At 34.5% G+C, this 71,775-nt stretch overlaps 7 protein-coding genes, 2 long non-coding RNA genes and 1 other non-coding gene across 10 annotated transcripts; 1 reads left to right on the forward strand and 9 right to left on the reverse strand.

Moving 5' to 3' along the window:
• Positions 1 to 5,793: 5,793 nt before the first annotated feature.
• LOC133830197 (cytochrome P450 71AP13-like) lies at positions 5,794 to 8,481 on the reverse strand. Its single transcript, XM_062260121.1, has 2 exons — positions 7,526 to 8,481; positions 5,794 to 6,599 (listed from the first exon to the last, which is right to left on the reverse strand). Exons 1-2 carry the CDS (start codon positions 8,435 to 8,437, stop codon positions 5,988 to 5,990), a joined length of 1,524 nt encoding a protein of 507 aa, XP_062116105.1. The 5' UTR covers positions 8,438 to 8,481; the 3' UTR covers positions 5,794 to 5,987.
• Positions 8,482 to 24,382: 15,901 nt separating this feature from the next.
• On the reverse strand, positions 24,383 to 24,488 carry LOC133833726 (small nucleolar RNA R71). The gene has a single exon (XR_009893092.1). It is a non-coding gene; the product is annotated as a small nucleolar RNA R71 (small nucleolar RNA).
• Positions 24,489 to 27,246: 2,758 nt separating this feature from the next.
• On the forward strand, positions 27,247 to 30,251 carry LOC133830198 (uncharacterized). The gene is made up of 2 exons (XM_062260122.1): positions 27,247 to 29,336; positions 29,420 to 30,251. Exons 1-2 carry the CDS (start codon positions 27,844 to 27,846, stop codon positions 30,081 to 30,083), a joined length of 2,157 nt encoding a protein of 718 aa, XP_062116106.1. The 5' UTR covers positions 27,247 to 27,843; the 3' UTR covers positions 30,084 to 30,251.
• On the reverse strand, positions 30,229 to 30,654 carry LOC133830199 (uncharacterized). Its single transcript, XR_009891938.1, has 2 exons — positions 30,541 to 30,654; positions 30,229 to 30,459 (listed from the first exon to the last, which is right to left on the reverse strand). It is a non-coding gene; the product is annotated as an uncharacterized LOC133830199 (long non-coding RNA).
• A 309-nt stretch (positions 30,655 to 30,963) lies between these two features.
• LOC133828879 (uncharacterized) lies at positions 30,964 to 31,497 on the reverse strand. The gene is made up of 3 exons (XR_009891359.1): positions 31,436 to 31,497; positions 31,127 to 31,371; positions 30,964 to 31,046 (listed from the first exon to the last, which is right to left on the reverse strand). It is a non-coding gene; the product is annotated as an uncharacterized LOC133828879 (long non-coding RNA).
• Positions 31,498 to 41,562: 10,065 nt separating this feature from the next.
• LOC133831991 (uncharacterized) lies at positions 41,563 to 42,486 on the reverse strand. The gene is made up of 4 exons (XM_062262389.1): positions 42,442 to 42,486; positions 42,223 to 42,326; positions 41,962 to 42,130; positions 41,563 to 41,883 (listed from the first exon to the last, which is right to left on the reverse strand). The coding sequence occupies exons 1-4, from the start codon at positions 42,484 to 42,486 to the stop codon at positions 41,791 to 41,793; spliced, it is 411 nt and encodes a 136-aa protein (XP_062118373.1). The 3' UTR covers positions 41,563 to 41,790.
• An 878-nt stretch (positions 42,487 to 43,364) lies between these two features.
• LOC133828880 (uncharacterized) lies at positions 43,365 to 44,010 on the reverse strand. The gene is made up of 2 exons (XM_062258946.1): positions 43,845 to 44,010; positions 43,365 to 43,779 (listed from the first exon to the last, which is right to left on the reverse strand). The coding sequence occupies exons 1-2, from the start codon at positions 43,998 to 44,000 to the stop codon at positions 43,504 to 43,506; spliced, it is 432 nt and encodes a 143-aa protein (XP_062114930.1). The 5' UTR covers positions 44,001 to 44,010; the 3' UTR covers positions 43,365 to 43,503.
• A 165-nt stretch (positions 44,011 to 44,175) lies between these two features.
• Positions 44,176 to 58,874, reverse strand: LOC133831992 (uncharacterized). Its single transcript, XM_062262390.1, has 5 exons — positions 58,797 to 58,874; positions 45,064 to 45,454; positions 44,657 to 44,980; positions 44,456 to 44,572; positions 44,176 to 44,373 (listed from the first exon to the last, which is right to left on the reverse strand). The coding sequence occupies exons 2-5, from the start codon at positions 45,151 to 45,153 to the stop codon at positions 44,176 to 44,178; spliced, it is 729 nt and encodes a 242-aa protein (XP_062118374.1). The 5' UTR covers positions 45,154 to 45,454; positions 58,797 to 58,874.
• On the reverse strand, positions 45,655 to 46,637 carry LOC133831993 (uncharacterized). Its single transcript, XM_062262391.1, has 3 exons — positions 46,474 to 46,637; positions 46,286 to 46,385; positions 45,655 to 46,194 (listed from the first exon to the last, which is right to left on the reverse strand). Exons 1-3 carry the CDS (start codon positions 46,635 to 46,637, stop codon positions 45,655 to 45,657), a joined length of 804 nt encoding a protein of 267 aa, XP_062118375.1.
• On the reverse strand, positions 56,665 to 58,488 carry LOC133831994 (uncharacterized). Its single transcript, XM_062262392.1, has 3 exons — positions 57,621 to 58,488; positions 57,333 to 57,524; positions 56,665 to 57,242 (listed from the first exon to the last, which is right to left on the reverse strand). The coding sequence occupies exons 1-3, from the start codon at positions 58,486 to 58,488 to the stop codon at positions 56,665 to 56,667; spliced, it is 1,638 nt and encodes a 545-aa protein (XP_062118376.1).
• Positions 58,875 to 71,775: the final 12,901 nt, after the last annotated feature.

The following is a 71,775-nucleotide window of genomic DNA, read 5'->3' on the forward strand; positions in this document are numbered from 1 at the left end:
GTAAAAAGATGGGCCATGGGCCTTGCGTAACTTGTGTAACAAGTAATAATAAAATAATATGAAAATAATACACTTTACATTTGAAATAACAGATATCCCACAATTATCTATACATTTAACTAACTTTAAGCTTTACCTGCATTCTATCGAGCAGCTCTGGTCGCATGTCTTTCGACCAACTTATTTTCATGTTGCTCCGCATACTCCTGCACGTGTCTGATAGCATGTTTCCTTCTCTTGTCTGGTCGTGGGTTGACCAGTCTTCTATAAATGGTTTGTCATGTGCCTTTCACGTGCCTTATGTTTATGCCACGTCATCATGATAATTTTTAGGGAAACACTAACACTACTAAAATTTCTCCTAAGTCTACTAAAATTTCGGCAGTAGTTACTATATCTAACCAATCCCAAAAATTTAAAACCCTGCAAATAACACTTAGAAAATTCCCAGAACATTCATAACACTACATGAATTTTGATATTTAATTACAAATGTTAATAACACGTTTAAAAAAACGTAATAGGGTTTTAACGTTTTTTTAAACAAGGACCATAGATAAAGATTTTTACGAAAGTAACCCTTAACTCCATAATAGGCTTTTACGAAAGTAACCCTTAACAACTTTTCTTTTTTTCTTTCTTTTCCCTAAATCTCTCTCTCTCTCTATGTCTCTCTGTCTCTGTCTCTCTCTCCCGCCCTCTCTCTCAACGATGATCTCTTGCTCAGTTCACGACATTATCTCCTCCCATTCTATGTCCCTTCTCTAGTGACACCAGTAACGATGATGAAGCTCTTCTCCCCTACAATGTGTAAGAATTTTAATATCTCTGCTGCTTCAATCACTCTGATCGCGCCAAGGGTTTCAGTGGAGGAACAAGTTCATCTGATTGGGCACTAAGGACCGCTGGAGCGAATTCGATACCATATCGAAAGCTATCGAGGATGCCAAAGTCGTAAAAGATGAAGAGAAAAGTCAAACATTGGCCACGATAATTGATGCTATAGGTTCTAATTGATTTTGTTGAATATCTTGGAATGGCTTAATTTGTTGCCCTATCTCTCATCAATTATGTATGTTGCGCTCTTCATTTAGGTTGTGATTTTTACTTTCAACTAGACGTGTTAATCTAATTTAAGCATGATTATGATTTTATGTGATTCGAACTTGTTTATGCTAGCTCTGTTTTCTTATTGTATTGTATATGCTCTGTTTTCACTTTATTGTTTATGCTGATTGAATTGTATCATATATACTTGATTTATCTATACTTCTGCCTTTTCAATTTGATGGTTTCTAGAGCTTATTAACTAATAACTCATAGCTTCAATTGTTTCAATAAATTGTTGCTTAGACTTTGTGAGTGAGTTAGATTAGTGATGAGAAAGCGAGTGTTAATAATCTTTATTATCATTCGTTGTTGTGTAATGCCTTAAGACTTAATACTATGTTCTTTATTTCCAGGTCTTTCTTCTATGTATCCATGTAATGATCGATCTGTTATACCAAATTAATTATGAAGTTTCTTGATGATCACTGTCTATGTCTATATATATATTGATATTGCATAAATGGTTTTTGTAAAAACACAGCACTTTTATAGTTCTAATTAAGTATCTATATTGTTGATTTCCTCTGAGATTTTGTCTTATTGCTTTTAAAAGTTTCCATAGTCTTTTTTTGACCAATTATTTTTGCATATTTGTTATAAAACAATGTAGGAGTACACTGAAGATGACCTAGAATTTGACATTATGATCCTTGTTTCTTATTACTGTTTGGTTAGTGAGAATGTGAGTGTAATTATCATTCTCCTTTCTTTTCTACATAACCTATTGCATAAATATATATTAATGGTATTAGTAAATTAATCTTGATACAGTTGTTGTTCCTGCTTATGGTTGCAAGTGCCATATGTGAGGTTATTCCATATGATGCTGCTTCTATTGAGAAAGCAAGCTAATATTTAGATCAGAACTTCTCTTTTTAACATATGAAAATGTTGATTTTTTCACCGATCATTTTCGTCTTTTGATTATTGCCTTTGATATTTATTTTGGTACCCTTCTTTTAAAACATTTTTCATGTCAATCACCTTATTATATTCTTAAGCTATGAGGGGTACTAGACCAAAAATTTAAGGAGCAGACACAGAAGAAAAAACTTGGAGATATAAATCAGCCTTTAATTACTACTATAGACTCATTGTTGGCCTTTGACTAACGATATCTATTTATTATTTACCTTTAGAAGTAATTTACCTTAAACATTTTAAATCTACTGTGTTTTTATTACTATTGAAAATATTGTACTCTATAAAATCTGATTATGGTAGCAAGTGTCATATGGAGTATTACTAATTTGATTTCTTATTGTTGGACCGAGGATGAGGAGTTGTAAACAACAGAGTTTAAACCATGAAAAAGCATGTGTGTTATATTGAGAGGAGATAATTCAGGTGTGGATGCATTACATATTTATGCTAGGCAATTGCTGATTTTTTTAGACTTTTATACTTATTGGTTATGAAGATAACATATGAGTTTTATTTTCTTATTGCAGATTTTTACTCTGATATCTAGGTGATGAAGATAGCGATACAAGACTTGGATGCTTGCAATTAACAAAGAGAAAGCATTGGACAAATGTTACAATTTTTATTTTATTGGACTTGTTAGACATTATATTCTAAGCAAGAATGAGTGCTTTTATTATGGAATATTTTGTATTAATTTTTTTTATTTGGGACACATGTATTGGATATTTTGGTTAATACAAGAAAATACATTAGACTTGATCAAATTTTAATTACATTATTGGGACAAATAGTAGGGATTATAAAATTTGACAATTTCACTTCAAAAGTGTTATAAAAAACACAAAATATAACATTAACAAAGAGTTATTATTACAAAATTATAACAATAATAAATTACAATATTCCTTAATACGTACAATAATAATTTTGTAATTAAAAATAGTAAAATTACATTTTGAAAATGTAATTAATAACTATAAGATTACATTTGGTTAATGTAATTAAATAAACAAAATATTTGACATAAAGAGCCATAATATTTATATAATGTAAATATTTACAATATATAACACCAAAACAACATTATAATAGTTTATTTAATAACATGTAAAAAATGTAATCAAACGACCAGACTTTTAATAACATGGACAGACTTAACACTTGCTAAAGTGTTATAAACTGCATTTGATAATACTTTTCGAGAGTTATGGTAAATATTTTTTCTTGTAGTGCAATATACATATTATTAATCAAATTCAAACATGAACACATCATACAATCTATACACACATTCACAATATGTTATTCAACACTCATGTATAAATATCACTAAACACCTCTTACTTTCTACACACATTCACATATTAATTAAATTAATTAAAACAACATAATTAAAAAATAAATACCTTGATTCCACCAAATTCTAAATACCCTAGTCACCAAATTTCCAAGAGATACTCCTTCAATTTCTACACAATCATAATATACAGTATTAACAAATAAAAAAAATTAAAAATATATAAATGTATATATACACTCGGCACATACATAATATATATTTATATAAAAAAAATTATATATATAAATATATATGTTCTTGACACACCTTATATATACATATATTTATAAAAAAATATATAAACTTACATACACACGCCACACACAATTATACATTTATAAATATATATTTATAAAAAAAATGTAAATAAAAAACTAAAATATATATATAAACTACTCACAATATATATATAAATAAAATAAAATAAATATATATATACATATATATAACGAGAATATATATATATATACCTCGGTGGGTGGTGGTGGTCTGATGACTCCGATCTCCTCTTCCGTGTCATCATCGTAGTCCGAAGATGGTGGTGGTGATGGTGGTGGTGGAGAGAAAGGGAGAGGGAAAAGGGGGCTTGGATTGGGATTTAGGGAAATATGAGAGAGATTTGATTTTGGGGTAAGATTTACAGACACTACAACAAAAAGGGTCATTTGCGTCGGTTTATAACTGCCACAATTGATTTTTTGCGTCAGTTTGATATGTGACTCAATTGCCCATAACGCAAACTAGAGTGTCATTTGCGTCAGTGGGGCACTATCACAAACTGACATTTGTGGCAGTGCCCCACTGACGCAAATGCCATTCTGGTTTGCGTCAGTGGGACACTGCCACAAATGTTAAAAATGAGTATTTTTTGCGTCAGTTGGGCACTGTCACATAAAGTATTAACCAGGGTAATTACAAATGTTTATGTCAATTTCTCTGGCCTATTTTGATAAAAAAAATTCAGCACCAGAAACAGAAAAACAGCGTCAGTGGGGCACTAACGCAAACGGTCCCATTAAACAGCGTCAGTATATGTTATGACGCAATTGGACCCTTATTTGTGGCAGTGCCCAACTGCCACAAATACTAATTCTTGGTCAACAGCGTCAGTCAATTGCGTTGACTGACGCGTTTGACTGACACAATTGCCCTTTTTTGTAGTAGTGAGAAAATGAGAGATTTATTTGGGAAGAGATTTGATTTTGGGGTATTGGGTTTGAAAGAGTCGAAATGATTTTGGGGTATCTGGGTTTTGTTTTGCGCTTTTTTTTTCTTTGATGTTTCAGTCGAAATGGTTGAAGGGACGAGGGATTGGGGCATATACAAATATTAGGGGTGACGCGTCGTCCCTAATAATTTTCACAAAAAAAAAATACAGCCTCTAATTCTCCACCTACTTATTTTGGTCAAAATATCTCATTATCAGGACGACTAGCACAATATTAGGGCAACTGATGACATGTCATCCCTAATTTCTTGAATATCAGGGGCGACACAACGTCACCCCTCTTAGAGTCGCCTCTAAAACTATTATTTCTTGTAGTGTAGTATGTCAAGATCATGTAAACTTTTTTAATGTTTCTCAAAATTTTCAATTCAAGCTCATTTATTGGGAGTGTAGAAGGGTTCAAATTGAGCCCAATTTTATTAAAATTCCTAAAAACTAAGATTTTATTTCTTTAATATTTGATAGAGGACCTGAAAACCCTTGACTTCTTCTTTCTTGTTTTCTACCAAACAGGCAGGCACAAAACAAATTTAGTGTGATGTGAAGGAAAACGAGTACCGAGACAACAATATATGAGTAAGCACTGCCAATAGCTCTTTCAAAGTAGGATATTTAAAAAAAAATAAAAAAATTGAAAAAGAAGGAGCAAACATCTTTCTAGCCGCTAATGTAAATGCATTTATATTTTAGGGCATCTTTATTTTCTTCTATGCATGGAGAGTAGGATTTAGAGCATCTTCAAATATAATTTTTTTTAAATATTTTTATTTCCTTTTTCCGTCTTTCTTTCTCCAAGTTAATTATTTTAAAAAAATTTGTCTCTTTCAATTTTTTTTATTTTAATTAATAAAATATATTAAAAGATATAATATTTAAATAATGTAAAGAAAATATAAATAAGTTATGTTCTAAAAATTTGATGTAAATTGAATTCCTAAAGTTTTAGTAGGTGCTGGGAGTGCTCTAAGCACTATTTCATCTTTTGTAGGAAAATATTCCTCTCTAGTATTGAGAAATGGAAGGGAACATGCAAGCTGTAATGTATTTATTTGTTTTGTTGTTTCCTCTTGGATATCAGTCGTACTAGCAGATTGTTTTGTTTTACTGGCTACATTTTAATAAATTAAGATAACAATTGCACGCGATTTCTTATTACATTTATTCATTCTGTCGTTTTCTAGCAAAAAACTAAAGCAGCATAAATACTTAATTTTATTCCGAAGTTAATAACATACCATGAAGCAACTTATTTCTATTGAGGACTATGAGTGTATCTCACTTCCAAAAAATGCAGCTTCACTATAAATGAAGAATATTTAACCATTTATAATACAGTTCACTCTCCCATATAGCATCCTCTTATATTGTTAGCATAAACAATTTTCAAGAAAAGCGCGGCTTGGCAAGGACTTCCAAGCCAACTTTTCTATGCATTGTGATACCAAAAACTTCAGTCATATCCAAATCTTTGGGTGTAACACCAGTAGGAAGTTCCCAATCAAAGCTATGGAGAAGCTGAGCAAGAGCAATCTCAACAACAGCGGTCCCAAATGTAATAGCAGGGCATACTCTTCTGCCAGCTCCAAAAGGTATGAGTTCATAATCTTGGTCTCTGAAGTCAATGCTGCTATTCAGAAATCTCTCTGGTTTAAACGTGTCTGGATCTTCCCAAGTTTCCGGGTCTCTTCCAATTGCCCAAGCATTGACAAAGATCCTTGTCTTGACTGGAATGTCGTACCCTTCCATGGTGACATGCTCTAGGGATTCTCTAGGGACTAACACTGGCGCAGGTGGGTGTAGTCTAAACGTCTCTTTGATGATTGCTTTCATGTAGTTCAGTTCAGACAAATCACTCTCTAAAACCACTTTTCTTTCTCCCAAAACGCTTTGAAGTTCAGCTTGTGCTTCTTCTAGAGCTTTGGGGTTAATGATCAATTCCGTCATGGCCCAATCAAGGACTATGAAGGTTGTGTCAGTTCCTGCGGCAAACATGTCCTGCATCCACCACAATTATACATTCAGTAGTAAGCTTATTTCTGAACCAAGAAATGGGAAAAAAATTAGAAATATTAGAGACAAGATCCATCAAAACACTTCATTTTTGGTGGGCCCGCGTGTGTTTAGCTTTGTAATCTCAACTAGCTAGTGAACCTGGTATAACTTGCTTAGATATGTGTATATAAATAAATGTGTGTGCAGATTAATCGGCGGGTTACAACAAGTAACTTAATTGTAACTTGATATGTGTTTTTTTTTTTGTCAAATATGACATATCATTGTAATTGTAAATCTCTCTTTGGTGCATAAGCTATATAAATAAATGGCATAAGTAGGATACTTAAAAGGTTACCCATATATTACGTAGTTGAAGTTGATTACTAGGTTTATTGCAAAGTAGCTCACACTATCACTTGAAAAATGCCTTTATATTATCGCTTGTGAAACTTAGTAACTTGTTATATTATCGACTAAGGTAAGAGGTAACATGGGGAATCAAGTAAATCGGTGTCTTACTTATTATGAAAACTGAGAAAAACACATATACGAAATATAATTTCAATTTAAAATGACCAAAAGAAAAAAAAAAAAAAAGAATACAGAAAACATATACTTTATTGTAAAAAATGATATAAGAAAAAAAAACTATTAATTAGGGAAAATATAATATTAAAAATAGTTAAAATTGTAAATAATAAGGGACCGACTCCTTTTATATCCAGGCGCTGAGGAAACTCTTAGCACAAGGAATATATTTAAAATAAATTCATATCTAGCTATCTCCCATATATAATTTTAAAGAAAAAAACAGTTCAAAATAAAAATTTATAAATTCAGTAATTTTTTTTTAAATTACATTTTCCTCAAATATTTAATATTATTGTAGAGATTGCATAGTTAAAAGAAAAAAACTCAGGACTTACCAGAATAAGAGCCTTGACATTATCCATAGTGACAGGCATCTCACCAGATCCTTTCTGAATATCAAGTAAGACATCCACAATGTCCTTAGTATCTTCTGTCACTCTCTTGGGATCAAGATGTTCAGCTATAATCCGATCGAAAAGCTGATCAAATCGCTTAAAGGTGCGAACCAGTCTCGATTTCATTCCCGTCAATGTGAGAACAAAATCCATGGAAGGGAAGAAATCTCCAAAACTAAGCCCTCCAAGCAACTCTTGATACTCTTCAAGCATCTCTTGAAAACCTTGCCTGTCGTAGTCTCCTCCCTCCGAAAAGTCTCTACCGAACGCAGCCCTACAAAGAACATCATTCGCATACAGTCCAAGCATCTTGCTCATGTTGACGGTGGCAGGATAAGGCTCCGAAAGCCTCCGAACCAAACGAACCACTTCTTCTTCTCTAACAAACTTGAAAGAATGGACCCTTTTGGCACTAAGAACCTCTAGTATGCAAACTTTTCGAATATACCTCCAATAAGCACCGTAAGGCGAAAACACCATGTCAGTACACTTGTAAAAGAGATACTCGGCGGCGATAACCCGAGGCCGGCTTGCGAAAGAGAGATCATGGATTTTGAAAGCTTCTTTGGCTAGTTTGGCCGATGATATGATGACAGTAGGGATGTGACCGAGCTTTAAGTAGAATATTGGACCGTATTTTCGTGACAAGTTGCGGAGAGAGATGTGAGGAGCGGTGGTTCCGAATTGGTGAAGGTTTCCTATGATTGGTAGCTTTGGAGGGCTCGGAGGGAGATTGAACCCTTGTTTTTGGGTTGGCTTCTTCTTAAAGATGAAGTACTTGAGAAAAATAGCAAGAAACAAGATCGATGAGATTTGAAAGGTGGGCTCTCTTAGATATTCAAGGAGAGTCATTTGAGTGGAGATATTTGTTGTTTTCAAGTTGATCTGCTAGCTCATGATACTATAAATTTATAGAGCTGTATTTAGGCTTGGCGAAAATACCCGGTCGGGTCGGGTCGGGTCTCCTCTCCGTCATGGTGACATTGCCCCGGTTAAATCGGGGATAACCTAGGGTCGGGGATCTAGTGCTAAGCCATAGATAAGTATTGTTTTATATATATAAAATAGCGAAATGTTATTGGTGATTAACACTAGTATGTCACAGATTGCTATTGATATTGGTACAATTTAATATTAAGTCTCACATATTTGAATTTAATAAATATTATGATGTATCGCTAACCAATCATAAGGTGTCACCTGATGTGGTGTTAGGCACCTTAATGTGTTAAATAACAACACTATCTAGATTGTATAGTTTATCACACAATATTATATATATATATGAGTAAATACTTATTTGGTCTCTATGTTTTATCTAAATACGGGTATCATATATTTATAATAATCATTATTCAGTACCATCTATTTGCAATTTGTACTAGTTTGATACCCTCTGTTGTAATGTGCTCAACTCATATTTCAAATATGACCATATTGTCCCTCTTTTTCAATGATTTATTTGATTTTCTTTTTATTTTTCTTATTTTAAAAAGTTTTAAAAATATTTTATGGATTAATAAAACAAAAAAAAAACTTATAATTAAATCTTTGAAATAATTTAAATAAAAAAAATTAAATCTAACCCCTAAATTTAAACAAAAAAATTAATATCAACACCTTAAACTTAAAAGACAAGATTTAAAATAAATTCACACAAAAACTAGTTTAATTAAAACATAAAAAAATTATTAGGTTTTTAGTTTACTTTAATTAATTTTAAAATATTGATTTTAGTTTTTATTTTAATTTATATTTCGAATTAAACATATTTATGTTTATTTATTTAATTAAAATAGTTTTATTAAATATTTGTATTTTAAAATTAATTTATATTATTTTTTATTTAAAATTTTACATTTAATTGATTTATTTTATAAAACAATTTTTATTTTATTAATTTAAAAATATTTTTGAATTATTTTAAAATAACAAAAACAAATGAAAATCAAATAAATAATTCAAATGAGGTACAATATGGTCATATTTGAAATATGGGTTGACCACAGTCTATAAGAGGGTACCAAATTGGTACGAATTGCAAATAGAGGGTAAGAAATGATCATTATTATAAACATATGGTACCAAGTGTGTATTTCGATAAAACGCATGGTATCAAATAAGTATTTACCCTATATATATTTTTAATAAATGGTAGGTAATCATTTGGTACGGTGTATTTTTGTAAAATATGTTTTGGTACCATGTGTTTACAATAATGCTCATTTGATATTCTGTATTTTGAAATCGTACATATTTGATACCCTATATTTTAAAATCATATATATTTGATACCCTAAACTTCAATTTAATTAATAAAATTTTACCAATTTAATCAAACTTCTCTCAATTATATGAGTTATAAATTCAAATTTAATTACTTAATGACATATAACTGATGTCAATTTGGTCATATTGACAAAATTTTATTTAACATGATATCAAATATGTATGATTTTAATATAGGGTACCTTACACAACAACAAAACATGTTATTACCGGGCCTTCCACTGGTAATAATATTGGATTCCATCGGTAATGGTCATTACCTGCAGAACCCTGCTGATATTAAATGGTTGGTAATTATAGTTATTACTGGCACACTGACATCTCATTGGTAATATATTAATACATGCAGATTATTAGAGGCGAACTCCGCCGGTGTACAAAGTAGTCAATATCCTGTTTGGCTTATTTAATATCGGCGGGTCCCGCCCCTATTAATTCACTGGTAATTAATTAATAATTTTCTTTAAAAAATAATAAAATATAATAATTTGTTTGACTTTATTTAATAATAAATAAATATATAGTAATTATTTAAAGATAATAAAATTTAACATAAATTAAAATTAATTATTAATAACACAATTACTATTCATTAAAAAAAATTACATATAAACTAATCATAAAATAAACATAATAAAATATCAATTGTCTTAATTTAATTACATATAAACTAATCATAAAATAAACATTATAAAATATCAATTGTCTTAATTTAATTAAAAAACGTAAACTAATTAATATTGTTTGGATCGGGCCAACCAAGCGAGAAATATTCATTAACGTTCAGGTCAATATCTTCACCAATGTTAGAGCGCGACAATGGTGGTGAAGCAAACTGTGGTGCTGGTTGTGAACTGTAATAAGCTTGTGGAGACTGCTGCGAAGATGATCCAAACGAGTCCACAAATTGTCGAGTATGTGGCCGTGCCGAGGAGACTGATGCAATAAACTCTCAAACTGACCATACCTTTGTTGCTGCTGCAATGAACTCATAAACTGACCATGCCTCTGTTGCTGCGGTTGTTGTTGCTGTTGCTGCTGCTGCGATGAATCCCCAAAGTCACGATGCCTAGGATGTGACGTCTGAGATCATGCAGGGACGTCAGGGTAATAAAGAGGAGGGGACTGGGAGGAGCGTCCATACATGTACTGAAATTGTTGTGATGTACATCCATACATGTTAGGAGAATTCTGCTGAGGTGGATGAAAATGTTGTTGTTGTTGTGGCATCGACCAAGGAGGTGGACTTTGAAAAGATATACCACCTTCAGGTTGTGATGGTAAATACTGTTGCAGAAGGTTGTCAAACCATGACTCAGATTGTGAACTGGTATGCTGAGGGTTACCAGATAGACCTTATTGAGATCTCAACATCCGGAGCTCGTCACACATTGTCTTCATCATCTTCGCCATAGTAGTCATGTCTTCTTGGGGCGTATGAGTAGGTGGGGCTTATGACTGACTTTGACTTGTGGAGCTGGAAGCTGATTTTTTCCCTTTCCCTTTGCTGTAACCCACTCCTCTTTGAAAGTCAGACCACTCCCCAAGTACTTTACTCATAATCTCGTAATGATCAACCGACGAGGAATCAGTAGTAGATCCAGTTTCAGATCCCTCTGTTAGTCTTTGAGTGTAATGACCCACTACTCTAGACTATTTGGACCATTAACGAAACTATACATAAAACTTACATTTTTACGAAAATACCATAATTTATTGAGTAACTTGCAAAATAAGAGTTATTTACAAACAAACAGAATACTAAGAAGGATTATGGGATCCCATTGTCTTTAAAAAAACAAAAGATGATTTAAAATAAAAGACATTACATAATTGGTGCGGAAAATACACATAAAACCATAAAAACATAAAATGAGACTACATCCTCGAATCGAATAACACTCGGCCCCTTGACTCCATTGACCATCGATACACATCCTCCAAGCGTCACGAATCTTACCGCCTTTAAAGCTTATTTTCCAGCACATAAAACAAAAAGGAATGAGCCTAATGCCCAGCAAGGAAAAATCTAACACATAGTCATATACATAATTTCATAAGAAACATAAAGACTTAACATAATACATATAACATACACTTATTATAATGGCCATTATTACTTGGGGTCCCATAGACTAAACAAGCATATGCCCATGGAATTAGTGGGGTCCTACTAGCTAAGTAGGTCATATGCCCATAACCCATTTGGGGTCTTGTTAGTCATATGGGTCATATGCCCAAGCCTACAAACATACATACATATCATAACACATTTAATAACATAAAACATATAGATAACATAAGCACATTACATATTGATTCTAGCCTATTTTCCTTACCAAGGTTACCGGGATATAATGGACTGAGTTGGGACTTTTTGGAACACTCCTAAAACCATAAGAAAGAGTGAGTCTAAAGAAAGGAGATGAAATGAAAGAGATGGAAAGACTAAACCATTTGAGAAACATGCTTACCGAAACTTATGTGCTCAAGAACTTAGATTCCCTAACCAAAATGAAGATTAAGGTTAGAGATTGAGTAGAAGACTATGAGAAAGAAAATAACATAATACAGAAAGGAACTAGAGTTTTGGTTACCTCAAAGACTTGAAAGACCAATCTACACCTCCACCGAAATACTATAGAACTCACTTCCCAAAGTGTTTGATAAGCTTATGATGTTTAAGCTTATAGTTTTCCCAAACTAGGTGTTTACACTCTCACACTCACTTAACACTAGCAGCTTCTGAACTTAGAGCAAATGGTGAATAATGGCTGGGTACTAGGTCCTATTTATAGAGTTTGGGAAAGAAAGTATCTTGATTTTACTTGAATAAAAATAATGGCTTTTTAGGTGAAAATCATTTGAATAATCGTTCAGCAGAGGCTGAAGACTCGTTCAAAAGATGCTGGACTGTTGAAGGAGTTTGAATGGCTGAAAGGAAATGAATTCAAAAACGTTTGAAAACATATTGGAGGAGGCGATGTATCGCCCCCTGTCGGCGATATATCGCCTGGGCCAGTATGCCCGAGGCGACCGTGCATCGTTTCGTGTTTTTCGTATTTACGTGCTGCGATATATCGGCACACGCTGAATAATTAAACACGAAATTACACATTTGTAGCTAAGTTTGAATGGAGTAAACAGCCTTGACTAAGCCCTCAACGTATTCAAAGCTGCTGACTGACCCTATAACATTCAAACTTTACTCCTTATTAAATTAAATCCTCAAAAATCTTTAATCCTTAATCACCATTCATAACATGTGCTTAAAATCCTATTGGTTGATGTCTAAACCTTATAATATAATAAATATAATCCTTAATATCAGTCACATTAATCAAACCTTAGGTTATACTTAATATTCTTAAACTATAGATTAAACTTAGAAAATCTATAAGTACTACTATGAGTGTCCAAATAATTCCCGGTCTAAACCAAAAATCCATAGTAACAAAGATAACACTAAACATACTATAATACTACTAAACAATTAGCTAAGTAAAGTTCTTGGACTCTACATTGAGACTAGCTCTGAAGTCGTGCTCTCTCAAGCTCTTCCGTCATTTTTTCCTGTTCATAAAAAGTGTTAGAAACACAACAGTAACATAGCTTTATGAAATTAATAACAAAAAAGGTTAAACTTACAAAAGTTTCTCGAGCTGCGTCGTTGACAAAAACTTTTGTCGATTTTCTCAAATGGATATCTTTCCAAGTATCAATAACATGTTCATCAGGGTTTGCCTATACAAATGTAGAGATAGTGTGTTAGAGCGTATAATTTTGTTAAATAAAATTAATATTTTTACTTACAAATTTGTGACGCTTAGCTACCAACGATTTTGTGCCTTGCGTCGATGTATACTTCATTTCTTTTCTCTTTTTCTTGTTTTGGTTGGATCGCGCAATAAATTTTGGGCTCAAAAACATCTGAACAATATCTTTCCAACTCTCCTTGGTGCAATGGTCAGGTGGGGCAATGAGGACACTCTCCAAATCATCCGACTTAGAGTAATATTTTTTGAAGTGAGTATCTGATGTTCTTTCTCTCAGAATATCTTTTGCACATCTCTGTGTAGGTAGTTTTCATAACTCTCTCGGGTTCTGGATGACCATCAACATTATAAAAATGATACATTAAAAAAATAACATGTTAGTTGAGTTTATAAATGATTATAATAAAAATTTTAGATCATAAGACTTGTTCTAATTTTTTACCTTCATCTTTTGTATGACTTGATCCTTAAATTGTTGAGGTACATCTGCAAAATCCAAGTAATGTCCTAGCAACAACATGGTGACTTGGAGGCCTATCTCGCGGACAAAAGCTTGGTCCTCCAAGCCAACCACTTTGTCCGTCCTAGGATCAAGCTAAAGATCTAGTGGTTTCCCGACATTCCGCTTCCAAATTACAAGTGGTATGTTATTAGCCAGGCCACAACCCTTTTTTTTCAGCAGTTCAACTATCCACATTGTAAACTGTAATGAACCAACTACTCTAGACTTTTGGACCATTAACGAAACTATACATACTAATCCTTAATAAAACTTACATTGTGAAAATACCATAACTTTATTAGGAAACTTGTAAAAATAAGAGTTACTTACATAAAATATCAAGTAGGATATGGGATCCCATTGTTTTAAAAACAAAACATAGTTTAAAATAAAAAGGAGTTACATAGCAAGTGCGGAAAAATACATGTAAAACCATAAAAACAAGACTACATCCTCGAAAATCGAACTCTCGACTCCTTGAATCCATTCATCACCAATACACATCCCCCAAGCATCCACAAACCGTACCGCCACTATAGCTATTTTCCTGCACATATAAACAAAAAGGAATGAGCCTAATGCACAGCAAGGAAAATCTAACACATAGTTCATATACATAAATTTCATAAGAAACATAAGAAAACATAACATAACATTACACTTATATCATACACATACTATAATGGCCATTATTACTTGGGGTCCCATAGACTAAACAAGTCATATGCCCATTAGATTAGTGGGGTCCTACTAGCTAAGCAGGTCATATGCCCATAATCCATTTGGGGCTTGTTAGTCATATGGGTCATATGCCCAAGCCTACACACATACATAACATAACACATTTCATAACATAAAAACATAAGATAACATATAAAACATATAACATATGAATTCTACCCTATTTTCCTTACCAAAAATACCGGGATAAGAGGACAGAGTTGGGACTTTGGAACACTCCTAAGAACCATTTGAAAAAGAGTGAGTATAGTGAAGAAGAGAAATGAAAGGAATGGAAGGACTAAACCATTGAGAAACATACTTACCAAAAACTTATGTGCAAGTTCTTAGATTTCCTAACCAAAATAAGAATAAGGTTAGAAGGCTGGTAAAAGATTATGAGAACTTAAAGAAAATAATATCAATGAACTAAAGTGTGGAATTACCTTGAAGACTTGTAAGACCAATCTAAACCTTGAACCGAAATGCTATAAAATCTTACTTCCCAAGTGTTTGATAAGCTTATGATTTCCCACCCAAGTGTTTACACTCTCACACTCACCTAGCAACTTGCAGCCTCTGAACTTAGAGTAAAAGGTGAATAATGGCTGGGTACTAGGTCCTATTTATAGAGTTTAGGAATGAAAGGATCTTAATTTAACTTGAATAAAAATAATAGCTTTTTAAGTGAAAATAATTTGAATTATCGTTCAGCAGAGGCTGAAGACTCGTTCAAAAAGGTGCTGGACTTATCAAGAGGTTGAAGGGCTGAATGGAAAACGATTTCAAAACTTTTCAAAATATGCTGAAGGAGGCGATATATTGCCTGGGCCAGTATGTCCGAGGCAGTCGTGCATCGTTTCGTGTTTTCTATATCTACGTGCTGCGATATATCGGCATTCGCTGATTATTTAAACACGAAATTACACATTTTTAGCTTAATTCAAATTGAGTAAACAGCCTTGACTAAGCCCTCAAACATATTCAAAGCTGCTGACTGACCTTAGAGCATTCAAACTTTACCCTTATTAAATTTCATCCTCAAAATACTTAATCCTTAATCACCCATACATAACATGTGCTTAAAATCCTATTGGTTCTTATCTAAACCTTATAGTATAAAAAATATTATCCTCAATATCAGTCATATTAATCAAACCTTAGGTTAAAATTAATATTCTTAAACTATAGGTTAAACTTAGAAAATTTACAAGTACTACTATGAGTGTCCAAATAAATCCCGGTCTAAACCAAAAATCCACAGTCATAAAGATAATAATATAAATACTATAATACTACTATCTAACTATCTAAGTAAAGTTCTTGGACTCTACATAAACAATCACCAAAGTTTGTAATATTAATATAAATTAAACATTCGTTGATCTTGACTTTCAAGCTATGACCAAAATTTGAAAATTATTATTAACCTGACTCGCAGAAGGACGGTACCCTACTAGGATCTGGCGGGTCTAGACCACCACCATCTCCACCGTGAGAGGTGGTTATATCAGCTAACATTGTACTTCAGAACAAAAGTTATTAGTTAGTATTAAATTATTAGTTAATATCAAATATCACCAATGGAAATGAACAAAATGATTACAAGTCTTATCTATAATATTTTAAATTATTGTCTTTATTACAAAAATATAAAAACTATGTAGAATAATCACTTTCACTTTCATCATTAATTAAATTGACATCAATTGGAGACACATGATTAACATCATCTTTACAAAGATCAACTAGCAAGTCATCTTCTTCATCGACTTCTTCTTCGCCTAAGTCGTCATTTATGAAATTATCATCCAATTGATTAGCAGGCGAATTCTGAATAGTACCCATATATGTTGCAGGTTGATGAGATTCCATAATCAACTGATTGAGATCCACAGTCAACACAAAATTTGATGAGCTTGTGTCATGTACAACATCAACATCAACATTGGCTTCATCATCCTCAATGTCCTAAATTTGACGATGATTGACATCCTCAACAATTTTCCAGTGTCGACCTCTCACTACTACAAAAAAAGGCTTTTTAGGACTCGCGGGGCGTGAGTCCTCTATTTGACAACCTTAAAAACTAATATTTTTTAGGACTTGCAAGAATTGACACGAGCCCTAAAAGAATGGTCGGAGTAAGTGGCCACGCCACCACTCCACAGTGCCCATTGAGTCTAATTTTTAGTGGGTTTTGAAGCCACAGATGCAAGGAATACGGTGGTGGTGGTGGTTCATCTCATGGTGGTTGAGGTGGGCGGAAAATGGTCGGAAAGTTTGGGAAAACCCAAAATTATAGAAACTTCGACAAGTATTTTGAGGGCCTTAGGGCGCGCGTGAGGGGCTGAGCTCCGGGGGTTGGAGGTTTCGGGGGGCGATGCGTGGCGTTCGGCGGCGACGAGAAGGCGACTGTTTTTCCTTGGAAGAGATGAGCTAGAGAAATAAGGGGAGCTTTGAGAGAGAGAGAGAGAGAGAGAACCGAGGAGAGAGAGAGTGATTATTTGAGTGATTTTTGTGTTTTATTTATATTATTGAGTGATTTGAGGGATTGGAGGGAATTTGTGATTTTTTTTAAAATTCAACTTTTAGGACACACATAAGTTTTTAGGGCTTGCACCGCGTCTCCTAAAAAAATTCTTTAAGGACTCGCAATGAGTGTCTTAAAAAGTCCAAGAGCTGTTTGTTAAAAAAAAAATCAAACTTTTAGGACACACATAGTTTTTAAGAAATTCTTTAAGGACTCACAACGCGAGCCCTAAAAAGTCCAGGAGTTGGTTTTAGGGCTTGCATCTAGGTGAGTGCCCTAAAAAAGTGTCCTAAAATGGTGTTTTTGTAGTAGTGTCTAAGTAAATCATCGAGATAGAATACTTGCTTAGCTTGGCTAGCAATTATATACGACTCATCTTTGTACCATTCACCACAGATGTTTATACTAGTGATATTATTTCCAGTGATTGTTTTCTTCCTTCTTGGATCAGTGTTAAACCATTTACACCGAAACAATCTCACTGAATATGCACCAGTGAAAGATAACATCAGTACTTCTTGAAGTGTGCCATAATAGTTAAAACCTTCTGTTTCGGCAACAGACACTCCACTATTCTGTGTAGTGCGCTTTTGATCTTTGTCGTATGCGATAAATTGAACACAGTTCACTATACAACCTTCATAGTAGGTTGCCAAGTGATATAACCCAGATGCTAAAGCTAGCAACACCATTCTCTAAAGATCCAAGCTTGTGCAAGTCATATATCTAAATAAATTAATAAACCTATATTAGAATGAAAAAAAATCATTACAAAAATGAAAGTTTAAAAATACTCTCATTTTTACCTTCTTATGAAACCACTGGCGAAAATTTTTCTTGTGTAAAAAATTCTAATTACCATCTGGGTATTTCAGTCTGATCTCTTCTAGGTGTTCGCTATAAATTTGAATGGTGTTACTATATTAGATACAAAAATTTGGAATGAGCATAAATTTCATTTTAAAGGGAACAAACTTACTCTAAGAAATCCTGAATTTCGGGAGAATTTTCAAGTACGAACCATTCAGCCATTTCACAAGTTGCACGGTCGAGAGGCTTGAGAGTTCCCTTTGTCAAGGGACGACATTGAGATTGAAACACAAAAATATATCATGGGACATACACCTCATCTTCATTGCGATCAAGACAGTTAAATTTTGTTTCAACCTCTTTGAAATACATCGAACAAAATGTCAAAGTCTCATCTGCAACATAGCCTTCAGCTATCGACCATTTAGGACGAGCTTTATTTCCTAAGTTATGTGAAGTTTATGAAAGAAATTTTGTCAAAGAAAAGGAAGCTAGAGGATTATGAGAAAGTGGCACTTACTGAGGAGTGTAGTGTGATACTTCAAAAGAAGCTACCTCCCATGCTTAAGGATCCGGGTAGTTTCAATATTCCATGCTCTATAGGGGGTTCAGTAGAAACAACGGCTTTATGTGATTTAGGGGCTAGTGTGAATTTAATGCCTCTATCAATCTTTCAGAAGTTGAATTTGGGAGAAACTCGGCCTACTACTATGTCATTGCAGATGGCAGATAGATCAGTCAACCATCCTCATGGAGTGATTGAGGATGTATTGGTGAAAGTGGATAAATTCATTTTTCCTGCAGACTTTATTATTCTAGATATGGAGGAAGATGACAATATTCCAATAATACTTGGAAAGCCATTCTTGGCTACTGGTAGGGCTTTAATCGATGTACAAAAGGGTGAGTTAAAGCTGCAAGTGCAAAAATAGGAGGTATTATTTAATGTTTTTGCAGCAACAAAAATTCCAACTTGTTGTAGAGTTGAAGTGGTAAAACAAGGAGAGAACAAGTTGGAAGTCTCTAAGAAAAGATCCATGGTTCAATGTGGTGTTTGAACAGTTCGTCATCGTGTGAAAAAGATCTTTAGTGGGAAAGCTCGAATGTTACATGAGCGGTGGAATTTTCCAGTAATTTATAATAACAAGAAACGAGGGCCAATTCTTGACACTATGGCTCTCATGGATGTGAGGGGTGGTCTTGATCCAAGTTTAATATGAAAGAAAACAAGCATCCGGCTAAATGATGTTAACGATAGCGCATTTGGAGGCATTCCAATATTTTGTTTGCATTTGTTTTTATTAGTTTTATTTAAGTTTTGGATTATGAACATTTTAATTGAAGTATTTTGAGTATTTATTTTTATTTGATATTAAATATAAGACTAATTTGAGTTGTAGCGCTACTTTGGGTTCAAGTAGAATGAACTATGGGTTAACCCAAAAATTTTCTTTCACCATTTTTGATTCACCATCTAAACCGTATCATTTTATGTAGTCTGAGGTGTCAAGTAAGTTTCTTTTCCTTAGCTTTTATTTTAACATTGGAGACAATGTTTAGGTTAAGTTCGGGGGAAGAAATTTATTGTTTGTGTTAAGTTGTATTTTCTGTGTTAGTGTGTTTTGTCTAGGTTGTCTAGAGTGTTAGTTGAATCAAGTTGATAATGATTAGTCAATGACAATATGATTGAATGATGTGCTGTATAAATTGAATGAGAATGAAGCTATGAAAATCTGTGTGCTTGGTTGAATATTTCTTTCCAATTTTTACATTGTCCACTTAAATAATTGAGAGCTTAATCACGATTTTTAATAAATTTTGTGTAATTGAATATTATTTATGCTTGCTGAATTTTTAAAATAAAAATAAGATTGAAAATGTGGTTATCCTAGAACTTGTTTGCTTGTTTTTTGAGACGAAATCCAAGATGATGCATGCTTAGGAAGATGATTTAGGCAATTTTTTTTAACCGATTGAGCCTTTTCAAGCTAACATTGATTTATTAAATCCTTAGTTACCCAATTTTGAGCCTAATTTGATTCTTTTTGTTTGACACTTATTTTGAGCTTATTTGAAACTTTGTAGTGTTTTTTTCTTCCCTTTGATATACCATGAGCATATGAAAAGTGATTAGGGGATGGTTTGTAATGAGGTTTATATTTGGAAATTTGTGTCGATTGAAGAAGAAAAATTGAGAGAAAGAAAGAGAAATTATATTGAATATGAACTACACGCCAATTGAAAATACAATGAAATAAGTTTGGGGGAGTGTAGTATTATTATTAAAAAAAAAAAAAGAGAAGAAAATAATCAGTTTATGAATTCTCTCTCAAAAGAAGAAGTATTGGGAAATTCAGGATTTTTTTTTTATAGGTTGATACCAGATTGGTTTGTTTGGTTGTATGCTTATTGTATATTTTGAGCCTAAATGACTTTTTCATCTACCTTTATCGAAGCTCTTTCAATTATAAGTTGTGAAAGTCCTATTGATTTCTGAGCATGTGTTTCCTACATTAGTGGAGACTAGTAAGTATAGCATGCTTATGGGATAATGATATTAATTGATTGTAATAAAAAAAATTGGTGAGCAGGAATTGATTCGAATACATTTTATTAATTAATTATGATGTTGAGATCTTTTATTTTTGTTTGGACTTAAGTGAATTGGAAGAATGTTTTAACTGAAATTCTGGATTGTAACTTGATTTTCCTTAAGATTATGTAAGCGTGTTAGTAATCATAGCTTGAGGCGTGAATTATTGTTGTCGGCTTGATTCAAGTGTCTTTGTTGTTTAGGTTTTTAGTCGAGTTTGTTTATTGTTGTGTTCTTTACTCGAGGACGAGTAAAGAGAAAGTTTGGGGGAGTTTGATAACTCCATTTTAGTGTCGTTTTAGAATGTGTTTTTGTGGTAATCTTGAGTCTTTATGTTTTTTTTGTGCAAGATTACGCTTATGCTTGTCTTTTTTGTAGGTTGGTACTTTGGATCATGAGCTAAAAGTGAAAAGAAGAAAAAATGGTGGAAAATGGAGCTTTTGGTGGTTGTCCGACTCAAATCGATGCTAAGGGTGAATTATAATAAGATTTTGATGAAAGAAGGATGTCAAAAGGTTAAAATCTGGAAAAAAAAAATAGAATTAGAGTCACGGCATGGCCTTAAGGGCCGCGACTCTAGCAAAGTCAAAGGCTGAAGGTTTGCTGAAAGGAATTAGAGTTGCGACTTGGTCAATAGAGTCGCGGCGCTAGAAGAAGTCAGAGGCGAATCCAGGAGGTCCATGGAGAGGCGGGTCGTGGCGCCTGGAGGGCTAATAATATTTTGAAGAGCTTTAAAAAGACACGAGTCGCGACCTAGGAAATGCCAAGTTGCAGCCCGCCTATGAAAAAAGAGGAAATCATATTTTTTTAGTATAAATTCATACTTTATGGTTTAATTAGGTTAAGGTCAGATTTTAATTACGAGTTTAGAGATTACATTTGATTATGAGACAAGTTTTTTTACACTTTCATATTTTTTATTTCTTCTTCAAGTCTTTGAATTTTATGTTTCTGAATAAATATTTTTTTTATTTTAGTCATGTCTGATATGAACTAAACACCTCTATCTAGGGGTTAATGTAGTCACTTGGATTTCTATTAAATCTTATTATGATGTTCTATTGATTCTTCTTCTTTATTCTAATATATATAATATTTGCTTAATGCTAGTAAATACTTGATTAATATTTGCTTTGTTGACTGTCTTTTTAGCCAACGACGTGAGAACGTCAAATACGACAAACCTTCAAGAGAATGTAAACGACAACAGATGGTATAAACAAGAAAAGTAAATAACACACATTATTTTTATAGTGGTTCAGCCCCGATTGTCGGTAATAGCCTAATCCACTTAGAGTTGTGATTTATAGTTCTATACTCAAGATCAGATGGATTGAGCCAACTGAGTTTCTTCAGTACAGATTGTGAAAATACAAGAGTTCTCTCAAATATCAGCACTTTCTCTCTCTAGAATACACAGACCCAATTTTCTCTCTCTAGAAAGAAGAAGCAGAAGAAGCCCCTCTATAATCCCATAAGCCCTCTATTTATAGGCCTGGGATACTCAACTGATATCCCCTTTAGATAGGGATATTTTATTATTCATCTTATATTTATATTACAAGAAATATTTAAAATACAACTAATTCCTCAATTTGAGTGAGGAATGAGAGATTCCCGGGTGCCTAGACAAATTCTTGCTAGAGTTGCTCTGGGGACTTTGACGTAGTCTCACATGCATGTTGATTACTCCTTCAAGCTTTCCTTGGACCAAGGTGATACAAGCTTGGCTCTCCTCGGACCAAGGTGGTCCGAGGCAACACCCTTGCTTCTCACCTCGGACAAGTCCGAGCATACCTTCTCCAATCAAGGTCCGATCGGACCTTGTGGCCTTCTCCTTGGACCAAGGTGGTCCGAGGCATCCTCCTCTTGCCTTCTCCTTGGACCAAGGTGGTCCAAGGCATCCTCCTTGACATCTCTCCTTGGACAAGCCTGAGGCACTCCCCTTTAGCATCTCCCAACTATGTCCGATCGGACATTGTGTAGGCTCTCCTTGGCAAAATCTAAGTCTCCATTCTTGGCTTGCATGGGACTCCTCCTCCTTATCTACTTACCTTGGACACGTTCGAGCCAACACTTAGGAAACCTTGGGAGGCTTACCTCAAACACACCCTTGGGGTCTCCTAGGACCACATCCTCCTTGGGGTCTCCTAGGACCACTTTCTCCTTGGGGTCTCCTAGGACCACTTTCTCCTTGGGGTCTCCTAAGACCACTTTCTTGAGTTCTCCTCGGACCTCATCCTTGGGTTCTCCTAGGATCACTCTCTTGGGGTCTCCTAGGACCACATCCTCCTTGGGGTCTCCTAGGACCACTCCCCTTAGTTCTCCTAGAATGCATTCTCCTTAGCCTTCTAGGATGCATTCTCCTATTTTTTGGGTATAACATGCTTGATTTATGATTTTCATTCAAAATCCGAGAGATGAGAATTGAATAAGTTATCGTTATATAGACATACTTTACATATTGGACGAAAGTACCTGTATGGCTTATGTAGTAATTAGGTTTCTATGCTTAATGCCTGCTATATGTTTAATTTTATCACAGTGATGTAGAAAACTTGCATATAGGTTGAGATCTTATATCTTGAAAAAATAATAGGAATTGATACCTGCTATTAGAATAGGAAGAAAGAAATTTAGAACTGATTAATAAAATTAATAGAATGAAAAGTTGATGAAGTTAATACCCTAGGTCATTTTATTATTGATCTTATCCTCTCATTAATTGTTTTGTTTTTAGTTATTTAAATTGTGTTTATAGTTAGAGTTATTCATCTCAATTTTACTTGCCAAATAGAAAGTAAAGAACGACTATTGGTAATTAGTTAATAGTCTCCATGGGACGATATCCGTTCTTCCGGAATTTGTTACTTAACACGACCACGTACACTTGCATGCATATTTTAGCGATTAAGTTTTTGGCGCTATTACCGATGACTTAATATCTAATATCAAAATCAATTATTTTTTGTTCTAATTTGGTTTTTATATTTTACACTATTTTGGATTGAGGCTTTATTGTGTTTAAGGAGTTATTGGTATATGCGGGGAAGTAGACAAAAGGAACTCATACCGATAGATCTTGAAATTGAGAGAATGTGCAGACACAACCAAAAGATAAAGAAAAGGGTGGATTTTACCATGGCTAAGAATGCAAATAACGGTGTCAACAACAATGCAAATCTGGGTAATGCAACTGAAGCTGATCCGCCATTGAGAAACTATGTAGTCCCTACTGTTACGGGAATACATTCAAGTATTCTTCCTCCTACTGTAAAGGCGAATAATTTTGAGATAAAACCCTCGATTATTCAGATGGTACATAATTGTGTACAATTCGAAGGATTACCAAATGAGGATCCAAATCTCCATATTACCAACTTTTTAGAGCTGTGTACGACATTCAAAATGAATGGGGTGAGTAACGATGCTGTCAGATTAAGATTATTATCATTTTCATTAAGAGACAGAGCTAAGAGTTGGTTGAATTCATTACAAGCTAGCTCTATAGTCACTTGGGAAGACTTGGCTCAGAAGTTCCTTGGTAAATATTTTCCTCCTGCGAAGTCAGCCCGATATAGAGGAGAAATTAATAACTTTCATCAGCTACATGGGGAGTCGTTATATGATGCGTTGGAACATTTTAAGGAGTTGCAAAGGAAGTGTCCACATCATGGAATAGAGAAGTGGCTGCTAGTGCATACATTTGACAATGGTTTGGGGGGAAATACAAGGTCGAAACTAAAAGTGTTGAATAAAAATGAAGAATCATCATTCAGAATGTGTTCTTTGTCAGCATAAACAAAAGCCTTTTTAAATAAAATAGAAACCAATAAAGAGCATAAGACCATTAGCCTGTCTCAACAATAGTACCTTGATTCTTTTAAGTATTGCAAAATGTAGGCCTTAGATTGTTAACCAAGTAGTCCCAATTTTTTCTAAAACAAAACGAGAAAACATTTGATTTGCATATCCAATAATACCTTCCACAAAACATTCAACACTCCAATTGGGTATTACAAATGAACAAAATACAATTTTAATACAAGTTTTTGTTGAAAAGAGCAGAGAATATCATCATTATAAATGGTAGCTTACCTATAGGAGAAAAACTCATAGAAATTATTATAAGAAAACAAGTAATAAAAATTAATATATATATATATAAAGTATATGACCAGTAGTATTAAAGGATCATATCATACCAGTGGGGAACAACCAACACCAATACAAGCTCAAAGCTCGGTACGTAGTTCTTTAAGTTAAGCTCTACTACAAAATTAAACCAATATATATATATATATAAAGTTATTGCTCATTTTTAAGTTAAGCAAAAATGGTTTTAAGCAAAGGGTAAGGCAGCAAAAATTGATAAAAAAATCAAATAGGTACGATTTTGGCAAAAGCTAGCTAGCTTTAAAGGGGCTTTCACCCAGCAAAAAAAAAAATTATAATCATTATTATTCTGATAAGAGTTGGAACATGCAATAAATTCATCTCTTTGACACATGCAATTATTGTAATCATTCCTACTCTATTTGGATATTCATCTCAATTATTGCACAAGTAAATTGATTTTAATATCTTTTCCAAATTAAAAATGGTTTCAAGACAAATATTTTTCTTCAATTTATTTCATTAGTTGAAATGCTTAACTTACTATTACATCAAGAATATAGACTTACCAAATGTTCCACTAGAGTATGGATGGGACCTTCCAAACCACGGTGGGACCCTTCTCTCAAATGCTTACAAAGATGTCTGCATTAAAAGAATAAAATAAGTTGGGAAATCACAAAAAAACAAACAACTTTGTCACTTTTTTATGCTATTTTTTAACAAATTAAAATGAAAACAAACATAAAGGTAAGTTGGTGGATAAATTATTTATCCTTCAATGAATAAGACTTCCACTAACTAGTTTACACTATATCTTTAGAAGGGGAAAAAACTAATGCACATTATGAGAATGTTTTTTCTCTCTACTTGTGCAAAGAAATAAAAAACAAACTATATATATGGGATAGTGAACCGTAACTAATAAAAAATAACCAAACAAAAATATAGAAATAGATATCCATCAACACATTTGATGCAAAACTACTAATAATATGTATTTTTCCAAAATTAATACACTTTGAATATGTATATATAACACTTTCACAACATATATTTTTTTATTGGTCTTTATGTCCAAATTTCAAGACTTTCAATCTAAAAATAAAGAAACATATCCATATTAAGTTGAGGGGTACATAACACCACTCATAGGGTGGTCCAACGGTTGGTGGTAAAGATTATTATAGCAAAGCACATTCAAGAGAAAATGTCAGTATAGGAGGAAGAAAAGGAAAAAACATTGGTGTATTGAAGATAGTTGGGATGCTAAGAAAATGGAGAAGTTGATTGAAAGGATGATGATGTGAAAAAGTGGCAGATTCTCTTTCTTACTAAGTGCATCATCAAAATCTATTATAACCAGAGACGATCTCATCTTTGTTTGCATTCAAGGCAAAGACAAATAGAATATCATAAGGGAAATTTTACCCTTTATGCATCATAATATATTTAATTTTTTTTAAATGACAACATAAAAATTCTCCTCATATTATGCCCCCTCTTATATTTTGGACACAAATACCCTCCTCCCCTCCTCACTCAAATTTAACACTTCACTCTCTCTATCTCTTTCTCTCATCCCTCATTTACAGCCATTTTTTCACAGCTCGGAGGTGGAACGGATTGGAAGTTTCTTGGCGTTTTTAAGAGCAAAAATCATGGGTAAGTATCATTTCATTAATTTAGTTATGAATATGAAATGCCATAGTTAGAAATTAGATTTGAACTGTTCCGCAGTTGAGTTTGTATTTTTTTCTGCAACTTTTGAACTGTTCTTCGGATCTGAGATTTCCAAAATCGATAGTACATCGATGCTCCATCGATTCCCCATCGATTCCATGTCGATGCTAATGCGAACATCTAAATTAGATGATATTTTCGATGTAATATCGATGGTGTATCGATGTTGCATCGATGTCATATATGTTGATTTGGTTCAGCGTCGATATGGACTCGATATGGACTCGATGTGGCATCGATATTATATCGAAATTGAATCGCATACATAGGGCAACCATCAGCATCGATTCCACATCGATTCTACATCGATTCCATATCGATACTAAGGCAAATTTCGACGTTAGTATCGATGTAATATCGATGGTGTATCGAAATGACATCAATGCCATATATGTTTATTTGGTTCAGCGTCGATGTAGCATCGATGTGGCATCGATGTAACATCGACGCTGAACCAAATGAACATATATGGCATCGATGGCATTTCGATACACCATCGATATTACATCGATACTAACGTAGATTATATAATTTCGATGTTGGTATCGATGATGTATCGATGGTGGTATCGATGTTGAATCGATGCCATATATGTTTATTTGGTTCAGCGTCGGTAAGGCATCGATGTGGCATCGAAATGGTATCGCATCGAAATGGCAACCATCAGCATCGATGATGCATCGAAATGTCATCGATGTGGCATCGATTTTTAACTACAATACAGATTTTCATAGGCATCGATTTACCATCGATTCTTCATAGATTACACTTTATTTTTATAATTTTCTTATGTTTTTTTTTTGTAAATTTGCAGGTTCCAGAGTTAATATAATTGTTTCTTACAACGGTGTTTGGGAACAGAAAGGAGAAAAATGGAATTTCAAAGCTGGTTCGAACACTATAATACATGTACCAATTGATGTTGGTTACATATAATTATTGGAGAAGTTGTATTCAAAGTTGAAAGTGGATCGGTCATTGTTTGACTTAAAGTTGGAAGTGCCGTTTACATGCAATGATTTTAGTGTAGATCCCATTGAAATCACAGATGATGAAGGAGTTAGTGCTCTTATTCTTGAAAATTCAAAGTCCTTAAAACATCGGGTTCCTTTATGCGTTAGTTCGATTGCAAAGAACATTGCTCTTATTGATCCATCTCCTAGAGCGAGTGTTAATATGGAAAATCATAATCAATCATGCACGGCTATTCCACAAACATCTACTGGGCCAAGTGTATGCATGGGAGGTCCTAGTCATAATGAAACCTTTTTTCCCCCAACAAATCTCCCGCATGATGATGGGTATGAGTATGAGCCTTATGTCAATGACGATCCAGTTGCCCTTTTTGGTGATGATGATGAAAGAGTTGAGGGGTGCAGTAGTTCTGATGATAACTCAGAGGATCAGTTGTCGATGCTACATGTGGTTCAAGTAGATAATTTAAATGTACGACCATTGCCAAGTCGTCAAGAAAGCCAAGGACGGAGGACTGCTGGATCAGAGAGCAGTCGTCCAACTACACAAGATGATGGAAATAGATGGAGTTCTCCAGCGTATACTGCTGAAGATATCCCATGCCCCTCTTATGTTATCCCCACGTTATCTGGGGTGAGTTGTGGAGTAATAGAAGTTGGGAAAGTTTTTGAGAACAAGTTAGAGTTGAAGACGAAGGCACACTTGTATGCAATGAAGCAGAACTTCGAGTTTGTGGTGAAGAAGTCAGGTACTGAAGTTTGGTATATCACTTGCAAGGATCCTGATTGTGGGTGGAGATTGAGGGGGAAGAGAATTCCTAAATCTGATATGTTCGAGATAACTCGTTTCACCAACAAACACACTTGCTCACTTGACCTCCGACATAAAGGCCATCGCCAAGCTACACCTTGGGTTATTGGTCATTGCATAAAGAAAAAATATCAGACTGGATCGAATGCGTACATGGCAAACAACATAAGAGAGGACATTAAGAATGATTATGGCATTGAGTTATCATATGGAAAAGCTTGGAGATGTCGAGAGAAGGCTCTTTCTTATGTCAGAGGGACACTGGAAGCATCCTACCAGAAGTTACCATCGTACCTGTTCATGCTTCAACAGAAAAATCCCGGGACGTTGACAGATTTTGTCACTGAGGAAGATCGATTCAAATATTGCTTTTTCTCACTCGGAGTTAGTAGAAGAGGGTTTCGTACATGTCGTCCTGTGTTATGTGTGGACGGTACCTTTTTAAAGACAAAATACGGTGGGCAGATGTTATGTGCAGTCGCACTGGATGCAAATAACCATCTATATCCAGTTGCATTTGGTATTGTGGATAGTGAGAATCATGATTCTTGGAAGTATTTCATGTCAAAGCTAAAAGAAGCGATTGGGGAAGTCGAGGACCTGGCGTTTGTATCTGACAGGCATGCAAGTATTACACATGCCTTGGAAACTATTTTCCCCGATGCCTATCACGGTGCTTGCTACCACCACATTAGTATGAATGTGGTTGCTAAATTCAAGACTGATCATTGTCATGTGTTGATGTATAATGCGGCATATGCTTTTAGGAAATTCGAGTTCCACGCTAACTTCGAAAAAATCAAATCAAAAGACCCAGCCATTGCTCAATACCTAGAAGGAATGGGTTTTGATAAGTGGTCCCGTGCTTACTTTCCTGGAAATAGGTATGTCATTGTCAATTGTATTTTAATTTTTGAAATCTTCTAAATGTATGTTACTATTAAATTTTAGTTTTCCTGGATACTAGGTATAATATAATGACAAGCAATTACGCTGAAAGTTTCAACAATAAGACCCGGGACGCTAGGAGCTTTCCGATAACTACATTCGTCGAATTTATTCACTTCACACTACAGTCCTGGTTCTGTAATAGGAGAGAAACTAGCGAGAAGACAACTACCACTCTTGCACCGACCTATGAGAAAAATTTGGTGGATATGGCTGAGAAAGCTCAATTCTTGATTCCTTATGCAATAGGGAGGCATGAGTTCCATGTGTTAGATGGTGAGCTGAATGGTGAAGTCGACCTCCTGAATAAGACATGCACATGCGGCGTGTTTCAGATTATTGGTATCCCATGTGCTCATGCACTATCTGGATCCCTTAAGCGAGGGGTGAACTTTTATTCGTTGTGTTCAGATTACTATAAAATTGAGACATGGAGGTCCTCTTACACAGAATCTATATATCCTACTGGTAACGAGGAAGAGTGGATTGTTCCACATGACATTATGACAATAACAGTGAGAACACCTGCGCAGAAAAACCCGGTTGGTCGTCCAAAGAAGAAACAAGGTAGGCCTAAGACGAAACGCCATCCTTCCAATGGAGATAAATTGGTTGTTCCACGCAAGTGCAGCACTTGTGGAGGTCTAGGCCATAATAGGGCAACTTGTAAAGTTCGTGTTTGAAATTTATGGCATCAATGTTAAACTTTTTATTTGGGTACTAATGGTCTTTGTTACTCTTTTTATTTGTGTATTGATGGACTTTGTTACTCTTTTTATTTGTGTATTAATGGACTTTGTTACTCTTTATATTTGTGTATTAATGGACTTTGTTAATCGAAACGACATTTTTTATATACAATACTAAGGAGAAATATACTATTGTGTGTCATCGAAATCAAAATAAATGTTCTAACATCAAGGGTACACATTCTCATAAAAAATGTCGATGCATAATTTATCCCTGAAGTACTGAATGTTGTCCTCGATGGCATATGTTAAGGGAATGTCTCCAAGAATGAACTCCAAGTGTTTGATGGCGAATACACCGCAATCTCCGCTGAAACCAAGAAATCTTTATTGTGAGTGTATTGAAAATTAAAGGAGAACATTATTGAAAATATGAATTTAGTACGTCTACCTGGTTCTAGACTGTGGGACAATATCAGTGGACATGCGCCGCCAATCAAAGTTTGGAACGGTGATCTTCGGTCTAGCTATTTTTAACGTGGGGTGTCCTTTAAACATACCAGAAGCGTTGAGTAAAGATGGAAGCATCCTAGTCCAAGGCTCCATCAACTCAGACAACTTAGTATGGCAAAAGTTAGAATGATCTGAGTCAAATACAGTGATCATCCAATCAGCGAAATTTATTTCGCAAAGGACCCAGTGCCGATTTTCCATGCACCAGTGGAAGTAGACCTCGTTGCAATCACCCCAAGGCTTCTTGTACTTTTTGGCATCTCCTTTCAGGAAATCAAGAATGTCCGAGTCCCATTGGTAAGTCCTGCCATCTTTCTTGAATTCCTCGTATCTGGCAGGAATATATTGTGCAAATGATGAATCAAGTACGGTGGCTTTCACGGAGTACGTCTTCGGCAACTCAAAAAGACGTCTCCGTATAAGATAATTCGCAGCGTCGAGATGCTGCAAATAAATAGAGTGACGTTAAGGAAGAGTGGATTGTTAAAATGAGATAAATGTTCTAACAAACATAAGAGACTTACAGTTTCTGCCAACCATTCTTTTGCCACCTTCAACTTCAAGAACCAAACAGGGGTCCCATCACAACATTCCAACTTCCTCGGTCTGCTGTTATCAATCTCACCGAGTACCCATCGGTTAAAAGTTGTCAACATATCTTGATCCAACACCTTTAAAGGAAGGATCGTAACTGGGTCCTTGAACTTTGGTTTCTTGGCTGCTGGAGTATAGTCCTCGTACCTTACTGGTCTCTGTCTAGTACGCTTACCTGTAAAGGAGCAATTAGTATCTAATCTTTTTAAAACAAAAAAAAACTCATGGATTAGTCGTACCTAAGACCGTCTGCACTGGCTGAGAAGGTGTGGCTTCTCCAATAGAAGGCTCGTAACATGAGGGGAGAATGTCGTACTCTACATCATCTGTTGGAGTGGGTGCATAAGTATGTGCAGGAGTAGGTATACTACCTAGTGTTGCCAGCTTCTCTAATATGACTTCTTGATTTTTAAGGACGATACCTAGAGTGGCCTTAACATCGTCCACTGCACCTGATAGTCTGGCTATCTCACCCAACACCTCCTCATAAGCCCCAGGAGCAGGAGCAGGAGCAGAAGTAGGTTCTGTACTAGTATCTGGAGCAGACTCTGTCGGGGCATCCTCCACAAATATGCCAGCCTCAACGGCTATCTCAGCCACCGCAACAGCCTCTGCCTCAGGATCGTAAGGTCTTCCATCCTCTGGTGCAGGCTGGATCATATTCTGCAGCATCGCATACCTAGGAGCATCCCCCTCTGTCCTCTGATATACGGCATCAAAGAAGTCTCGCTCATTTGGTCGAGGCCTTAGGATAGAAATGCATGACAACTGTAATGGAAACACAACAATCAAATTAGAAATGACATAAGTTGATTAGTATAATTCAAAATTTCTTGAATTATTTAAATGTTTTATAACTTACATGTCTCCTCGCAAGTACATCCTTCAAATGCAAATGCTTCGGCTGGCCTATGCTCTCCCACTGTAGCATCCTAGGGAACTTGAATCCACAGGGCTTGGCGTGTTCCTTCTGTAAATCAAGAATCGTCTCGTACGCCCAATATTGCAAGGCTGGTGGATACCCCTTGCAAGTGTACTTTGCCTCCACCTTAAAACCCTTAGAAGACTCCGCCTCAATGATCTTCTTCGCCTTCTTACCTGGTATTGTACCACCAATCGCTTTCATATCTCTATTGAATTGTTTCACAGTTGTATCGAATGAAAGGGATCCCCATGGATACTTCTCAAAATAATCTAAATCCTCGACCATTGACAATGAATCTCGCCAAATAGCATTGTCGTTCTCAGCGCCCAATAGTATCCCCTCCACAAAGTAAACCAAACCGAGCTTGTACAAATCATCAGGTACATCGCACATACTAAAAGCTCGTTCCAAGATACTGAACCGAATGTCTTTTTCGGGTACCACACTGAAATATGTATCAACTAGGCGGGAGGAAGTAATGTGAGGTTCAATGTCAACGGAAAGTGGTGGACAGGAGCAGCTCAGGCCGGTGATAATGGCGAACTCGTGCACCCCAAACTTACATAAGTTTGGGCCCATCAAGAAGTGCACCTCATCGCCACGCGGAGACTTGACCTTCCGCAAAAGTAGTGTGTGAACCAATGCCCCAGAGAACGAAAAGGGAGGGGCTGTGAAGAATGGTCCAAAAACAGACTCATTCACCCTCCCCAACAATCCATGCTCCTCAAATCTTTTCTTCAATTTTGTTAACCTCCCGGAACCCCTATAGGTCATACGACCGACATAATGATCCTCCATAGGGATCTCAAGTGGTGGGATACGTTTGGGTGGCATCTGCAAAATATCAAAAAAAAAAAAAAATTAGTTGAATTTATAAAAAATACTCAATCTTTTGTTCAGCATCGAAATGGGCTCGATGTACCATCGAAATAGCATCGATGGAGCATGGAATCGATGCCATATATGTTCAGCATCAATATGGCATCGATGTGGCATCAATAAACCATCGTTTGCCATCGATTATGAATCAGTATCGACATGGCATCGATGTAGCATCGATGTAGAATCGATGTAGCATCGATGTAGCATCGATGGCCTTTCGATGGTACATAGATGCAGCCTTTCGAGTCCACATCGATGCTCCATCGATGCCATGTCGATGCTGATGCGAACATCCAATTGAGATGTTATTTTCGATGGTGTATCGATGTCGAATCGATGCCATATATGTTCAGCATCGATATGGACTCGATGTGGCATCGATTATACTTCGGTATCGATTATGCATCGATTATGAAAGAATCGACATGGCATCGATATACCATCGATGGAGAATCGATGGAGCATCGATTACTCACTGTATGTCATCGATGGAGCATCGATGGAGAATCGATGGAGCATCGACGTGGAATCGAAAGAACATCGACCCACAAAATTTTTGCAGAATTTGCAGAATGCACATAGAATCAAACCCATTTTAAGCTACATTTTTTGCAAAATAAAGATTAACAATCAAACCCATTTCATCGATTTATACATTACGATTCAATTTTTAAAAAAAAAAACACATGAAAACCGAATGTCTTACCTTACCGTGGCCGGAGATGGAGAAGACGGTGGCGACGGCGACTGTGGGGAGAGAGAGAGCTTCGCCTGAGATGGTGAGAATGTGACCCGAGAGAAAATAATGAGATAGAAATGAGAGAGTTTGGCTGGGAAGAGGGAAGAATTTGGTTTGGCTGGGAAGAGGAAAGAGTTCGGTTTGGCTGGGAAGAGAGAAGGTGAGGGGTCCTGATGGGTATTTTTGTCCAAAATTTTAAAATGGCATATATATGAGAGATTATTTTATGGTGGCATTTAAAAAAAAATTAAGTATGATATTACACATACTGTCTAAAATTTCCCTATCATAATTGATTGGTATAAATACATATATATATATATTATATATTTGATCTATATTAAGTTATTGTAGATGTTATATATATAACATCATAGAGTGAAGCAACCAAGAAATCCATGCTCAGTTTGTCCACAATATATAACGTGGGTGATTTAACTGTTGGATTAGCTTATACAGGATCTTTATTTATTTTCATGTATATCTAATATTAAATAAATTAATACGAGATAGCCGTGTTTCTAAAATTGAATTCAAAGATAAACAAATAATAGAATACTTACAGTATATGCAACAGAATTAAAGAGTCATTCCTTCAGTTTCTCTAACCCTTGTATCCTCTATGTCGCTGAGTATTATCAAGAAACTGAACCGATCTTCTATTTTCTTCACAATCTTCCAATGTATCCTTAGAACTACCTAGAGTAGTGTGGAAAATTCTCAACACATGAGATAGATATAGAGAGAAGAAGAGAAAATAACAAAGAGACTTAGAAAATGACTTGTGTTTAGAGAGAATCTAAAACTATCAGAAAATTTGACTTTTGACTTTAGTTTTGACTTCTCTCTAAGCACTCTTTTTATAGACTCAATTAAGCCCTTTAATTTAATTAAAAAATCAATAAAATAATAGCCATTTTGAAGCCCTAGGTCGAAATTATCATATGATATAGGCCCATGAAATTTCCCATTTGATTATAAGCTCATTGGACTTAAAATCAAGGTCTGTATTATTTTCTATTGATTTAATTAATTAAATAATTATTTAAATCATTTATCAAATTAATTATTTATAATTTGAACCTTGATTTAAACTTATTTATTAATTTAGATACCAATTTATCTTAATTAATAAATCTGCCATAATTTCTCTTTTCTTCTCAAAATTACACAACTCTGTGAAACTATCCAAAATTGACCTGGTCAACTTTGATGATTCTAATTGATGATTAAATCAATTAATTGAGACTATCTAGATAATTTTATCCAAGGTACAATGGGGACCATGGGCCTATGAAATCAAGTTCCAATAAGTTATCATAAATCTAACAAATAAATTTACTAACTTATTAATTCATCGTGACTCCATTATAGACGCGGAATTGCACTCTTGAATCCATAGAACGCTCTATAACAAATATAGATACGCTATTAATTATCCATTGTTACAACCATAATTGTCACTCAATCCTCTATAGACGGTCTACAATGAGATAGGACTAAAATACCGTTTTACCCCTCATTGTATTTTATCCTTAAAACACTTAGTTCCTTGTAAATGATATTTTAGTAAACTAATTTAATTACTGAAATGAGATCTCTATCATTTAACACCTTGAACCAAACTAAAAGGAAACCATCGTTTCACTTCTTCATCAGAAGCTATAGATGTTCATATCTATGATTAACACTCCCACTCAATTATACTACCGAGTTCCCAAGATGTAAGTATGGGCTAGTTCGTAGGGTAAGCTGGTAACGAACAAGTCAAAGAACTCAAATAATACAATCAGTTAGAATACTAACCACTCAGAATTGAGATTGAATTGACCTATGGTCAACTATATGATATGACTAGAATAGATAATAACGATATGTTTACTTATCTTATCAACTGTCAATATCGGTCCTGTCCGATGTAACAAATACATCTAATCTTATCTACTTTGTTAATGTTCTGGAAAGAACATAACACTGTAATGTGTAAGTAGATCATATCGTACATTGGCAAGTCAGTGTAAATCCTGTGCACTGACTAATCTTAGGATTAACTTATTTTGAACATATAATCATATTTATATTCCACTGTGATTACGTCACTATAAATAAGATTAGTTATATGCTCAGGATTTAATAGAAGTTTATATTAAACAAATAATCATGAAAATAAAACATGTGTGCAAAGTGATTATCTAAGTCAAAAAAGTGATTTCTATTCTTTTATTGATAATAAAATGCGATTACAAAGAATTTGAGTTTTAATTAGGGCATAAAACCCCAACATTAACAAGTACAAGAACAATACGAGAGCAAAGATAAAAAATACTAGTAGAAAACATGAAAATGAGAAAAGCAAAGAAAAAAAGCAAGATGCCTAACCCAAAACAAAGACTTACCATGATAGAGAGTGATTTCAGAGAAGTCAACAAACAGAAGACATGAAAGTAGATCAAAGAGACAATCAGAGATGGTGAGAGGACATAGAAGCAGAACTTTAAAGATGAAATAAAGACAATGATTTAAACAAAATAAACAAACCCTAGATTCCAAAATACCTAATAATGAGATACATGATTTACCCAAAGAGATTCAACTGCATATGTGTTGGCTGAAGCAAAGAGAAAGTAAAGAAAGCCTTTGAGAATAGAAGGGGGATGGGAGCTCAGTATCTGAAAATGGAAGGGGAACGAAGTATTTTCTTTTCTTTTCTTACTGCAAAATGTAGAGTTTGAGTGTAAAAGGGAAAGTGACTCTCTAAAGTAAAAAAAAAAACTTTTCAAATTTAGTGGGCTATCCTAAAAAAGTTGCCGCCTTTTTTATCTAAAATTTATTATAATACATTTCCAATACCCCAACATTTTGTTTTAGTTTAGTGCTTACTAAATTTTCTAATTATAATACTTTTACAGTAGAGTTATAGTGATGTGTTGTGGAGAGGGTTATTTGGTGTAGTGTAGGGGCATCTATTAACTGGTTCGCGACAATCATCCTGACCATCTGAAGGTTCTCCGTAGTTACGAAGCCCCCCATATCCAGCTCATCAACACTCAAAGTGGCATTGAATCTTTTTCGCTTGAAGATTGATTCGCTGAGTAGGGTCTGAGCATATGGACCTGTTTTCTAGGATCGTAAATGTCCAATAAAAAAAATTAAAGGCTGGATAGAAAGTGGAGAAGGATTACTTACCCACACGCTAGAAGTCTAGTACCAAAGTGGGGTTCTTCTCTAGGAGGAACCTAGATGTCATGAACCAATAATGCCTGACATCTGGGGGGGTTTCCATGTGTTGAATGGAGCCGGACTAACTCTGCGGCCTTTCAGTCTATAAAATCCATATCGCGTCTTGTCTTTGGAGTTGAGTTATGGTTCCAGCTTGTAGAAATATAACAATTCTGTGGGACTGGGCGTCGAGATCTCCTTCGATGCGCATAATATACTCCATCCCGCGAGCAATTTGTACGCCCGGGGTAGAAGTTGGAAAGGTGTGATCCCCACAAACTTGAGGAACCGCGCGAATTAGTTGTGGAGCAAAAGAGTAGCTCCCGCACTGATATGGCCTATGCTCCTGGCCCTGAACATGCCCATGCCAGTATGAGCCTTCTCCTCCTTCCGGGCCAATTGATTGTAGAAAAGTCTCGGAGTCGCCTCTACTCCAAGAGCTTTTTCCAACTGGTGTAACATCCGATAATTCCGGTACTCATTCTTCTCCTCATCCATTTCCGACGTGTTGCCAGTGGAAAGTTTGGACCCTTCCATGACTACAGGCCCCGCTTGGACAACATCTTCCATGTATAAAATCACGTCGCGATTCATAATCAGGGACCTGGAAGCGACAAAGAAAACGAGAACCAACCAGTTAGCACCAAAATTGAAGAAAATTGGTTGAGGTACGGGGGTTCTCCTAAAACTTCTTGGAGAGGTCCCTTCCAAACCCAGATCCGAGATCAATAGAGATCCCAAGATCTTTAGTCGGGAACTAAAGGTCAAAGGTTTTTCTAACTCACTCAAACAGTCGTGGGGCGTCTGAATTGATCTGGAATAACTAGAAATAACAGTTATCACCTAAAATCTACGGTTCAGGTCTACCACTATTCTACTTAGAACCACCATACACGGTGGTCACGACCCGAACAGTTTTATGGTCGCATGAATAACATAACAATAAAAACGAATAAAAAAGGAATAAACATATAAAAAAAATGACCAGAAAACTTACTGTGAGGTACTGGATTTGAAATTTGAAAAGTTTCAGGCGACAAAGTCGGTAGAATCTCAGCCTTAAATCTGAGAAGATGATGCAGCAATTCGTTTGTTGGTTGAACTGGGACAGAGTTGTCTGATGGCTGAGTGGGAAGAGGCCTAGTCAGAAACAGATTAACACGAAGGTGAATTAATCGTCAGAGAATCTCGTCGGCAAAATGGGACATATAAAGCTTTCTTTTCTACTCTGAATATATGGAATATGTAAAGTTTAAAATTGAGCATGTCGAGGTATTTATAGGGCAGAAATCAACTATTTGATACAACGGTCCATAGTGGGGATCCCAAGATTATCCCCATCTGACGGTCCCGGATGATGCAGAGGCTTTAAATGGCCTAATCAAATACTGAATCACGGTTTCGTCAACCCACGATCCGCACCTACCTCATCCAATGGTCCATGTTTAAAATCTCAAGGTTATCCCTGTTTTCCACCCGTGACACGTGGCATGACCCAATGGGTCTGTGGGCCCTCTTAATTGGTCCGGGCCCATCCTGAACCTTGTGAATGGGGATGTATGAACCCAAGAACCATCGAGCCCGACAACGTTCGATGGGCGAGAGCATAACAAAGGAACCGGGACTAAGATGCAAGCCCGACTCATCTTCCCGGTCCCGACCTACCTATATCCTCTGGGATGCCAACTGAGGCGGCAAACTAACTAGTCAATGGAGATAGACCTTATCAAGAATCCAGGGGAGATACTCAGTGCCACGATGTCCATCTTGGCAAATGAATCCAAGTCCTGACGAACGAACTAGGACTCCGGTAAATGAACCGGGACATTAGTAAACAAACCCGGACTAGGCTTTCGGATAAGGCAAGCCTGGCTAGCCCCAATGCTGACCTATCCCCATAAAATCTGCCAATTGTTCTCCTCAACTAACCTACAGAAGAGGGTACGCACGGAAAAGTACACTATTCCTACGGAACAGTACTACCACTACTCTGACAGATCCTGTCCCAAGGATCCACTTAGTAGCCCACGCGGACCAGTCCGCGCTAACGTACAATGGGCAGCTGTAAGGCTTGGCCAATTCTGAGATGGCCCAATGGGCCCAGATTAACTACATTTCATTATGTAACATTCTTTTTATTATGGCTCCATTAGCGAGCAAACCGTGATTACATCCTTATTGGGCTTGGATTACTCCGGTTCAAGCCCACTGCGCTTGACTCCCTATAAATAGGGTCAGTTGTGCACTGTAGCAGGGATCCCAGATTTTCTTTTGTAAGCAATTACTCTACTAAAACTTGTAGAAAACTCCATTGTCAAAAGCTCTATAAGGCCTAATATAACTGACTCGTGGACTAAGGTTCATTAACTCCCCAACCATGTAAAAACTCTCATTGTTCATCTCTAATCATTTCTTTTCAGCTTTTGCTTCTTAATATAATTCTAGTTTTTGAAAAACTCGATAAAAAAATATATTAATAATTGATTAAATAATTATTTAATTTTTTTTATCAAGTGTAATTCATAATATTAAAAAAATTAAAAAGAGATATATAACTAAAATATATTCTCCACTATAGAATAATAATAATTTGATCAAATTTATTAAGCAAACTCACGATTTGACTTTTAAAAAAACACTATTTAAATCTTAGCCAAAAATTAAAAAAAAAACTAAAATATATTCCAACTACAACATAATAATTTGATGAAATTTATTAAAAAAATCTTAATTTTTAAGTCTTAACCAAAATTGATTAAAATCGAATCATCCTTATAACTTCAACAAAAAAGTTTTAACTTTTATATTTGAAACTTTAAACAAAATAAAATATGTCCAATATATATATATTTTTTTAAAAACTATAAATCTCTTTAAATAAATATCAAAAGTAAAGAACAATAAAGAAGTGAGAATTGATGCATAGATGTAAAGTATGAATGATATAATAATAATAATTGATCAAATAATTAATTAATTTTTTATCACGTGTAATTAATAATATCAAAAAAAATTAAAAAAGAAATGTATATAACTAAAATATATTTTCTACTATAGTATAATATAATTTGATCAAATTTACTAAACTAACTCACCATTTAAATTTATTAAAAAAACCACTATATAAATCTTACAAAAAAAACTAAAATATAGTCTCACGGCAAAATAATATAATTTGATGAAATATATTAAACTAACTTACTTTTAAATTTATTTTAAAAAAACTCACTTTTAAAATCTTAACATAAATAAAAAGAAACACACAATTTTTTAAATAAAAAAAGATATTCACTCTTTTATAATAGTTATAGATATAGTCATAATTGATTAAATAATTATTTAATTGTTTTTTTATCAAGTCTAACTAATAATATTTAAACAGTTTAAAAGAGATATATAACTAAAATATATTCTCCTCTATAGTATAATATAATTTGATCAAGTTTACTAATCTAACTCATCGTTTAACTTTATTAAAAAAAAAATCACTATTTAAATATTAGCCAAAAATTTAAAAATAAAATAAAATATATTCTCACTACAAATAATAATTTGATGAAATTTATTAAACTAACTCACTTTTAAATTTATTTATTTTAAAACAAACTCAATTTTAAATCTTAACCAAAATAAAAGGAAACACACTTTTTTTTTAAAGAAAATAGAAAAAATACAAATAATTATATTAAAAAGAGATATATAAATCCAATATATTCTCTACTATAAGATTATATAATTTGATCAAATTTACTAAACTAACTTAGTATTTAAATTTATTTTAAATAGAACCACTTTTTAAATCTTAACAAAAAAAATTCACTATTTATTTAAATAAATAAGAAAAAAAAATTTACATATAAAATTATTTACTACAATACAAAGTAAAATATATTATAAAAAAATTAACTTTTTAAATCTTAATTAAAATAAAAAGAAACTCACATTTTTTTAAGAAAAAAATTATAAATATATATATACACTACAAGAAAAAATAACTTAACTAAAAAAAATTTAAATTCACTCACTCTTTTATATTAATTATAGATTATTCTTCGAAATTTAAAAAACTGAGTTATTTTGGTCCATGGGACTAGACACACACTATAGGAAAAGAGAGCTATTACAATGACATCAATTGCAATAACACACGTGTCGCTACCGTCAATTACATAAAATCACGAAACATTGCCATTATTTGCAATATTTTTTTGATAATGTATGACCCCATAACGATGACATGGTGTAAGATATTTTGGCTAGATCACTACTACAAAATTGACATGGGACAATGGACTCTCATACGTCGGTTCTAATACCGTCGTCCCATGCAATGTCATGCTATGTAAAGCATAAAATGACAGTTGAAATAAAAGTGTCATCTCCTGTCGTACATGAGATGATGGGTCCTATACAAACGTTGTCTCTTGTGGTACATGGGACGACAATTTCTGTGCAAGCGTCATCCACTGTAATAAATGAGACGACAGTTCCTACTAAAGCGTCATCTCCCTGCAGTACATGAGATGACAATTTATGTACAAGCATCGTCCCCTGCAATACATAAGACGACAAGTTCGTGGAGACCGACGTCCCATGTAGAATATGAGAATTTTTTCATTTCTCTATTTTCAACCACTATATTCATTCATAATTTCCTGTGTAATTACAACATAGTTCAGACATAATCAATAGGCAGACAAAATCAATAAAACTCAGTATGTTCCAAATCTAAAAATTACAATATCAAAATATACACTTGGAATAACTATGTAAGTACTAACTAAATACTACAATTAGTATATTTTTTAATTCTGATTTCAAAAGTTACTCTAGCTATGACTCATCTGCTCAAGAAGCTTGGCTGCCCATTCATTTCGAGTTTCATTAATTTCGCCAAGTGTATATGTATTCTTTCCACCACACTACAAAACACAAAATAAAAACTAAGTCAAAAATTAAATCCAATAGAATTGTAGTTCAATACTAATAAATACACTTACATTACTAGTTAGCCATTGCATTGGTGTCTCATTCAAGCAATAGTCCTTCATCATCCTTATGATATAAAAGCCACATTCTACTGACGATGTTTGACGAGGGCAATTGACTATTTTCCACTTGTAATTTTGTTCATTCCTTCCTGTCTTTCGCTTAATGTGTGAAGAGACACTATATATACATCAATATGAAGAGCATATTAATTTTTTATTTCCATATCAAATAACCATATTATATTCTAAAATGAGTTTCAAATGTATTACTTGTTCATAAGGTTCTTCAAATCATATGGAGGAGATTTTCTAAGTGGATCAAGATAGTAACATGTATGGTCATCTGGATCAATGATCACTAACTTCCAGTGCATCTGCATTTAAACAAAGTTATTAAAATAAACATCATAAGGTATAAGTAAAATTAATATTAAATGAAAATTTTACTTACAAGAAATGGTATGGCATTAACCAAGTTTGACCCATTACTGTGTTATTGATACGCTCTGAGATAATTTCAGCACGATTATCCATATTTGTCCTGATTCTCGATGACCATGATGGCTCAATGAAACCAAAAAAGTGTGATATCTCTCTATCGCACAACTCGGAATATATTATACTACATACATGAAAGTTAATGATATTATAGTTATACTTAAAAATAAACTAAAATATATAATGCTTATTAATTTAAAATTTACCTGATATAGAATGAAATGCAAGACGCGCCGATTTCTTCCATAAGTCCAAAGTGTACTATATCCTCATGTGAGATATATAAGGTATATTGTTCACCCATAATATTGGTCTCCATAAGAATGTCAATCATGAATCCTGGTTCTACGTACTTAACTAAACCTAGAAGTATCTTCAAAAACATGGGAAGTCCAGTGGGAACCTTGAAGATAATCGGCGACTTACTAGCCATACTTGATCTTGCCTCTTCTTGAGTAGTGGGAAGATGTTGTGGAGGATGTTTTAGGTCTTGTGTTGGCGGACAAGTTGCTGAAATCCTCTTTAGTCTCTTGGGTTCCTTCACAATTAACATAGAAAATCACAAAATACATTCAATTTATTATCAATGCAAATGCCCGTCCAAAATTGATATCTTCCTTTCATATATACATGTATAAATATATATATATAATATTCTTCATGGAGGGCTATAATTCTTTTAGTTGTAGTAGGTGAGAACAAATGTATTAAAAAATGTAAGAATTTAGGAGTGTGAACATATATGGTTGTACATGGGAGGCATAATGAGAAAGACATTTTGAAAATATCGCAAAAGAGAAGTTTCTAACACACTATTTTATTATCTGTCTGTAGCAGCACTTGCAATTTATAGGTTGTATTTCAACCAAAACCAATAATGTAAATATATAATTTAAGAGACTAATTAAGTATGCTATGTCAATTCCTTTGGCACATGGCTCCTCACCAGTACCACACCATATATTTCTTTGTCAAAATCCCCATCTATTACACAATTTACTCCCTCTCTCTCCATGAAATTAAACATTTATGGATCTTTCAAGATGAAAATTTTTACAGCACATTAAAAGTTACCTGTTCATGATCATAAGTAATGATCAGATGCAATGGCCAAGCAACATAATTGTTGATTGCATGAACCACAAGAGTCATCTCATCCCCAACTGAGACAGGTAGTTTTGCACTCCCATCTAGACATCTATCAACAAACACGCGATAGTTACCAGGTGCTAAACTTTTCCCATGTACATTGCCTTTGGTAGCCACCACCCGTCCAAGAGCCACAACATCACCACCTTGCCCAATGTATAATTTGCACTTAACATCTTTCTGCAATGATGTTATAGTTAGTATAAGTTAAATAATCATTTCTTAAAAAATATAAGAGAATTTACCTTTAGTGGCTCAGGATGAATAGAAGGTGAAGGTGTAGGTGTCTCATACAAAGTACTAGTGTCAACAGGTGCCTCAACCCCTGGAGTAGTGTCAATCAGTACCTCAACTTCTGGAGTAGTGTCAATTGGTGCCTCAACATCTGGAGTAGTGTCCATCGGTGCCTCAACTTCTATTGTATTGACTCTAGAATGGCTGCCAAAGCTAGAATGACTACCAAAGTCAGCTTGCATATGTGCCATCTTGGTTGATAATTCTTAAAGCTTGGACATGAGCGATTCTTTCAACTTTTCAATCTCTTCCCTATGTCATATGTTGGATTGTCGTTCGAACTCAATTTGTTTTTTCTGCAAGCCTCTTAGACCCCCCCCCCCCCCCAACAGGCTTATGAAAGTAGTCTCTTTGTGTGACACCTCGACTCTGGCTTCGAACTCGACCGGGGTGCTCAGCAGTACCTAACACTTGTGTTAGACTGTCATTTGTTCCGATTTCAATCAGTTTGCCCTCTTTTCTTTGCTCAAGCATGTCTTCCTGTACAAAATTTAATCAATTATATGTTTGTTACTAAAATATAAAACAATTACCAAAAGTCATTTAACATTTTACAACTTACGATGGCCTTTCCCTTGACCTTGTCACGCTCGGTGACATAGTTGCCAGAAGAATCTTTTCTGGCCTCCTTCAAGAGTATAGATCGATCTATTTTCTCTGTTGTGCCCCACTTAGCTTGCTGCATGTAATAGAATTAGGTCAATTTTAACATCAAATGAAGAAAACATAAAATCAGGCATATACGTTCTATATATGTACTTACTAAATCAACTTCCAATTCAGTATAGCTATGGCGTGAAGTCCTATGAGGGTATTGTAAATGATTACGCCTTTCTTGTTGTAATTTTCTAAAATCTTGAAACTCTTCGGATGTCCTTCTCTTGACAAATTCTTTCCAATGTGTTTCTTCTATATGATAGCTTGGTGGAGGTTTATCGAGACCACGAGGGTTTGCTTCCAAAAGAGATGGGTCATTAAGGTAAGGGACTATAAACTTCTTGTTCAAATTACATTTGAATTGTCTCCACTTATTACCCACAGAGCCAATAATATTTTTTCGCATATTCTCATCTAGGTGGAAAGCTAGCTGCAAATAGTTTAAGATACTTTGTAAGCAAAAGAAAATATAAAACTCATCAATTTATTTCAAAACATAGTAAAATGTCTTACATTGACGTCCTTCCATAAGCTGTCCAATATAGATTTAGGAACTTCGCGCCAATTTTCAATGTTAATTGGCACCATACTTTTGGCTTGCATTCCTAAATAACATTGAAGCTCTCTGTTTGGGGTCCCGATCGATTGCCCCCTGCTATTGAACCTCAAATGGCGTTTGATTCCTTTAATTTTATCTGCTATGATCTTCGTCAATCGCACTATGCCTCATGTCCGCTTATGTGTTTTCTTTTTATCTTTCGCGTTCTCTTTATTATTATCCTCCTCCTCGTGGTCAACATCCATGGAACCACCATCAGTCTGCTCATCGATGGAATCAACATCAGCTTGCTCATCATCACCCTCTAGGTACTCCTCAAGGTGCTCATCAAATGGGTCCATGATCCTGTCAACACATGAAACACAAATTATTAGAAAATGTAAAAATCAATGAAGTAAATTTTTAAGTAAAAGAAATATTAAGATCAACGAAGAAAATTTATAGTAAAAGATAATATTATATGTCATTCATAAAAATGAAATCTTACTATCCAAATTCCATCACCATATTTTCGTACATATGGCCCAACAGTTGCTTCAACTCCCTCAAACTCGTAATTCACCAAAGTCATGTTGTTGATCGTCATCATGCACTTTTTCTCTTGGTTGTGAAGCAAGCACTATTGACCATCTTGATGAAGTAGGATCCTCAACATAAAACACTTGTTTAGCTTGACTTACCATTACAAATGAGTCTTTTATATGTCCTATTTTATTCAAATCAACTTTAATGAAACCTAACTTTTCTTTCTCCACACCATTTTTCCTGTCTACCCAATCACACTTGAACATCGGCATCCTAAATTCACGATAATCAAGCTCCCATATTTCTTGAATGACACCATAAAATTTCATCTCACCATATATAGGGTTCTTGTCACGTGCACTAGAGACTTGCAAGGTTTGAGCTACAATACTTACACCACTATTTTGGGTGACCCTAACATCATCACGAGCTTTAGTGTTGAACCTACAACCATTAATTATAAACACATCGTGCTTAATTGCCAATTGAGTCGAACCTAATGAAAGCCATCTCAAAGTTTCGGTAACTTCATGCAACTCATCGGTCAACTCTTTCTGAATCTACATTAATGAATAATACCTTAATTACATTTTGCAAACAATCGTTAAAAATGGTTTATATTGGAGTTTTCATTTTAAAGTAAAACATCACCTTATCAAGAAACCAATGTCGAAAGGTACGATGATGCTCATCTTGAATCTGCTTTCTAGATTTTGTTCGATTTTCCTTATTTAGATATTGCAAATGTTCTCTGTATTGAATAATATTGTTACTACAACATAATAATCACTAAAAATATTTGTTTAAGTTAAGAAAATTAATTTAAATAATGTACTTACTCTATATAAGGTTGAACCTCAACTGTATTCTCCAAGACATTTTGATGAGCAACCTCCAAATCTTCTTTTTCCATTAAAGTAGGTTTTCCATTGTTGATACCCTTATTTTCTACAACTCCCTCTCTTGCCCTTATTGGAATTCCAATTGAGTCAACATTGACCATATTGTAATGACCCACTAATCTAGACTATTTGGACCATTAACGAATCTATACATAAAACTTACATTTTTGCGGAAATACCATAATTTTATTGAAACTTGTGGAAACAAAGGTTACTTTCATAAAATAAGTAGGATATGGGTACCCATCGTCTTTAAAACAAAAAACAACTTAAAGTAAAAAGGGTTACATAGAAAATGCGGAAAATACATTTGAAACCATAAAAACATAAAGAAGACTACATCCTCGAATCGAATAACGCTCAGCCCCTTGACTCCATTCACCATCGATACACATCCTCTAAGCATCACGAATCTTTCCGCCTCTAAAGCTTATTTTCTGCACATAAACAGAAAGGAATGAGCCTAATGCCCAGCAAGGAAAATCTAACACATAGTCATAAACATAAACATAATTTCATAATAACGTAAAGACATATCATAACACATAATTCACTTATTATAATGGCCATTATTACTTGGGGTCCCATAGACTAAACAAGCTTATGCCCATGAGATTAGTGGGGTCCTACCAGCTAAATAGGCTTATGCCCACAATCTTTTTGGGGTCTTGTTAGTCAAATAGGGCATATGCCCAAGCCTACAACAAATACATGCATAACATATTCATAACATATTCATAACATAACACATAAGATAACATAAACATAAAACATATAGATTCTAGCCTATTTTCCTTACCAAAGTTACCAGGATATAATGGACTGAGTTGGGACTTTTGGAACACTCCTAAAACCATAATGAACATGAGTGAGTTGAAAGAAGGAAAGAGATGAAAATGAAATGGGAAGACTAAACCATTTGAGAAACATGCTTACCACAACTTATGTGCTTAAGAACTTGGATTCCCTAACCAAAATAAAGATTAAGGTTAGAGATTGAGTAGAAGACTATGAGGAAGAAAATAACATAATACAGAAAGGAACTAGAGTTTTGGTTACCTCAAAGACTTGAAAGACCAATCTACACCTCAACCGAAATACTATAGAACCTCACTTCCCAAAGTGTTTGATAAGCTTATGATGTTTAAGCTTATGATTTTCCCAAACCAGGTGTTTACACTCTCACACTCACTTAGCACTAGCAGCTTCTGAACTTAGAGTAAAAGGTGAAGAAATGGCTGGGTACTAGGTCCTATTTATAGAGTTTGGGAATGAAAATATCTTGATTTTACTTGAATAAAAATAATGGCTTTTTAGGTGAAAATCATTTGAATAATCGTTCAGCAGAGGCTGAAGACTCGTTCAAAAGATGCTGGATTGTTGAAGGAGTTTGAATGGCTGAAAGGAAAAGAATTCAAAAGTATTTGAATTCATGCTGGTGGAGGCGATATATCGCCCCCTATAGGCGATATATCGCCTGGACCTTTGTTCCCGAGGCGACCGTGCATCGATTCGTGTTTTCCCGTATCTACGTGCTGCGATATATCGCCCCCTATAGCTGCGATATATCGGCATACGCTGAATATTTAAACACGAATTTACACATTTTTAGCTAAGTTTGAATGGAGTAAACAGCCTTGACTAAGCCCTCAACGTACTCAAGGCTGCTGACTGACCCTACAACATTCAAACTTTACCCTTATTTAATTTAATCCTCAAAAATACTTAATCCTTAATTACCATTCATAACATGTGCTTAAAATCCCATTGGTTGATGTCTAAACCTTATAATATAATAATATAATCCTTAATATCAGTCACATTAATCAAACCTTAGGTTATACTTAATATTCTTAAACTATAGATTAAACTTAGAAAATCTATAAGTACTACTATGAGTGTCCAAATAATTCCCGGTTTGAACCAAAAATCCACAGTAACAAAGATAATGCTATAAATACTATCATACTATTATCTATCTTAGCTAAGTAAAGTTCTTGGACTCTACAATTCTCCCCTACTAAAAAGAATTTCGTCCTCGAAATTTACTTATCACATAACTCCGGATACCGGCCTTGCATGTCTCCTCCAACTCCCACGTTGCCTCGCGTTCAGAACTATTGCTCCATAGGACTTTGACTATAGGAAGGCTCTTAGACCGTAACTACTTCATCCCTCTATCTAGGATGCTAATCGGTTGTTTCTCGTAACTTAAGTCTTTCTGGAGCGCTATCGTATCGTACTTGAGGACGTGAGATGGGTCTGACACAGATTTGCGTAACATCGAGATGTGGAAGACGTTGTGACTATCGGCTAGTGCTGGCGGTAGGGCTAGTCTATACGCAACTGTTCCCATTTTGTCCAATATCAAAAAGGACCTATGAATCGGGGACTAAGCTTGCCTTTCTTCCCGAACCGCTTGACACCTTTCATAGGAGATATCTTCAAGAAGACTTGATCTCCAACTTGGAACTCCACATCGCGTCGCTTGGTATCCGCATAGCTCTTCTGACGGCTTTGAGCAGCCAGCATACGCTGTCTAATAAGCGTTACTGCTTCTTGAGCTTGTCTAACAGCTTCGGGCCTTAGAAGCTGCCTTTCTCCTACCTCGTCCTAGTGCAACGGTGATCGGTACCTTCGTCCATATAGCAACTCATAAGGTGCTATTCCGATCGTTGACTGGTAGCTGTTGTTGTACGAGAACTCGATCAGTGGTAAGTACTTGTTCCATGACCCTCCGAAATCAAGTACACATGCGCGTAGCATATCCTCTAAGATCTGAATCGTACGCTCAGACTGCCCATCTGTCTGAGGATGGAAAGCTGTACTAAGGCTTAACTTAGTACCCATAGCTTGCTGTAAGCTTCTCCAAAATCTTGACGTAAATACTGATCCTCTATCTGACACTATCGTCTTGGGGATTCCATGCAATCGTACAATCTCTTGGATGTAGATGTTTGCATATTGGTCTGCCGTATATGAAGTCTTAACAGGCAGGAAATGAGCCGACTTGATTAGTCTATCTATGACTATCCAAGCAAAATTATGCTGCTTGTTCATCTTTGGCAGACCCGTCACGAAGTCCATGGCTATATCGTCCCACTTCCACTCCGGTATGCTAAGCGGTTGCAATAATCCTGCAGCCCGCTGATGCTCCGCTTTCACTTGCTGGCATACCAGACACTTAGATACATACTCCGCTATCTCCTTCTTCATCCCTGGCCACCAATAGACTGCCTTGATGTCATGAGTCATCTTGGTAGACCCTGGATGAACTGAGTACGGGGTATTGTGCGCTTCTTCTAGAATCGTCTTCTTAATACTTTGATCGTCTGGCACGCATACCCGATCCTTATATCTCAATAAGCCTTGGCTAGATATTGAGAAATCTGTATTCTTGCCTTCTCTGACTGCTTCCATATGTGGTGCTAGTGATTCATCATGTCTCTGACCAATCCGTATGTCCTCTAGCAGATTTGATTGGATAGACAAGTTAGCCAGCTTGCCTACAACCACTTCTATTCCGGCACTGATAAGCTCCTGCTGTAGCGGCTTTTCTATTCCGGATAAGACTGCTAAGTTCCCATAGCTTTTCCTACTAAGCGCATCAGCAACTACGTTCGCCTTCCCTGGGTGGTATAGGATTTCGCAGTCGTAATCCTTGACTAATTCTATCCTCCTGCGCTGCCTCATGTTAAGCTCCTTCTGCGTAAAGAAGTATTTTAAACTCTTGTGGTCCGTATAAATCTCGCACCGTTCTCCGTAAAGATAATGGCGCCAGATTTTCAATGCAACGACCACCGCTGCCAACTCCATATCGTGAGTTGGATAGCGTTGTTCATACTCCTTCAACTGACGTGAGGCGTAGGCTATCACCTTGTCAGTTTTGCATCAACACGCATCCCAATCCTAGCTTTGATGCATCGCATTAGACAACGAACTTATCGTTGGGTGTTGGGACACTAAGTACTGGTGTTGAGCAAAGCTTATCCTTAAGCAACTGGAAGCTTTCCTCACACTTATCATTCCAGTTAAACTTTTGTTGCTTCCGGGTCAGGTTGGTGAGTGAAGTGGCTATCTTAGAAAAGCCCTCTACAAACTTTCTATAATAACCTGCTAGCCCTAAGAAGCTTCTTACTTCTGACGCGTTCTTTGGCCTAGGCCAATCCTTCACGGCCTCTACCTTCGATGGATCTACTGCAACTCCGTCTTTTGATATGATGTGCCCGAGGAACGCCACTTGCGAAAGCCAAAATTCACATTTCTTGAACTTGGCGTAGAGTTTATGCTCCTTTAAACGCGTCAAAATCAACCTCAAGTGTTCCTCGTGCTCTCCTTCATCCTTGGAGTATACTAAGATATTGTCGATGAATACAACGACGAATTTATTTGAGTAATCCTTGAAGACCCTATTCATTAAGTCCATAAATGCGGCTGGTGCGTTAGTAAGACCAAAAGACATAACCAAGAACTCGTAATGTCCATAACGAGTCCTAAAGGCTGTCTTAGGAATATCTTCTCCCTTTACCTTGAGCTGATGATACCCGGACCGTAAATCGTTCTTAGAAAATACAGTCGCGCCTCGGAGTTGATCAAACAAATCATCAATCCGAGGTAGTGGGTATTTGTTCTTAATTGTTACTTTGTTCAGCTCATGATAGTCTATGCACATTCGCATACTTCCGTCCTTCTTCTTCACGAATAGTACCGGAGCTCCTCATGGTGAATGGCTTGGCCTAAGTCTAGGAGTTCTTGTAGCTTTAACTCCTTGAGTTTCGTAGGTGCCATCCGGTATGGTGCCTTAGAGATAGGCTCGGTGCCCGGTACTAATTCTATCGTGAAGTTTATCTCTCGAGTTGGCGGCAATCCTGGCAAGTCATCGAAAAATTCTTCTGGAACTTCTTGTATAATCCGAACATCTCCAACCTTAAGTGGCGTCTCCCTTTCCACGTTTGTGATGCTGGATAAGAACGCTTGACATCCTTTCTCTATCCTTTGTTGAGTTTTGAGAGATGACACTAACAGGGTGCGTAATCCTGAAGCTTGTCCCATGAAGCATCGTCTCTGGCCGTCAGGGGTCTCGAACATCACCTTCTTGCGTTTGCTGTCGATCGTTGCGCCATGCCGTGCTAGCCGATCCATGCCTAGTATTACGTCGAAGTCCTTGATCACTAGTTCTATCAGGTCTCCTTCTAGTTCTATGTCCTCAATCTTGATCGGTTTGCCTTGTACTATTCGTGATGATAGAACTACTTTGCCCGAGGGCAACTCGGTTACAAACCTAGTTCTAAATCTTTCACTAGGTTTGTCTAGTTTTTCTATCATTCCTAACGAGATGTACGAGTATACTGCTACCAACAAGCGATACTAGAACATATACTATCGAGGATAGGATCTGACCTGTAATGCTTGTTACTAGCATGGGTTCCTCCTTGGGTCAAGGCAAAGACTTTGGTCTGGAACCATCGTTTAATCCTTCTTCTCCTCACTAACATTCATCTAAATCCTTTCTACTTCTATTGCCGTTTCTAGAACATTGGCATAGGTAGTGGCTCCCAGGTTTGCTAACTTAACCCCTAATTCCATCTTTGGTCTAAGTCCTCTGACGAACTTGGTCAACCTCGTAAAGTCGGTTGGGACCAACTCTGGTGCAAACTTGACTAATCTGTTGAACTGACGAGCATATTCTTCTACCATTAGCGATGACTGCCGAGGTGTAATACTTCTTGTGGAACGGCTCCACAAATCTTGTCCATATCATGGTGGTGACATCGTTAGTCTGCTGAACTAAGTCCCACCATATTCTGGCATCCTTCCTGAGTAATGACGAGACGCAGGATATGCGGTCCGTATTACTGAGGTTCATGTGCGTAAGAATTGGTTTTACATTCCTTAGCCACTCTTCTGCCTCAAAGGGGTCTATAGTCCCTTCGAAGTTTGGAGCGTGCTGCTTGCAGAACTTCTCATACACTGACTCCATATTCGGTACTGGATGTGGCGCATATTTCGTCACTGGCCATCCCCCATATGGACCAACTTGTTGGGGTGCTAGGGCCATTTGTTGTAGCTGCGGCTGCGGTTGCAGCGGAGGCTGAGGCTCAGTCTGCGCCTGTTGACGTTGTTGCTGCAAGAGTTCCTCGACTTTTTGTCGCCGTCTAGCGATTTCCGCGGTGTTGTCAGCTGACGGTGTCGGCGCGTTGCGGCTAGTAGTAGCACGCACTCCTTTTCTGCGAACTGGAGGGCATCATTGGTCGTTGGAACAACGTTGAAGGCGTTTCCATTGGTGCGTGCAGATCTTCGGAGCGACATCTTCACCAAAAGTTCTAACAGTTGAGAACTTGTTAGAACTTACCCTAATAGGCTCTAAGGCAAAAACTTATTCTAAAACAAACATATCTCGGACCTATTTATTATGACTTCTTATGAAAAATTATATAGGTCTTTATTTATTATTAGAGTGGGTTTCTATACTTAGAAAAACAAGTCATCTTTATTTTCTAAGTGTGTTTCTAATCATCCTATATGACTTAATTCTCAGGCTCGAAACTTATCTTTGTTCCAAAGTTAACCATATTGAGGGAGGGCTGGGATCAGTAAAATCGTTCCCACTACTAAGGCCCCCTAACTCTCAATAAAGAAACTTGGTTCATTGATTTGTATCCACCCTCACTGAACTTAGTCATTATTCATTTTATTTATTACTTATTATGATTGCAAAAAAAATAAAATCAAACTCATACATGATGATAAAATAACATGAAATCAATTTGGAAAAAGATTTTCACTTATTACAATCATAAATAAAGAAAGAAATAAACAAAACAAATAATGAAAAACTAGCTATTCTAAAAATCGGGATCTTCTACATCCGATCCTTCATCTAGCATATCATTATCTATCTCCTTATAATCATCGTTGTCTTGAGCCTCAAAATTTCCTCGGGGAAGATTCAAGAAGATCCTATGTTGTTGCTCATTAGTGAATTGAAACTCCAAATCATAGGTGAACTTAAGTATAAGAGAATAATATCTTAGGGCTGCTTGTAAGTCATCATCATTATTTATATTCTCCCATATTTCTTCTAAAGTTAAAATTGCTGAAGGAAAATCTTTTAAAAGCCTAATTACTAGGACATATTGTTCTGCAGCTCTCATCATGATTTGCTTAGACGCTTGAAGGTGACCTATCTCTTTGTGGAACAAGATCAATCTTCGAGTGATCTTTTCTAGTGCTCCTACGGTGTTCCTTGGCTCCCTTATTCTTTTTAAAGCCTTAATGGCTCGGATATCCTCATTGCTTAAAGCTCCGTTCATTCTTAACTGAAAACATAAACACTAAAGGTGTTAGCTATACACATAAGTAACACAACTAGTAACTTAAACACTTACTTGGCGGTCCGATTCGGAGCTTTGAGCGTGTGTATCGAGGAGAACTTCATGCAAAAGAACCGTTGCTCTGATACCAACTGTAATGACCCACTAATCTAGACTATTTGGACCATTAACGAATCTATACATATAACTTACATTTTTGCGGAAATACCATAATTTTATTGAAACTTGTGGAAACAAAGGTTACTTTCATAAAATAAGTAGGATATGGGTACCCATCGTCTTTAAAACAAAAAACAACTTAAAGTAAAAAGGGTTACATAGAAAATGCGGAAAATACATTTGAAACCATAAAAACATAAAGAAGACTACATCCTCGAATCGAATAACGCTCAGCCCCTTGACTCCATTCACCATCGATACACATCCTCTAAGCGTCACGAATCTTTCCGCCTCTAAAGCTTATTTTCTGCACATAAATAGAAAGGAATGAGCCTAATGCCCAGCAAGGAAAATCTAACACATAGTCATAAACATAAACATAATTTCATAATAACGTAAAGACATATCATAACACATAATTCACTTATTATAATGGCCATTATTACTTGGGGTCCCATAGACTAAACAAGCTTATGCCCATGAGATTAGTGGGGTCCTACCAGCTAAATAGGCTTATGCCCACAATCTTTTTGGGGTCTTGTTAGTCAAATAGGGCATATGCCCAAGCCTACAACAAATACATGCATAACATATTCATAACATATTCATAACATAACACATAAGATAACATAAATATAAAACATATAGATTCTAGCCTATTTTCCTTACCAAAGTTACCAGGATATAATGGACTGAGTTGGGACTTTTGGAACACTCCTAAAACCATAATGAACATGAGTGAGTTGAAAGAAGGAAAGAGATGAAAATGAAATGGGAAGACTAAACCATTTGAGAAACATGCTTACCACAACTTATGTGCTTAAGAACTTGGATTCCCTAACCAAAATAAAGATTAAGGTTAGAGATTGAGTAGAAGACTATGAGGAAGAAAATAACATAATACAGAAAGGAACTAGAGTTTGGGTTACCTCAAAGACTTGAAAGACCAATCTACACCTCAACCGAAATACTATAGAACCTCACTTCCCAAAGTGTTTGATAAGCTTATGATGTTTAAGCTTATGATTTTCCCAAACCAGGTGTTTACACTCTCACACTCACTTAGCACTAGCAGCTTCTGAACTTAGAGTAAAAGGTGAAGAAATGGCTGGGTACTAGGTCCTATTTATAGAGTTTGGGAATGAAAATATCTTGATTTTACTTGAATAAAAATAATGGCTTTTTAGGTGAAAATCATTTGAATAATCGTTCAGCAGAGGCTGAAGACTCGTTCAAAAGATGCTGGACTGTTGAAGGAGTTTGAATGGCTGAAAGGAAAAGAATTCAAAAGTATTTGAATTCATGCTGGTGGAGGCGATATATCGCCCCCTATAGGCGATATATCGCCTGGACCTTTGTTCCCGAGGCGACCGTGCATCGATTCGTGTTTTCCCGTATCTACGTGCTGCGATATATCGCCCCCTATAGCTGCAATATATCGGCATACGCTGAATATTTAAACACGAATTTACACATTTTTAGCTAAGTTTGAATGGAGTAAACAGCCTTGACTAAGCCCTCAACGTACTCAAGGCTGCTGACTGACCCTACAACATTCAAACTTTACCCTTATTTAATTTAATCCTCAAAAATACTTAATCCTTAATTACCATTCATAACATGTGCTTAAAATCCCATTGGTTGATGTCTAAACCTTATAATATAATAATATAATCCTTAATATCAGTCACATTAATCAAACCTTAGGTTATACTTAATATTCTTAAACTATAGATTAAACTTAGAAAATCTATAAGTACTACTATGAGTGTCCAAATAATTCCCGGTTTGAACCAAAAATCCACAGTAACAAAGATAATGCTATAAATACTATCATACTATTATCTATCTTAGCTAAGTAAAGTTCTTGGACTCTACACATATACTCAGAACAGAATTCAACTGCTTCTTCAGCTATATAAGATTCAACTATACAACCCTCTGGACGACTTCGATTTCGCACATAACCCTTGTAAACTTTCATCAACCTCTCGAAAGGGTACATCCATTGAAAACAAACCAGCCCACACAAGGTGACTTCTCTAACTAGATGAACTGCCAAATGAACCATTATATCAAAGAAAGATGGAGGAAAATATTGTTCGAACAAGCACAAAGTCTTCACAATTTCCAATTGAATAACCTCCAACTTTGATACGTCAATAACTTTAGAGCAAAGGGCATTAAAGAAGAAACACATTCTGGTTATAGCATTTCTCACGGGGTTTTCTAATAAGCCTCGAATAGCTATTGGAAGCATTTGTTGCATTAACACATGACAATCATGAGACTTTAGACCCTATAGTCTACAATCTTTCAAGGAAACCAAATTTCGAATATTCGATGAAAAACCATCTGGCACCTTAATCTTTGCCAATGTTTCACAAAATTGTGTTTCTCATCTTTTTTTAATGTGTAACATGCTGGAGGTAAATATGTTCGATTCTCTTCTACTTTAGGAGCCAGCTCTTTTTTCGATTCAGACATTAGAACGAGATCACGACAAGCAGATATACTATCTTTAGTTTTTCCAAGAATATTGAGTAAAGTTCCTATCAAACTATCACATATGTTTTTCTCAATATGCATGACATCGAGATTGTGTCTAACTAACAAATGTCTCCAATACTCCAATTCAAAAAAAAATTGATTTCTTTTTCCAACATGTAGTATTCAAAGAATCATCATTGCTCACTTGATGTTTCTTGCTACGTTTTCGTTTCTTACTCATCTTACTTTTACCCTTTGATTTGACCCTACTTTCAATGTCTTCACATTCTTCGGTATTTGTGACTGGTTTTCTGAATCTATTATTTATCAAACGAATCTCTTCATAAATCTCTTCACCAGTCATTATTGGTGGAGGTCCTTGTAGTTCTTGCTTATCATTAAAGGCTTTCATTTGATTACGAAGATAATGCTCTGTAGGTAGAAACCTTCTATGCCCCATGTAACAAGTCTTTTTACAAAACTTCAATCTTGTTGCGCTTGTTTTCTCCCCACATATTGTACATCCTTTATAACCCTTAACATAACACCCCGACAAGTTTCCATAAGCTGGAAAATCATTAATTGTCCATAAAAGTAACCCTCTCAGTATAAAACTTTCTTTACTAAAAGAATCATAACAATCCACTCCATCCCACAACAACTTTAAATCATCTATCAACGGTGCCAAATAGACGTCTATATCATTTCCAGGTTGTTTACTTCCTGAAATTAACAAAGTCAGCATTGTGAATCTTCTTTTCATGCAAAGGTGAGGTGGGAGGTTGTAAATACATAATATCATTGGCCAGCAACTGTAAGACGAGCTCATATTGCTAAATGGATTGATGCCATCAGCTGAAAGACCAAGTCGAAGATTCCTAGGATCCTTTTTTATTACAGGCCATTTCTCATCGATAGTTTTCCAAGCTAATGAATCTGCTGGATGTCTTAGTTTATCATCTTTTATCCTTCCATCCTCATGCCATCTTAAACTTTTAGCATGTTCTGGATTCCGAAACAAACGTATAAATCTTGGTATCGGTGGAAAATACCATAATACTTTAGCTGGAATCCCTTTCTTACCTTATTTTCCTTCTTTACCTCTCTTCCATCTCGATGTCTTGTACGTAGGGCACTCGGTTGCATTTTCTAAATTGTTGCGGTATAAATCATCTTTGATCCTTCCATGCTCATGCCATCTTAAACTTTTAGCATGTTCTGGATTCCGAAACAAACGTATAAATCTTGGTATCGGTGGAAAATACCATAATACTTTAGCTGGAATCCCTTTCTTACCTTCTTTTCCTTCTTTACCTCTCTTCCATCTCGATGTCTTGCACGTAGGGCACTCGGTTGCATTTTCTAAATTGTTGCGGTATAAAACACAATCATTAGGGCAGGCATGTATCTTTTTATAATCCATTCCTAAAGTGCACAGAGTTTTTTTCGCCTCATAAAGGGAAGAAGGCATCTCATTGTCTTTTGGTAAAATCTCCTTCATCAAATCAAGCAACTTTGTGAAACTTATGTCACTCCAACCACTACCAGCTTTTAAATTGTATAATTTTACCAAAACAACCAACTTTGACAAAGGTGACCCTGGAAAAATTGGTTTCTCTGCATCTCCTAAGAACTTTACAAATTCTTCTAGCCTATCCACAAATCGATCAACTGCATCTCTCACCATCTCTATAGGGTCATCAAACACTTGAGTAAATTCTTTATTTTCATTGTGTACTTTGGGGGTAGACTCAACTTGTTCTCCATGCCATATCCACTTAACATAAGTTTTGTCTATTCCATTGAAATACAAATGATTTTTTATTTCCTTTATATCCAATTTTTTCAAATTAGAACACTTTTGACATGGACAATGAACTCTCTTAGGATCCACTGTATTTTTCAAGGCTATTTCAATAAAACTCTCAACTCCATCTTCATATTCCTTTGATAACCTATCTTTCGCCATCCAACTCCTACTCATTTTTTTTTTTAAATTTGGGCGAAACCTCTTCTATAAGTTTGACTAAAACCTTCTTACATGCATAAAATTCCCAGGACACATGTTCAATTACAACATATCACCATAATGATCATCAACTAATTTAATAATTAGGCATCATCTCCCCTATACATATTTTATAAAAACTTCCTACACACAGAAAATTCCCAGAACAATACATAATATAATCAAGTATTAAAAGTAAAATTCCCAACACCATACATAATGTGCACCTTAAATAAAATCAAAGTAAATTCATAGTTTAGTAAACTTACCAAAAGAGTGCTAGTTTTATTCTTCTATGCCCAAACCAATCTTCAATACAAGTTTTTGTCTCAACCCTACTATATTAAACATGAACCACAAATTATATGTTACAAATAATTCAACTATATAAGTCATTTTATGTATAACTAAAATAAATATTTTATAAACACTTCCTCCCATTGTAGAAAAAAAATCACAATTAATAAAAGAAAATATGTTACAACAGTCATACAATTTATCCATCATTAAAACCATGTCTTATCACATAAGACTGCTGTTTTGAATGTGCTAAAATAAAGAAATTACTGCAACAATATACTTGTAGTATTACATTAATAAATAGACAAGTGCTTCAATATGTTTTTCATAATAAATTATATAACCCTTTTTTTGTACTAATAAAACAGTATTATTGTACACTTTATAATAACACATTTTCTACATTCTATAAAAATAGTTTTCATAACACAACTTTATGCTTATAAGAGTTTGAATTATTATAATATATTAGTTTTGATAACACTTATAATTTTTCTTTATTGTAGTATCATTAAAGCAGTAAGCATCTACACAACATAATGCTATAACAAGCACAAACAGAGCAAAAAATACCAGTTTGATATCATCAAATAACTAACTTAGATTTTCCATTAAAATAACAATAAACTTAGGTTCACAAGAACATGTTAACTCATCTTCCAAAATAATAATACCAAATGAAAATAAGAAATACAATTTTTAGATATAAAATCTCTCCATGCATATAATCCAAACTCTCAGATAAAATGGTTGAAACATGGATTAATGGGATTAAGAATCTTTTGAACATGGAATTGACCTCATTTCTTGAATGTCTGAGAAACAAAAAGAGAAATCACATCAAGTGAGCTAGTGTAATTAACAGTTTTTCTTAGAACAATAACTAAAGGTCACAGAAATGTAACATAGAACCTGCCAGATTAATAATGTAGCAATGAGAAGAAAGAAAATGTAAATACATATGGTAATGGTAATCATATTAATCTACTCACAACCATTAAAAATTCTAGGAAAATTTAAGTAAAACAACTTTTAGAGACAAGGAAAGTCAGAACACTAAACCAATTCTCATTCTCTTACTTTTTTATATGGTACTCACTTCTAATCTAATTTTAGTCTCTTAAAGATGCCATTGCAAAAGGATATTCATGCATATACAAACCTGAGGTAGTAGCAGAGGAGACGAAACTCATTCACTAAATTAGCTATAGTAGCTGTCATGACAAAAAAACAAAGTACATTACAACCAAACCAAATAAAGTAACACATAACAAAAGGCATCAAAGATAGCAAACAGACAAAATAGAAAAAGAAAAAAGGAAAATGTCCATCATAAAAAACCAGCTAAACTTCATTTGTTTTTCAAAGGAATACCATGTGAAAGTATATTTTTTTTCTAACTCAATATGATGTGGTTTCAATTAGTTTTGCATCAAGAAATAACAGTAGGAAAAAGTAGGAAAAAAGAAAGATGATTTATATGTAAAAATTGGCCTATAAAACAAATTTAGTTCACTCATACAAAGCCTTACAATTTTATTCAATTAAGTTATTCACAATCACATGGCTTGAAAAAGAAAAAAGAAAAAAGATATATATGTATATATAAACTGAAGAAATATACCCCAAACCAAATATGAAAAATCTTGTTTCTTTTATAGTATATAAATATATGGATGTTTTTTTAACAAATATATGCATAAAGCTTAATAACACGACTAATCATGTCTTCGTATAATTCAATTCAATTGAAATTGGTGATGTCTAAAGAAAGATGGCTTTTATCTATTACATATAAAAAAAATATGGTAAAACCATCTCATGTAAAAATAAAATACAAAATAAAATACGTATTTAACACCCGCATAATCATGTATATGTTCAAGAAATTTGTTATAAATATTGATATTAATAAGTCTTGCAACCTCTAATACCCAAAAGCGCATTTATACATATATATACTTAAATGTGATGGAGAAATACATAAATGAATAAACAATCTACAAAATCCTAAGATAGAAAAAAATAAATTAGAATGGAATACCCATAAATGCAATCAATTAAATAAAGCTCAAGTCAAGACTGTAGAAAATATCATCTAAAAAAAAGACTATAGAAGATAAGAATGAAAGGTTGGTTAGGTTGGGAACCACCAAACGTTGGACAGATGAAAATAATATAGATGTCTTTTGGAGTAACAACACATATACATAATGTAATTGTGTTTCATGCATGTAATTCATGTGAACAAATATCCTAAGTTAGAACACAAATTCAAGTGAGGTAGTGAATGATTAACAGTTTTTCTTAGAACAATAACTAAAGGTCACTTGAAACAACTGAGAAATGTAACATGGAACCTGCCAGATTAATAATGTAGCAATGAGAAGAAAGAAAATGTAAATACATATGTTAATGGTAATCATATTAATCTACTCACAACCATTAAAAATTCTAGCAAAATTTAAGTAAAACAACTTTTAGAGACAAGGAAAGTCAAAACACTAAACCAACTCTCATTCTCTTACTTTTTTATATGGTACTCACTTCTAATCTAATTTTAGTCTCTTAAAGATGTCATTGCAAAAGGATATTCATGCATATACAAACCTGGGGTAGCAGCAAAGGAGACGAAACTCAGTCAATGAATTAACTATAGTAGCTGTCATGACAAAAAAAGAACACTAAACAAACTCTCATTCTCTTACTTTTTTATATGGTACTCACTTCTAATCTAATTTTAGTCTCTTAAAGATGTCATTGCAAAAGGATATTCATGCATATACAAACCTGGGGTAGCAGCAAAGGAGACGAAACTCAGTCAATGAATTAACTATAGTAGTTGTCATGACAAAAAACAAAGCACATTACAACCAAACCAAATAAAGTAACACAAAACAAAAGGCATCAAAGTAGCAAACAAAAAAAATAGAAAAAGAAAAAAGGAAAATGTCTATCATAAAAAATCAGCTAAACTTCATTTGTTTTCCAAAGGAATACCATGTAAAGGTATATTTTTTTCTAACTCAATATGATGTGGTTTCAATTAGTTTTGCATCAAGAAATAACAGTAGGAAATAAGAAAGATAAGTTATATGTAAAAATTGGTAGATTTTTGTAGATTTAATTGATTCATTTCCACAAATTTGTGATGTAGAAATTTGAAAGGACGGTAATGTAGCTCTTGTATTGTCTTTAATTTGTCTTTTTTTTCCTCTTCTTTTGCTCTTAATATAACTGTCGTGATGATTTGGCTAATGAAAAGAAAATTACCCTTTTATGATTTAAACAAAAGCCAAGTTTTTATTACTGATACATATTTGTGGTGAGGTTTTTATTATGTTCAAAATTCAAAGAAAACATAAATATTCCATGTAGAGAAAAGGTGAAAGAAAACAACTCAAATAATAAAATAATTAAAAACCTTAAGCTTGTGGCTGCCCCAATATTACAAGATTACAGATTCTTGGTAATGATTTGATTCCAATAAATGAATCATGATCCTGATCTGTTTTCATTGGCCCTAATGATACAAAGTATTAGGTGGCACTTATTATAGTAATATGTGTACATACTTGCTGATTTTTAATTGAGAGACTAACAAAATAATTGAAATGCTTGACATAATAGCAATAATTAAGTTAATTAACTTTACTTGAGTTTCACACGCAAAGGAATTTGCATTAGAAGTCAAACTTCAAAAGTCTTTGCTTCAAGTTCTTCACAATATCAATGTCTTTTGTCATGACAAAGAAAGTCAAAACACTAAACCAATTCAAGCAAATATCACATAAAACAACTTTTGTTTTGAAATTTTGGAAAGACAAAGGCAGGAAGAATCCTTTTATCTCAATGGAGGGAACAAAAGAAAGGAAATGGTCATACTATGCATTACCCCACAGAGCTGAGGGCATGGTTCTAACTTTTACTATTCTATGCCATTATGCATAAACTATTATTATGTGCTCATAAATCACATTTATGCATTCTTCATACAAAGCGTGCAACTTTCATTTACTGCCATATTGATAACCTTATGTTGTTCAATTACAAATGAATATCCTTCTTGCTAATGTATGCTTCATATAATCACATATTCACACTTGAAAAAAGAAAATGGCAAGGGCTTGAATAACCATGAAGTAAGAAAGTACATAATTTGAACTGCTATGGAAAATGAAAGGTGGTAATGATCATTGGGAAAATGATGCAAAAGGAATAAAGGTTGTCTCTATGGTCTATAATCATGAGCTAAAAGCAAATGCCTTAAAATCCAAAAAGAATAAGATTGTCTCTCTTATTGTATCAGCTTTGATCCCTTTGCTCTGAATTTTTGAAAAAAACATTTGTTCCAAAACAGTGAAGAAAAAAATCAATCTTGGTGTTGTCAAGACAACTCTCAGCTGTAATGACACCTTAAACACCCAAAAATAATTCATACACAATATCAAGATCCTGTAATGACACCTTAGCACCAATAATAAACATTTATGCACTCAAACTCAGTACAAACAATGAAACAAACAACTGGTATGCACAGGAAAGAATTAAGAACAACAACTCTTCAAACAAGTACTTTAAAACTCAACAAAAACCAGCACTTCAATCTTTTATGTACACATAAAACTCTCGGTTGCAGAGTGATTCTCTTAATTAAAAATAATTCCAACACAAAAAAATACAGTGACTATATTTAAAGTATTTTCTCCATATTAAATTGAATCTAAAAAAAAATTACCTCATAAACAATTGGAGGTCTGCCAAGTTTACCCCATGGTGGCCTGGTTCTTGCGTCGGCGGGGTCGCCTGGTTCCTGCTGAGGCTGAGTGTGAAAGAGAGCAGCTCGACGTTATGGAGAGAGACGAGAGCTGAGTTCTTGCAGAGGCTGAGTGAGAGAACGAATCGAGAGGGCTGAGTGTGAGAGAGAATAGATCGAGCGGGTGAGCGTGAGAGAAAAACGATTGAGAGGCTATTTTTAGTGAGTTTCAGAGAAGCCAACTGGTAGAATTAAAAGATTAGGGATTTTTCTTGTTTTGTTAATTTCATTTGGGGCTATTTTTTACGATTGAGGGCTATTTTGAGTGAGTCTCTCTTATTGTTTTGTTTTGTTAATTTCGTGTATTATAAAATCTCATTTGTTTTATAATACACGGTTAATTTATGTCACTCATTACTTTCAAAAAAAAAATTATATCACATATTAAACATGCAAACATTTTTTTTCTTTTTTAAGGAATAATCTTTTTTTTACAAGTGGATTAAATTTTTTTTTATATAAATTATTTTTAGTTTAAAAAAAATAAGAAACATATGCATGAGTAATATATCTTAATATTAGACATATAATGATTTTATTTGATTTAAGTTTTAAGTATTATTAATATAATATAATTAATTAAAAGTATAATATTATATATAAAAATTTAACAACTAATTAAAGTATTAATAGATATGTCTAGACAATATTTTTTATAAATATTAAAATATATATGTGATCCAATAATATTAAATATATTAATACCCTTTTAAAAAAAGGCTTATTAGGATTTTTTTTTCCGGACTATTACGACTACCAAATCGTGCCTCCTGAATTTTTTGGCCTGTTAAAAATTCCCCCTGAACTATTCATGTTATTGAAATGAGGGACTTCCGTCCAATTTTGCTAACAGAATAGTGATATGGCGACACTGGAGTGCTAATGTGGATTGCTACTTGTATAATTTAAAAAATAGATATGCTTTTATCCCCCAAACTATTACAGTTACCAAATTATGCCCATCGAATTCTAAAATTTAAAATTAAAACAATATTTTGAATATTTAAAAGAAAATATTAAAAACATTAAACTAAAAAATCAATTTTTTTAAATTAAATCATACAAAATAAAAACTTAAAGCGACATAAGCGACACCAAAGTTGAATGTCACAAGAGACCTGCATGAGCCGAGTCTGTCGACGATGTCACTACCCTCATTCTGACACATGCCCAACACCCAAGCCAATTTTTTGTCACCATCATTTTTTTTTTAATTTTAATGATTTTTTCATTTTTTTAATATTCAAAAGATTGTTTAATTGTAAATTTTAAAAAATCAGGGGGCACAATTTAGTAATGGTAATAGTTCGGGGGCAAGAATCCTATTTATTATTTATATTATAAATGAAGCATTGATGTGGCAATACCACATCGGCCACCAAACTGCCACATCACCATTCCATTAGCGAAATTGGAAGGAAGTCTCACATTTCAGTAACGTGAATAATTAAGGGGGAATTTTTAACCAGTTAAAAAATTCGGGGGGCACGATTTGGATCGGTAATAGTTCAAGGAAAAAATCTCAATAAGCCTTAAATAATAATAATAATAATAAGACAATGCACATAAGACAACAGTCTAAGTAGAATTGTCTAATTGTGTTAAAAATAAACACGTGACGACATTCTTTTAAGAACTGTTGTCTAATGTAAGTTTTGTTGTACATGGCATGACGGTTCTAGAGAGTCAGTTGTCATATGTTTATTTTTAACATAAGAAGACATGTCTACTAAAACCGTCGTCTCATGTGTGTCATCTAAGTACAATTTTGTAGTAGTGGATACTTGGCGAGTTAGGATATTTACCCTCCAAAATATCAAGATCTATAACAACCACATGCCATCGTTATGGGTGTGCAAAATTTTGGCAAGCAATCACCCATGCAAAGCAATCATGAGCCAAATACCACACGCAAAACGACATTACTGTAGAGTTTAAATAAATTATTTGTAAATAAATAAGTAATTATTTTACAAAATTAAAATGGCAACTTCATGTGCACTGTCGCTATAGGTTCTTACCATATATAAAAAAAACCTAGGAACATTTCTCTTCCCCATTTCATGAGTTCCATTTCTCCCCGCAAAACCCAGCATGCAGAGGTCAACCCTTCCCCCAGAAAAATCGACCCCATCCACCATAAGAAATACAAATTGCAGGATCTTTCTTTATTTTCATGTAATTTATTGCATATTATCAAACAAACATGTAATTTCCTAGAACATGCTCGTATGAAATTGATACAAAACGAAGTTAAGTACATAAACTTACATATACATAGTAGAACTGGAACAACACCTTCATTCAATCTCTCTAACCCTTGATTCTATTCTGTAGCAGTGTATTATCAAGAGATTAAACAGGATCAGCAACACATTCTTCCTCACCAAGACTTTGATCAACCTAGTAGTAGACGAAGTTAAGTACATAAACTTACATATACATAGTAGAACTGGAACAACACCTTCATTCAATCTCTCTAACCCTTGATTCTATTCTGTAGCAGTGTATTATCAAGAGATTAAACAGGATCAGCAACACATTCTTCCTCACCAAGACTTTGATCAACCTAGTAGTAGTAGTAGTAGTAGTAGTAGTAGTAGTCGTAGTAGTAGTAGTAGTAGTAGTAGTAGTAGTAGTAGTAGTAGTAGTAGTAGTAGTAGTAGTAGTAGTAGTAGTAGTAGTAGTAGTAGTAGTAGTAGTAGTAGTAGTAGTAGTAGTAGTAGTAGTAGTAGTAGTAGTAGTAGCAGTAGTAGTAGCAGTAGTAGCAGTAGTAGTAGCAGGAGCAGGAGTAGCAGTAGCAGTAGCAGTAGCAGGAGTAGCAGTAGCAGTAGCAGTAGCAGGAGTAGCAGTAGCAGTAGCAGTAGTAGCAGTAGGAGGAGAGGAGTAGTAGTAGTAGTAGTAGGAGTAGTAGGAGTAGTAGTAGTAGTAGTAGTAGTAGTAGTAGTAGGAGTAGGAGTAGTAGTAGGAGTAGGAGTAGGAGTAGGAGTAGTAGTAGTAGTAGGAGTAGGAGTAGTAGGAGTAGGAGTAGTAGTAGTAGCAGTAGCAGTAGCAGTAGTAGTAGTAGTAGTAGTAGTAGGAGTAGGAGGAGTAGCAGTAGCAGTAGCAGTAGCAGTAGCAGTAGCAGGAGCAGCAGCAGCAGCAGGAGGAGGAGGAGGAGCAGCAGCAGCAGCAGTAGTAGCATAAATAGAGAAAGACTGTTGTGTTGATAGTGTTTTGTCAACACCGGTATTGATAAAAGTTGGTTTCGACATGTGGATAATTATAAATTATAATTTTTCATTATTACAGGTTATATTGTAGTCATTTAGAACATCCCAAAAATTTTCAAAAAATTTCGAATAATTTATGGTGCCGAAAACATTATTCAAATAGTCAAATTTTCCACACATGCTTGTTTTTTAGTGCAAGCGTGCAATAAGTTGTTTGAACATTGTTTTTAAAACCATAAATTATTCAAAATTTCTTGAAATTTTGTGGGATGTTCTAAATGACTACAATGTGCACTGTCATAATGAGAAATTTTGAATTTATAACTATTTAATGACGAAACCAACTTTTGTCAACACTAGTGTTGACAAAATACTGTCAACACCATAGTCGTTCCCTAAATAAATATTAGATTTTATAAAATTTATTTTAAATTAAAATATATATAACCTAATATTAATTTATACCAATTATAAGCCTAAATAACAATCCCCAAACATTAAACTATAAGAACAAAGCATCAACATTAACACCACAAAGACAAGGGACCCATATATAGGGACCACTCAATATTTTCTAGTTTTGCTAAATAGGGACCACTCATTTTAAACTCTGTCTTTGTATTAAGTAGTTAGTGTTTAGAGTATCTTCAATAAAGTGTCAGATTAGTAATACAATGCTAAAATATGGTACACTTTACAAAATAGCTGCTCGAATGGCGTGCCAAAAATTGTGCCAAATTTGGCACTTGAGAAACATTAATTAATTATTTTTATTTACATCTATGTCATTTTTAATATTTTATTATTACTTTTAGTATAACATTAGATGTAGGTAAAGACTTTTTATATAATTAGATTTTTAGATAATAATAAAAAAATCATTACTTTTTTTATATTTTCAATAATTATTAAATGACCATTAATGAAAAAATCATATTTGCATACAATTGTGCATGAGAGCATAGTTGTAAAAATTACGCAAAATATATTAATTATTGATTTTTTTGTTCCAAATATAACATAATATTTGTATCTCTCATTGGATATGGTCGTAAGACCATCTCTAATGGAAAAAAAGTTTACATTTAATGCTTATAATAAATAAGATACAAATAATAATAATAATAATAATAATAATAATAATAATAATAATGATAATAATAATAAATAAATAACAAAAAAGTAGATAAAAAATGAATATTTAACGCCAACAATAAATAAGATATAAAAATATAATAAAATAATAAGTAATGACAAAAAAATAAATAAAAAGTGAATATTTATATGTGATCCCAATTTGGATCAAAATATAACTTTTAATATGTGAGAAATTTTATATAGCTTTTCCCACACAATTGAAAATAAAATTCTTTGAATTGTGCTATATTTTAGCAATGAATCATTAATTTACAAGTCCATTGAAGATGCTCTAATGACCATTAATTGTGCTGGGTAAAGATTTTTTATATTTCATAAATTAAAACCAGAATATTATGATTATTGTCCGTGCGAGATAAATATGGAAAGCTTTTATAGTGACCACAAATTTATGACACATTTTCTTGTGAAAATGTCTGTTATATTTCTAGTTTAATTGTCTTATCCTAAAAATATTTGGGTTCATATAAAAATAAAAATGAAGTTGAAATATATTTTATTTCTTTAATTTTTAATAGTAGTTTGGACTCTCAAATTCAAATATTTAGCGTTGAACAAATTCTCGCTAGGACTAATAGTGAAGATTTTTGTGCCTCTAGCAAGAAAATTAATAATCGGTAATACCATTCTTTGTTGTAGTGATTGTAATTCGAAAAGAAAATAGTATAGGCAGCTCAAATTTGATTAAGAATAAACTCATAAATAATTTAAATTTTTATTGTTGGTCTTTGTTGGCAGACTAATTTCATAAAAGGAAAAATGAGAAAAAAAAATCTAAACAATTGAATTGAAGATATCTTTTTTTTTATTATTATAAGAAAAAACTAATTTACAAAATAAATAATATTATATGTAATTATTTAAAAAGAAAAAAGGGAACAAACAACGACTAAAAAAGATGAAGGGAACCTATAAAATAAATTAAGCAACCACCTATATATCTATCATGAGTTGGGAGCAAGAATCTTGTTTAACGCTCACACGTGACTTTCACTTAGTGGTAGTCATAGTATAGATGAGCGGTCGATTCCACAAGGAGGTAAACAAACAAAGTTAATCAATAAATAAATATTAGAGATAAATAATATGAGTAAAATAGAACAAGTGATATTTTTGTTGTTTTTGAGATGTATAGATTAGAAATAAAGATAGAATAAAGTGTAATGTAACAATAGGTAACAAGTAGAAAGGATCAAGAATCACCAATATGCATACTTATTTATTTGGATCTTTGATTCACAAAAATTACACAAATGGGAAGTTCACATCCCAACTATTCATTTGGAATATTTAACATTGAAGCATGAATATGTTTTACAAAAATGTATTCAAGTGATTATTATTCTTTACCATGGAAAGATGAGATAAATCTTATGAGAAATCGAAAAATGACATTATACCATTGGCAATAGTGCAATAAAAGATTGGGCATAAAACCTAACACAAATATTACTTTTACTATTTATAAAATACATAGAAAGAGCATGACTAATTCTAAATAGATTTTAGCAAAAGTACATATATATGAGTGAGATGGAGAAAATAATAAAGATATTATCTATATTATTTTCACTAATTTGATAATACATAGAATGTACATGACAAAATCTATATACTATTAGTAAACATAAATATAAATAATAAGATGAAGAAGTAGAGATGGAAGAAAATAAATCACTCAAATATATAAACTTTAAGCACATGGTGAATAAAAAATATCAAACAAAGTCATAGTGCATATAAGATCATCCTAACCTTCCTAAGAAGGTTAGCCTATTATGCTAGACATTCTCATGAAATTCTATTGAGAAAATATGAGAAATGAGACTAAAATTTGGTACAGTTTTGCTACCTCAAAATTACATACTAAGTGTGAAGAAGGAGTCCTTATTTATAGAGGGAGAAAATGACTAAAAATAAATTAAACAACAAAATGGGGTTTACAAAATAAATCTGAAATATTAATAATAAAATATGATTTTGAAAAATCAAATCTTATTATTAATATTAACCTAGCTATTTTGGTGTATGGTCATTTTCCCCTTTTCTAAAATATCACAAAAACAGGAGCTTTAAAGCTTAAAATAGCAATTTTGCCAAGCCCAATACTCAGAAAACATGGGTTGAAAGTGGCTAGTGACACAAGAGGGTTTTGACCCATTCCCAGCCAATGAGGAGGTGCCACGTAGGTGCTGGCTGGGAGGGTTGGGCTGCTTCAAATGGGCCTGCGTTGGGGGAGCTTCAGTTGGGCCGCTGGAGGCTGCCTTTAGGCCTTGTTGCTGCGTTGGTGAATATTGAAGGAGATAAGCTGGGTTGAGCTCGGGTTGGAGTTGCTGAAAGGTGAATATTGAAGACTGGGTGCTGGCAAGTGGGGACAGGTGGCGCAAGGAGAAAAGAGGAAGCTGGTGGCAGCTAGTCTTGGGCCTTCGTGTGTGAGAAGCTGGTTGGGTCGTGGGAGACTGGTTGAAGGGCAACTTGTTGGGGTGCTGAGGAAGGCACAGGTGGCGCAGCAGGCTGGCAGGGAGGCATCAGCGGCTCGGCAGCTCGGCTCGGCTTCAGTGGGCTGGGGAGGAAAATGGGCCTGGGCTGAGGCCTTTGCCATTTTCAATTTTGCCAATTTTGTTTTATTTATTTCAGATTTAATTCTTTCTTTCTCTTTCCATTTCAAAGTGCCAAAATAAAACTTTAATTCCTACAAAATAACAATAAATTAAATCACGATCAAATATTTCCATCCATAAAATATATCATATTAATTCCATGAAAATATTAATTAAAACTTAATTTATTTTGACATTTAAGATCAATAAAGTTGCACTTTTCACCTCTAATCAAATCTCTCTGAATGAACACCACTAGCATACAAACTTGCACACAATGTTCTAATCCAGTGGAGGCCAAGAATTTTTTTTTTTTTTTACTTTTACTATTTTGGACTCGGTGTTTTGCAAAAGTTACAGATCAGATTTTGTATTTTGTTAAATTACAATTTAGACCATACGTTTTGCAATATGGAACAAAAGAGTACCATGGACCAGATTTTGGTCAAACTTTATTTAAATATGACCAAAATGCCCTCATATTTTATTAATAATGAATTTAATAAATAATAAAAAATATATTTTAAAAAAAATTATTAAATTTTTTTAATTAAAAAAAATCGGATTTAATTAATAAATCAAAACATAATTTAGAAATCTTAATTTCTAATATATCAGCTTTAATATTCAATAAACATAATTTAAAATAAACAAATAAAACCAAAGAAATCAAAACTTAATCAATTTAAACCCTAGTCCCAATCTATCAGCCTCCATCTTCTTCTTGAAAGAGCCTCTGTCATCATCATCATCTTGCAAAAGCCAGAATCAAATGAAAATCCCTTTCCATCTTAGATATGCAATTCTACCTTAAAAGAAACCCATTGATTTAGACAGAAAAGTTCAAACCCAAACCCATAGATTTGTCCTCCATTGATCTCCTTCTCGAACTCAGGTTTGAAACCACTCAATGTCGATTGTGGGACGACGAACTCGACCCTAGGTTCCGACTGATGATATAGAGCTCTTCAACGTCGACTACCTAGCCTGCCACTACAACAAATTTGATATACAATGACTCCTTACAATGTCTTACACCATTGGTGTAAGATATTAAAACTTATCAGGGGTTTTAAATGTCTAATGGTGTAAGACATTGAAAGTTTTTATTAATGGCTACAATTAGAAGACATTAAAAATGGTGGAAGACGTTGGAAATAGG

This window comes from Humulus lupulus, chromosome 4, assembly GCF_963169125.1.
Source record: "Humulus lupulus chromosome 4, drHumLupu1.1, whole genome shotgun sequence".
Classification (NCBI taxonomy): Eukaryota; Viridiplantae; Streptophyta; class Magnoliopsida; order Rosales; family Cannabaceae; genus Humulus; species Humulus lupulus.

Excerpts from the sequence above, each read along its gene's own strand:
- LOC133830197 (XM_062260121.1), bottom strand. The coding sequence starts at position 8,437 with ATGACTCTCCTTGAATATCTAAGAGAGCCCACCTTTCAAATCTCATCG. Across the intron at positions 6,600-7,525 it reads ATGTCAAGGCTCTTATTCTG|GACATGTTTGCCGCAGGAAC; the intron begins GTAAGTCCTGAG and ends TGGTGGATGCAG.
- LOC133830198 (XM_062260122.1), top strand. The coding sequence starts at position 27,844 with ATGGAAAATCATAATCAATCATGCACGGCTATTCCACAAACATCTACT. Across the intron at positions 29,337-29,419 it reads GCTTACTTTCCTGGAAATAG|GTATAATATAATGACAAGCA; the intron begins GTATGTCATTGT and ends CCTGGATACTAG.
- LOC133831991 (XM_062262389.1), bottom strand. The coding sequence starts at position 42,486 with ATGGATAATCGTGCTGAAATTATCTCAGAGCGTATCAATAACACA. Across the intron at positions 42,131-42,222 it reads TTGAAGAACCTTATGAACAA|TGTCTCTTCACACATTAAGC; the intron begins GTAATACATTTG and ends ATGTATATATAG. Across the intron at positions 41,884-41,961 it reads TGCAATGGCTAACTAGTAAT|TGTGGTGGAAAGAATACATA; the intron begins GTAAGTGTATTT and ends TGTGTTTTGTAG.
- LOC133828880 (XM_062258946.1), bottom strand. The coding sequence starts at position 44,000 with ATGGACACTACTCCAGATGTTGAGGCACCAATTGACACTACTCCAGAA. Across the intron at positions 43,780-43,844 it reads TTCATCCTGAGCCACTAAAG|AAAGATGTTAAGTGCAAATT; the intron begins GTAAATTCTCTT and ends ACATCATTGCAG.
- LOC133831992 (XM_062262390.1), bottom strand. The coding sequence starts at position 45,153 with ATGCAAGCCAAAAGTATGGTGCCAATTAACATTGAAAATTGGCGCGAA. Across the intron at positions 44,981-45,063 it reads GCTTATGGAAGGACGTCAAT|CTAGCTTTCCACCTAGATGA; the intron begins GTAAGACATTTT and ends AACTATTTGCAG. Across the intron at positions 44,374-44,455 it reads AGGTCAAGGGAAAGGCCATC|GAAGACATGCTTGAGCAAAG; the intron begins GTAAGTTGTAAA and ends AATTTTGTACAG.
- LOC133831993 (XM_062262391.1), bottom strand. The coding sequence starts at position 46,637 with ATGGTCAATGTTGACTCAATTGGAATTCCAATAAGGGCAAGAGAGGGA. Across the intron at positions 46,386-46,473 it reads GAGGTTCAACCTTATATAGA|AGAACATTTGCAATATCTAA; the intron begins GTAAGTACATTA and ends TATTCAATACAG. Across the intron at positions 46,195-46,285 it reads GACATTGGTTTCTTGATAAG|ATTCAGAAAGAGTTGACCGA; the intron begins GTGATGTTTTAC and ends TCATTAATGTAG.
- LOC133831994 (XM_062262392.1), bottom strand. The coding sequence starts at position 58,488 with ATGGCGAAAGATAGGTTATCAAAGGAATATGAAGATGGAGTTGAGAGT. Across the intron at positions 57,525-57,620 it reads GACATCGAGATGGAAGAGAG|AACATGCTAAAAGTTTAAGA; the intron begins GTAAAGAAGGAA and ends TTCGGAATCCAG. Across the intron at positions 57,243-57,332 it reads CAATATGAGCTCGTCTTACA|GAAGTAAACAACCTGGAAAT; the intron begins GTTGCTGGCCAA and ends TGTTAATTTCAG.